Source organism: Elgaria multicarinata, chromosome 10 (genome assembly GCF_023053635.1).
Source record: "Elgaria multicarinata webbii isolate HBS135686 ecotype San Diego chromosome 10, rElgMul1.1.pri, whole genome shotgun sequence".
Classification (NCBI taxonomy): domain Eukaryota; kingdom Metazoa; phylum Chordata; class Lepidosauria; order Squamata; family Anguidae; genus Elgaria; species Elgaria multicarinata.
The window spans coordinates 61,693,842-61,765,930 of record NC_086180.1 but is presented as its reverse complement, the minus strand read 5'-3'; the positions used below and the strand labels follow the sequence as shown (position 1 = coordinate 61,765,930).

At 43.5% G+C, this 72,089-nt stretch overlaps 1 protein-coding gene across 1 annotated transcript; it reads right to left on the bottom strand.

Moving 5' to 3' along the window:
• Window positions 1-54,316: 54,316 nt before the first annotated feature.
• Window positions 54,317-56,108, bottom strand: LOC134404421 (splicing factor 3B subunit 3-like). Its single transcript, XM_063135108.1, has 2 exons — window positions 54,981-56,108; window positions 54,317-54,568 (listed from the first exon to the last, which is right to left on the bottom strand). Exons 1-2 carry the CDS (start codon window positions 55,974-55,976, stop codon window positions 54,317-54,319), a joined length of 1,248 nt encoding a protein of 415 aa, XP_062991178.1. The 5' UTR covers window positions 55,977-56,108.
• Between the last annotated feature and the right edge of the window lie 15,981 nt (window positions 56,109-72,089).

The following is a 72,089-nucleotide window of genomic DNA, read 5'->3' as shown; positions in this document are numbered from 1 at the left end:
TGTTTGTATTTTATGCTTTTTATGGTTTTAAATGTTGTATATTTGTTTTTAATGTTCACTGTTTTTAACTTTTGTAAACCGCCCAGAGAGCTTCGGCTTTGGGGTGGTATATAAATGTAAATAATAATAATAATAATAATAATAATAATAATAATAACAATAATAACAACAACAACAACAACAACAACAACAACAACAACAACTCAGGACATGAGGTACCAGGCAGTGTTCAGATCAGAAAGGAAAGTTTCATTGTATTTGTACAAGTGGGAAAAGAAAGTCTTTAGCACCATTTTCTTTCTATATCCAATATTGTTTGTTTTCTCTATACATCTTTTCTTTATCAACAGTAAGCGAGATACTTAAAAGCCATAAAAGAAGACAATATCCTGCTCAAGGGGTATTTCCATTTAGGAGTGGAGGCGAATGCAAATTCTACAAATTAAAAATACAATTTCTAATAATACAGAAGATGAGCATCTTTATTTTTCTTCTGAGCATATCAACACTTCATATCTAATATTAACCTCAGATACATCTAGGTTGACTATCTCTTGTTATCCCCCACACCATCCTTCCCAGTTGTGTTCCTGTACACTTCAATTACCTGTCCTGATCTAAAGTGTGTGTTGTAACCAAAGGCATTCATCTCTCAGTGGGTTGGCAAACTTCCCTTTCCCCCCTCCCCTCTACGATCCCAAATCTGTTCCACAGGGCTGGGGAATCCACTGCAGAAGAATCAGAGGAGGTGGGACTCCAGAGGGAAGGAGGGGGAGGGAAATTTCCATTGTATGACTAGAAGTCCATATGCACAACATTTGATGTCTCTTCCTGTTTTGTGCCTATGCTGTGGAGGACAAAGTCCTCAATGGAAAACCTGTACGACCCATATCATCAATGGCTAACATTTGATAAATGAGTTCAGGATCACCATTATCCTTTTTTCTCACAACAGAAAAAAAAAATACTTCCAGATTCAGAAATCATCAACAACTTTTCTTTAGTCATCTTATGATATCTTCACACAAGCATTGAATCCAGACTTAGCGATACTTTGAATCAATGGGACTTAAGTTAAGTATGGGATCCCCCCCTATGTTGCCTGTACTATATAATTTTCATCACAAATCTCTGAGTGACAAGCACCAAAATTTATTTCTCTCTTATTCTATGTAAACTCCCATGGAACAAAACAATGAGAAATTAGCAGAACTACATAAGAGCAAACACATAGAAGTATAAATTGGATTTTTTGAAGGGACAGGAGTATGAAGAACAGATCTTGAGTCCTAGAAAGGACATGGTTATAGCTTCAATAATACATGATAGATAGATAGATAGATAGATAGATAGATAGATAGATAGATAGATAGATAGATAGATAGATGCCTCTTTGTAGGTTGGAACACATGTTGCAGCTCTGTGTCAGCATGAAAGCTATTGAAACTAAGGCTAGGAATTGTTGATAGTATTAAAATTGAATATAACCCTTCACAAAGGGTTTATGTATATTATGTTATGCAATCTATCTGTCTATCTATCCATCTGTCTAACATACACACATACGTACACACATATTTAGGAATAGATTGCAAGCCATTGAAGTAACTAACCTGTGATTTAAAGTTCTATATAAGTGTAAAGATTTGGGAGTGCTTATCCAAGGTTTTGGGAGTGCTCATGCAGCTACTGTGTAGCAATCTTCTAACTCTAGTTCCTTCTCATTCTAAAAAAAAAAGCTACTGTGCTGAAACACAAATGTTTTCAAGATGAAAAGTGAACTTTCAAAGGCGCAAACAGCCCCCAACCTCCTACTTTTATGCCTTCCACTTTCCTTTTCCTTTCTTTTCTTTGGATAGCTGTTCATTACACCAATGTGCTGCTGGTTGGCTGCCATTTCTAAGATCCTTTCCCTCTTTTTAGGCTATGCGGATTTTGATAAATCCATTCCGTCTGTGTTTCACAAATTGTTAGGCGTCTGCCAATTGATGGAATCAATAGTTTGTACAAGAACATTGTCCATTTGCGAATGTGCATTTGCACAAATGCACACTGCACTAATGCACATGACGCAAATTCTCCCAAAGGTGAAATTACGGTCTGCAAGTCTGCAAAATTTGCACAACTCATAAAAAGGCGGTCTGCTGAAAAATCTGCAGGTTGGATTTAGAGACATCTGATCTCAATGAAATCTGTTACGGATTTCTCCAACATCCCTACTTTCAGCACTACATGATCCTAGCCAATCAATGTGATGACACAGCACCAAGACCACTTTCTCAATATGAATATGCCAACTCATTAATGTCATTGATAGATTCCCCTGTTATTCTATCTGTCCCTGCTACCTAATCATGCTTAGTTAGACGATGGGGTCCCCTTCTAAAAACGGCTCATTTGAATTATTTTAAAATTGTATGGAGGTGGTACCTAACTCCGGTTAGATTGAATAAGATAAACAATCAGCAATCAGAAAATTGTTGGAGAGGTTGTGGGGTTAAAGGAACATATTTGCATATGTGGTGGGAATGTAACTATGTTCAGAAATTGTGGAAGATGGTGTTTTTGGAGATTGAAGAAATTGTGGAAATGAAGATAGAACGAACACCAAAAGTTGCATTGCTGTCACTATTTGAAGAAGATTTTAAATGTAAAAAGGAAATTAAGGAACTGATAACGAATTTGTTGATTGCAGCAAGATTGATTGTAGCTAGGAACTGGAAGATTCAAGGGGAATATTCTATTGAAGAATGGTATAAAGAAGTATGGGATATAGCTATTAATGATAAATTGACAAGTAATATTAAATGGAGAAGAGGTATAGCTAAATCAAATGATTTTGAAGGAATTTGGAAACAGTTCCTAATATTTGTGTTTTCTAAAGGAAGTGGGAAACCACCAGCAGAAGGAAGTATGAGATTCTGGAATCAGGAATGAGATCCCGAGGTGGGGGGTGCACTTGTATGTTAATTTTGATTATGTTATTAAGATAAGATACTATGTATTCAACATTTCAACATTATGTAGTATGTTGTTGTTGTTGTTTTTATGTGAAAATGTAAATGTGTATGTTTAAGTATTGTAGAAAAATAAAAATATATATATATAAAAATAAAAAAATAAAAACGGCTCATTTTAGCCCCTCTTTGTAGTTTTTTTTTTCCTGCCAACTGCCTAACACCATTCCTTTAAGGTTGGCCTTTGATTTTCTGCTCATTTATTTTTCTCTGCAGCTAGTTTTATTAAATTATTTTACCCAGAGACTAGATTTATTGCTCGTATCTCCTGCTGGTGGCTTTAAAGGAGGATTGTTCATAGATCTTTCACTCCTGTTTCATTTATTGTCTTTAAAATTGTGTTTAAGGTATATTTTATCATTATTGTTTAGCTGCCTTGAACTGCCAGGAAAGGCGGGATATACATTTCTTCAATCAATAATAAATAAGTATGCCCAGTCTAATATGGCAACATGAAAACATCGCTGAGGGAAAACGAAGCCTTCCTCCGACCTCAGTTCAAATTGATGTGAGGACGGGGAAAGGCATCTCCCTGTTGCCAAGGCAACCATGCTTCCTTGACAATAATGATGTTCACTCTCCTTCCACAATGCACTATGGTGGTTTCGCTGCAGTGCTGCATGACAAGACAGGAAATGTCAGCCTTTGCAACAGGATACATTTCCTCCTTGCATCCTGTAGCCCCAAGTGCTCAAGAAGCTCAGATCCCTATTTGAGCTCAGTTCTAATAGCATACCATCCATATGCTGTGCAAAAACCAACTGGTGTAAGAGATTCCACCAAAACTTGAGATTAGGGCTGTGCACAGCTTCCCCCTCCCCCTTGATTTGGCCCCGATTTGACTTGAGGTGCTTCGGGGCTGGGTCACCTTGCTTCAGAACTGAATCTGAAGTGAGGGTTGCTTTCCCCCCCCCTCCAAAGCAGGTCAGTCCTTGTGGGTTCCTGGGTGCCAGCCATGTGGCAGAGGCCCAGGAAAGCCAGGCACAAGGGTGACTGGGAGTCCATTGGAATCCCCACTCGCTCGTTCCCTCCCTCCTTGGTTACCCCCTGAACCCAGAGCCTCTGCCTATAGGACTTTCCTTTGCCATCCATTACAGCCATGATTTAAAAAGCAGATCTTCGGTGACAAACTATGGAAATGGCCCTTTATGGCTGCTGTCGTTTGCGGCCATAGATCTGTGAAAATTACAGTCCTAATTTTACTTTTTAAGCTTGGCCCTAATGGAGGAGGACAGATGGCAAAGGAAAGTCCCACAGGCGGTGGGGCCAGCAGCTCTGGATTCTGGGGTGAGCAGAGAGGAGAGGAGGGGGAGAGAGGTGAGTCCAATGCACTCACAGTCAGTCTCGTGCCGGCTTTCCTGTGTGAGTGGGCAGTTGGGAGGAGTCGCCCACCACCATCCCGAATTGGCCCAAGGTACCCCGTGGTGCATTGGAACCTATCCACTTGGCCTCAGGGTGCCTCATGCCAACCCGGTACTGCCTTGTACTTGGGACTAGGTGGGCAAAATTGGCCCACCTCACCTCAGACTTGGGCTGAGGTGGTGCACAGCCTTGCTTGAGATTATTTGTAAGGCATATTCACAATTCTTGGATGTACAATGATCCCTGACTCAGATCCAATGAACTTTCTCTTCCCCCCCCCCCCCCCCGTAATTCAAGCCAAGTTAATTTATTTTTCTGTGTCCGTCCCATGTGGTCTGCCTGGTTTGGGGGAGGCTTTTGTGTGTGACTGATTTTTTTTAGGTAAATTTATAGCAATATAAGATGACCTAAAGGCTGTTAAAGCATTTTCGTTTGTTGTTGTTGTTTTAAAAATAAAGATAAATACTGCTCTGAAATGCTAGGAAGTGTGGCACCTGCCACACCCTTTCAAACTGGGCCAGATGGTCCCTGGAAATGGAGATCATGTAACATTGTTTCCAAGGCTGTATGGAAAGAAGAAAAGATATCTACCCCTATTGATCCAAGAAGGCAGCCATCTTTTATTCCAGGGACAATTTGGGCCTTTTTTTGAAAGGATGTGGCAGAAGCCATGCTTTCTCATCTCTCAGAGAGGCTTTTACCTTTACTTTCTTAAAAAAAAAGAAAAAGAAAAAAGGAACAGAGGAAAGGTTTTAAACAGGGGAAAGATGGGTGATTTAAGGATGTTTTAAGGATGTTTTAAAGATGTTTTAATCATGTGTGGTATGTTTTTAATCACTTTTTAACGTGTATTTTTTGTCATGTTTTTATACTGTTTGGATGGTTTTAGTTTTTGTGAACCGCCCAGGAAGCTTCAGCTGTTGGGCGGTATAAAAATGCAATAAATTAATAATAATAATAATAATAATAATAATAATAATAATAATAATAATTTCACCCATGTAGACATGGCTTCGGGTAAGGGGAGGGAAGGGGCCTGGAGATCCACCAGGAAGCTGCAGAAAGCAACTTCCATGGTCTCCTCCCCTCCCTGCCCCCTCCCCGTTGCCCTCTTCGTGCTCCATTTCTGCACCAGCTATGAGGGGGTGGTGAGGGGAAGGGCTGGGGAGCACAGCTTCTGTGACCCAAGTTCAGCGCCCTAGTTCCGACCTCGGGTCCCAGAAACTGAACAATCCAATGGCCCTCCAGACAGTGCCTAGTGGCCATAGGGTTCCACCCATAAATTCATTGACCCTGTTCAGTCTACAAACTAAGCGACAGTTAGGCTGCTCACCCTTTTGCAGAAAAACAGTGGTTATGTAGCCACCATGGTTAGAAATGGAGGATCACACTACATCTAAGTCAGGGTTCACACAACACGCTAAGCCATCATGTTTAGTTCAAAATGCTTAACCACCGTGGCTTAGAGTGTTGTCTGAACAGGGTCACAATTACTTTAAAAGGTCAAAATGACAGAGACTGTTCAACCAGATTTGAAATGCTGGATTTTAAACTGGGAGAGTGAATTATGGGTTATAATGGGATCAATTCATCCATCACTAGTTGGTATTAGCTTGAGGAAATTGGAGTGGGCGGGCTTGGTTTTATTCAACAATCCCATTATCAATTCACACCATGTTGTCTGTATTTAGCCTTTTTCTGCATAACTTGGGACCCCTGGATCAGCTTTACCCAAAACAAGGCATAGACTATATTTATCTGTGTCATTTCCTTTTCATTTGCAGACATCTTCGTTTTCAACAGAAACTTTTAACCTAGCTAGAGAATTTGCCATTTTCTGCCAAAATATTTTGGCAGACAGACCTGGCGTCTAGTACATAACAACAAATGCAATATGTTTTGAGAACTATTCGTATGTTGAGAGCCATTCATTATGCTGGTGGTTGCTTTGCTGTGAAAAGGAATGAAGACAGATATTTCTAGCCATTTATTAATGTTCTGAAATGAAGCATTACGACTATTGGAAACATTGCTCTCTACTATAAACTTTTCTTCTGCAGGCCTTGCCATACTGTTTTAGGCCTCCAGTCCTGGCATACCTACGTTTGTGTACAAAAACCCCAGTGCAAAAGTATACCTCTTGATCATGCACTGGAAGCCAATCTGAGATTCAGCACCAAGCAGATACTTGTATCTGGCCTTCCCATGAGATGGGGTGAATCCCTTGTCTCAGATGACAAATCCAAGATGGTGGGTGGACGACCTGCCCCCCAGGAGGGCCACATGCCCTGCTGCCCTATAACTCTCAGGACGAGACAGAAGGTGCCCAGCCGCTCCAGGCAGCTCTGCTGCCTGCTCTCCTGCTACCCAAGTGGGAAAACAGCTAGTAGGGCTCTCTAGAGTGGCCCTCTGTGCTTCTCTAAGGTCCTCTCTGAGTAAGGCATAGGGCAAGTGGGCAACTGCTCTGAAAAGCTGCACCACCTGCTTTTCTGAGGTGGCATTTGATGCTTCAGGGAAGCAGCCAACAAAGTTTCCCACAGAGTGCACCCTCCCAATGCCTTGCTCTGAGGGATTTTCAGAGAGAGGCACCAGCCTACCCAGTGCTCTACAGAGCTGCACTGGGCACTTTTGACAAATGTCACAACAGGAGAGCACCTGGCACCACTCTCTGGAGCACTACTCATATGACACCTCACTCTGGAGTGCCCTCCAAATGTTTTGGACTGAAACTCCCACCATCACTAGCCATTGGCTATGCTGGCTGGGGCTGATGGAAGTTGCAATCCAAAACATCTTGAGGGTACCTGGTTGGGGAAGGCTGGAGTAGACAAAATAAAGTACTTCTTCACAGAATATATGGCTTATTTATGGAATTCACTACCTCACGCAACCCCAAAATCTGCCCAAGGATTCCCTCAACTCTCCCGAATAGAGTTGGGGGGATGCAAGGGAGCTACAAGGAGACTGTGCTGCCATTTTTCACAAAACGGCAGCTCGAGTGTTCGCCGAGCTACAGGATGCTCTGCAAGAAGGGTCCGGGAGGTCAAGTGTGGGAGGAGTCCATTGAACTCCACCCTGCCTTGTGGACTATCGTGACATCCCTAATTGCACTGTGCCTTCCTCCAGTAGGAGAGGAACCAACGTCTGGGAGTTGTCCCTGGCTGAGGCAGCTCTGCTGCACGCACACTTTACCCAGCCAACAAAAGCCCATGCACAGTAACGCTGGACCCCAGGTGACGCCATTCCTCCTGGCACCACCCCGCCTGCTTAGAGCCATCCCCCCACCTGCACAGGTATGTTCCCCACCCCTGACATATAGGATACAGCTGTAGGGAGGTAAGATGGCAACAAGGGAGGATGCTCTGAGCTCTGCAGTTTGCAGCTTGCTTTTAGTTTGTTTTTAGTTTGATAAGTTTTTAGCCAGTTGATTTTATCCTAGTATTTTTCGGGAGGTTTCGAAAAGCCTGTATTGAGTACACAGCTTCCTGAAGGACTATTGGCAAAACCGAACACCTTTGTGAGCCAACGGAAAATATCCACCTTTGACTTGGAGAAGACGAGCAACGCCGAGTAGTAAGCAAACACGTAATTATCCAAGTTGATTTCACATTTATATCTTTTTTTATAGGATACAGCACCTGCCTGTTGCACCAGGATAGCAGGAGTGGATCATCCACCCCACCCCGTGAGGTGCTTCCATTCACTGCCAAATGAAACAGAGAGAGGGGGAGAGAATCAGAATACATTTTTTAATCAGGATGTATTTTTAGCCCATGGAACCAGGTCCAATGGTTTCATAGACCAGGAACTCCTTGAAACTTATTTATTGTTTTTTCCTGCATCTGGGATCGCATCAAGGCTCTTACTTGCCTTTGCTTAGCTCAGTGCTGATGAGTGGCCTCCAATGTACCAGACTCATAAATCTTTCGCATATACCCCACCGCACTGCACCCATTCTCTCTCCCTGCTTCCCTTAATGTAGTTGGATGCAATGTAGGGTGTAATGACTGTCTTCTTTCCAGATCCTGAATTCATATACTTAAGTCAAGTTAAAAGCTGGGAGCGGGAGCGGGGGTGGGGGTGGTGGTGGGGAGAATACCAAGGACACATGAGTAATAGCACTGAACTCCTGTGGGAATAACAATTGAGAGAAGAAAGGCATCTGAGGGGAACTTGTATAATAGCTGAATACATTTGGTTTTGAAATAAATGTGCGCTTTATGCATGCCAATAAAGATGAGGGATAAGGATCGCCCTGAGCAGCAGGCTATAAAACAAACAACATGAACTAACAAGAGAGACCTGGCAATGTTGGATTGCAAAAACCTGCCCGATCCAGCTAGGAGCCATTCAAAGCTATACGCAGAGGGCCTCTGGGTAGATGGGGAACTATGTGCACCAAGAGGTGCATCACATTGGGCAGTACGACAGTGGAACCAGTTACCCAGGGAGGTCGTGGGCTCTCCCACACTAGAGGCCATCAAGAGGCAGCTGGACAACCATCTGTCAGGGATGCTTTAGGGTGGATTCCTGCACTGAGCAGGGGGTTGGACTCGATGGCCTTATAGGCCCCTTCCAACTCTAATGTTCTATGATTGTATGAGGTTGGTCACCGGGCTCTGGTCATAGTGCGTGAGAGCATTGGGAGGGACCTAGTGTCCCCCTGTCCAGGAATATTCTAGCTTTCATCAAAAGTACTAAGGGGTTTTCTAAATGCGGCTTTTAACCTGGACCTTTACTGAGGCTTCTGCTACTGGATTCTTTGCGGGTTTAAGATCGGTTCCTGGGGGTTTTCTTTCTCTGCCTTTCTATATGTTCCATTAAATAACCACGAGGTGGTGCTGTGTTATAGTGGAATTGTGCAACTACATGAGGCTTCTATTACACCACTGAGAAAAATACCAGACTTTCCTCATTGAGGGGGGAGAGGGGAATCCACGATAATGGTTGCAAAGCATGGGAGAGGCTCTGGAGGATGATGACTATGTGTAAAGGACCCAACAAACTGCTGTGAGTGAGGAATCACCAGCACACAATAAAACCCACATGTAGAAAGCACTGCTCCAAACTTATAACAATTTTTAAGCTTCAGTTTCGGCTATTGGGCGGTATAAAAATGTAATAAATAAATAAATAAATAATTTTAACACCAGCAGCTAAACCAATCAGACAAGCGAGAGCCAATAGCAAATCAATGTCAGTTAACAACAGGCAAACCAAAGCCTAACCTAAATAATAGTTTTCAGCTGCTGTTGAAAAATTGGAAGCCATGAGAAGTTGATGTCTCAAGTTGGGGTGTTCCACATTCTAGATATTCAGTGGTGTGTATCAATGCAAGGTCTAAGGGCCACTGGCAGTTTCCAATCAGCTTAAGTGTACCCCTCCATCTCTCTCTCTCTCTCTCTCTCTCTCTCTCTGTCTCTGCAGTAGCTACTCATTCTCAGGCAGGATTCCTGAGATTAGTGGTGGTCTAGCTCCTATGATCTGGGCTATAAGAGGAGACTTCAGTGGTGGGGAGTCAGGACACCTGCCATTCCTCAGCTGTAAGGAGAGTGGGGGAGAGGAGACCACAGGAGAAATCAGCCAATTAACTGTGATGTGAAGGTGCCCAAGAGACAAAGAACATTATTATTATTATTATTATTATTATTATTATTATTATTATTATTTCATTTACATCCTGCCTTTTTTCCTCCAAGGAACCCAAGGTGGCATACATAATCCTCCTCTCCATTTTATCCTCACAACAACAACCCTGTGAGGTAGGCTGGGCTGAGACTCTGTGACTAGCCAAAAGTCACCCCGTGAGTTTCCATGGCTGAGTGGGAACTAGAACCTGGATCTCTTGACTCCCAGTCCAACACTTTAGCTGCTACACCACACTGGCTAGCAGCAGTGGCGCACTGCACAGGTGCTGGAGGGGGGAGGAGAAATATGTGGGCAAGAGAAAGAGTACTGTGGACCCATCCTGGGATATTTTGCAGTACTGAGTAGAGCAGAGCACTCTCCATGATGAGAAAACAATCTATCCCAATCCCCAAACCAAAACTGAGTCTGCCCAAATTTGCCTGCCTGCTGGTTTGGTGTCTGATGCTTTGCTTGGGTGAGGAGAAGTGGTAGGAGAAGCTCAAAGAGGCCTTCAGACAAATCTGGTGAACAGCATCACTGTTTGAGGGTGGGCAGAGAGGGGGCCCTTACTCAAGAAAGCCCCCCAAGTGGTCTCAGCAGCAGTGCCTAGAGGTAAAGTATCTCCTACTTGAAAAATAGTGAAGATATACAGAAAAGATATACAGAAAAGGCCTCCCTTGCCAACCCTTCTTCAGAAGGAGATGGGACACTCAGAAAGAAGAAATTCCTGGTCAAAGAAATGTGATATCCCCTCATTATCATAAAGGAATGTCATTAACCCTGATCTTCTACTTGAGCCGTGATCAACACCAACTTCTTTTTGAATTTCAAACAGTTGAATTGTCAGAGATCATGAGAGATGTAGTCCAACAACATCAGGAAGGACCAGAAGTTCTTCACCGCTGCTTTAGTAGGATGCTAGTGAGGGGGTGGCATTTACAAGCTGCTGGTACTACCAACATCATCAGAAGAATGAAACAGGTGATGGCAGTAGTACAAAATATGATCTAGGGCTGGGTTTCAGGGCTTCTATACTCAGAGGCTTCCAAGTTTGATCCAAACATTCTTCTTAGGCGAACGTTTAACTCAGCTTTATTTTCCACCAATGGACTTAGTTTTGGTCCCATTGCAGCAGTAATGTAGCTCAAAACTAGTATAATGAAATCTCAGCTAGTGGGTGGATGAATCAGTCTATTTCTGGCCTATCTCAGTTTCACATGTGTCCATTAGTAAGTCCATTCCATCCATTTCCTGCATTAACATGCATTTAAAAAAAAATCTGCACAAGAATTTGTGTCCAAATATGTGCTTTTCAAACAGATATTTTAAAGATATTTTCTCACAAAATGCACATCTCTAAATGCATTTTTTCTCTCGAAGTCCATATTTCCCAATGAGGTTTGCCATAAATGCACATTATTTTTGCATTTCATTACTTTTTTAAGCCGAAAAGTGCATTACAACATTGGAAATGTGCAAAATTCAAAAGATAACTGTCTTCAAATCCACACATTAGTCCAGGAGTGCAAATCTTGTCAGTTCATACCAGAATTCACAAAGAACTAATCCCTCAAACATCCCCAGTCAAAGCAGAATAGCTCTTAGATACTTCAGGTGCAAGGAAGGTCTGAACAAGTCCAATTATGCTGTTCCTCAAAACCCAATTAAACCTAATCTACACACTATTTTTTTTCTTATTGCCCTGACTTGCTCAGTTTCCATTTTCCCTTCTAGCACTTTGTCTGCATTGCTACTGCCGCCAGCAACAAAACCATGAAGGGTAGTGCTAGGTGAGCATCATGAATCCATCGCAGTAGTTTTGTTTTAATTGAAACTTCCATTTTTTCCAGATGCTTGAATTCATCAGAAAAATTAAATCAATTCCATTAGAAAAGAGTTCTAGTTATAATGCTGAAGAAAGGTCATGTTTCAAAATGAAGAATGCTGCCGATTACACTGCAAATACAATGGGCTCCATCACACCAGTGTTTTATCACACTCTCGCCATGTCTGGTTTGCCATTTTGCAGCACGGTACTCACACGATGTCATGCCTGTCCTGCAGTCACTCCACCTCTTCCCCTCCATTTTCTGTGTTTTCCTAGACTGGGGAAAGTCCGGTTTCTTTCCTCCATGCAGGATTAAAGTGCCCTTCCACCCCCATGTATTGCCGCCCTTGTGCCATGTCCTTTGTTGGGGGCATGTGCTTTGAAGGGAGGTCTTACTGATGAAAGAGGAAGGCAGGGTGGTTCTCCTTCTCCAGCATGCCATGTTGAACAAATGGGCTTGTGCTGACTCAGTTGAATGACAAGAACCAATGAACTGGAAGGGGAAGGAGAAGAGGCAGGGCGAGGCAGCATGGAGTTGGGGAGCAAACAAGCAAAAGGAGATTTCACTGGTACTGTGGTGATACCACAACCACATGTGAAAGGGACCATTAGCTTGCCCTGCTAATGAAATGGAGGTGAAAATCGTGGAGGAAAACCAGGGGGGGAAAGTAGGTGTGATGGAGCCCAATGTCGGCCTTGCTTTCTGATAGCTGGTGGGGGCATCATACAACACTGCATTGGAATCCCCTTTCATTTTAATAGATTTATATTAGCTTTCCCCAAACCAGGTACTGTCCAGGTGTTGAACTACAACTCCCATCATCCCCTGCCAACACATCTGGATGGGTCCAAATTGGGAAAAGTTAATTTATACCTCTGTCCCACAGAGGGCATGCATAGACCTTGTGAGCTGTTTTTTTTTTTTTTTTTTTTTTTCATGGCTGGCAGAATTATTCATGACTCTTCACAGTTTACATTATCACAGCTGGATTTCATTTGTTAGTGGGTTTAGAGGCCCTCGGAATATTAAGAGGCCTAAGGCAGCCACTCCCAAAGCCTTGACATGAGCCGAAGACCTATTGGCTTCAAAGAAACTCCCTCTACTTGAATCACTTTGCAGTTCAAGCAGCAAAATATTTAAAAGAACAACTTATCTCTGCTGGTGGATCACATAGCATTAAAATTCTTCATTCCTTCCCTTTGCAGTTCAAAAATAAAGCAGCCCGTTGCATTTTTTAAAAAAAATAATAATCAAAGGCTTCCCAAATATTCTGGAATATGATTTGTTCCACCCATCCTTCAGAGGAAAAGATAGTGCTACTTTTCCCTTGACAAAAACATAGTTACTATTTTGAGTATTGCCACATACTGCTCTCATTGCAGCCTTCAGTCCCTTGGCTAGCTTTGGACTTCTTGGTAATCCTTATAGCGACTTCCACTGACAAGGATTAGATAGTCAGGGCCATTAACCTACAGTCAAGGGCACCATCCTACTTATTAGATTTTTTATTATTTTTTTATCAGACACCTTTGATCTCAAACTATGCTTCTTGGCAGACAGCTCGCCAGGAACGTAGCACACATTTTCCATTAAAGAAAATCACAGAGAAGGTGTTTTGGTCCAGCAGTAAGTAATGCTTAGCAAATCAGAGAGGTGTTGGAGAAGGACCCTGTGTTTGAAAAGGAACGGGGAGTTTAAAAAACAAAACACCAACCAAATTAAATTAATTTGCTATGGAATGATCTGCTTCTAAGTTTAAGTCTTCATCCTTATCGTAGGATAGATCACTGCCTCCCCGTTATGTGCCCTGCAGTTCATTAGAGAATGCCCTGCCTCCTTACTGATCAGCTAACATGGCAATATTCTGCTTTCCCACCCCCAGCTGATCGTGCAAAGGTTCAGACCAGATTCAGGCCTATGGTAGCCGTGTCTCTCCCTTTACATTGGACAAAAAAAACCCAAAATCATGCCCAGTATGATTTGAAAGGGAGGAGGGCCTACTGACCACTATGCTCCTGGAGATCATGCGGATGGACTGCCAAAGCTCTTTCATGAATTGATGGGGATTATGCTTGTCTGAGGGAGAAGATCCTATGCCAAAGGTAGGCAGCATAGTGCCCACGGGCACCAATGTGCGTTCAGGTATTTCATGGCACTCACTGAGGTGCCCTACCACTCCCCACCCCCACTTAAAAAGAAATAACACATTTCCTTACTAGTATTTAGGATTGTTTCAAAGCCATATATTCAGCCTCTGGGGCAGGTTACTTGTCCTTTCTGACTAGCCATGCCTCCCATGGCAGCCATTTTATGGTGGTGCCCATGACAGCTTCTCAAATAGCCATGGGAGCAAAATGATTGCCTATCCCATCCTATGCCCTGCAGAGCTTTTTTTCCCTGCCCCCAAAGTCCTCATTCCATCAAGCCCTTCCCCCTCTTCCTCCTAATATCTCTCATGGGGGGGGGGGGCTGTCTTGATGTTGTCTTTCCCCTGGGGTGGCTCCAAATCTACACTGCATCTGTTAGATGACGCAGCTGCAGATTCAAAGCCACCCAAGGGCAAAGAGGTGAAGATGCGCACTCACAGCTGAAATATCAAGGACTTACCTCGACTTTTCCAACCAGAACAAGGTGAGCCCGGCTCTTCTGCTGGTCTGTCCTCACTCAGAGCCACTCCAGGGGGCGTTCCTGAGCAGAAGGTGACCTCCTATTGGTTGCCTGAAGCCACGGGAGGGGGAGGTGCAGGCCCAGTGAGCCTAATAGCCACCGGAAAGCCCACGCTGCCTCCCCTCGTTAGGACAAGTTGCCACCACTGCGCACCATAGAATCATAGAATAGCAGATTTGGAAGGGGCCTACAAGGCCATCGAGTCCAACCCCCTGCTCAATGCAGGAATCCACCCTAAAGCATCCATGACAGATGGTTGTCCAGCTGCCTCCTGAATGCCTCTAGTGTGGGAGAGCCCACAACCTCCCTAGGTAACTGATTCCACCATCGCACTGCTCTAACAGTCAGGAAGTTTTTCCTGATGTCCAGCCGGAATCTGGCTTCCTTTAACTTGAGCCCATTATTCCGTGTCCTGCACTCTGGGAGGATCGAGAAGAGATCCTGGTCCTCCTCTGTGTGACAACCTTTTAAGTATTTGAAGAGTGCTATCATGTCTCCCCTCAATCTTCTCTTCTCCAGGCTAAACATGCCCAGTTCTTTCAGTCTCTCTTCATAGGGCTTTGTTTCTAGACCCCTGATCATCCTGGTTGCCCTCTTCTGAACACGCTCCAGCTTGTCTGCATCCTTCTTGAATTGTGGAGCCCAGAACTGGACACAATACTCTAGATGAGGCCTAACCAGGGCCGAATAGAGAGGAATAGCTAGCATGCAGGGTTTGGGGGCAGAGTGGTGACACGTGAAGACAGCCCTACGTGAAGACAGCCCTACGATCTCAATGTTTCCCTCCGTTCTCGCTTTCTACTCGTGGATTCTGCCAAAATATTCTCAAATATTTGTTTTGGTTCTGTTTTTAAATAATAATTTAGCAACTTGACAAGATCTGCTTGGAAGTGCACCGATGTGGCTTTCAGTTCTGCTGCTGCTCCCCTATAACACAGGGCTAAGAGCCCAGAAGAAGAAAAATAATGTCTTCCTGGTGAGAGCAACACATATTCTTCCCATATGCACTTTGCTGATCCCTTGCCCTTAGTTGTCATGCATCCAGTATTATGGTCTGTCGAATGCCCTCAAGTGTGCTCCTCACCCACCTTCTTTATATACATGAAAAGGAGGAAATTGCCCTGTTCACTCAGACTTGTAGAAAAGCTTTTGTAAGAGAGAATTACCAGAGGCAGCCAACGTGTGAACTACGCGCTCCCCTCTCCTCACCCTTTCACCTTGGTGAGGTGTTAATGGCCACACTTGGTTGGGACCATTTAAATATTAATATTACCGAAGGAGGCAGCCTTGCAAATTTCCCGGGGAATAAAGGGAGGCTGTTCAGTCCACCCTCCACCCACTGCTGTTAAAGCCAGTGTGTGTGTGTGTGTGTGTGTGTGTGTGTGTGTGTGTGTTGAAGCAGCTTTCAATGGCAGAGCCATTAACACACCATGGAAGTCAGGCTGCAATACAGAGTGTTTCTCCACCCAACACTGTTTCGATTTCAGCATCAAGGTAGAAAGCTCAGCTGTGGATGTGGGGTGTGTGTGTGTGTGTGTGTGTGTGTGTGTGTGTGTGTGTGTGTGTTTTAAGGGACATGAATCCAAACGCTAATTCTGATAGGTCAAGATGGAACGCCATCAAAGTGGAGAGTTTAAAAGGGAACGTTGATTAAATATTAAGGGCCAATATTATGCAAATGATCTACAGCGGAGTAAAGCTAATAACTAAACCAACGGAGTGAGGATAATAGCTGATAAAATATTCAAAAGGTGTTAACTGTCACCTGGCATAGATCAGGGTGGCCTGTGACAAGAGGCAGGGTGGATAAATAAGGATGCTAAGCATGCAATTGAGGACTGTCCCTGGCAAATTGGGGTCCTGCGTACAGTTCAACTAGTGGAGAGGAACAACAGAATACAAATTGTAAAGAAAATCTAAAATTAAGAAGATTCCATCTAAATCCAAATGAATGATGAAGAAGCTTTACTGAGAGATGTCAAATCTTGGGAGAGAGGTCAGCAGTTGACGATAAAGGTGTGTGGTGCTGGTGGGGGGCTGATTTAGAATTACATTCTTCAAATGGAACATTTTTTTAAAAAAAATGGTGTGGTCTCTCAATTGTTATTCAGTGCCAGCTTCTCAAGTAAAGACATTTTGAAGAAGACTTTTTCTCCATGTTCCCAAATGTTGGCAATGGCCTATAGCTTGCTTGAGTTACTTAATCAATGCTATAGTTGTTGTGTAAACTGGAAACTTAGGCCATTTCTAGATGAGGCATTTATCACACACTCGTGGTTGCTCACTCATGGGAGTTTGCAGGTCCTGTACATGACGTTGTTATCCTCCAGGGCACCTCTCACTCTTTGCAAACTTTATCACATTTTTTCCCATGACAACAGAAGTTCGGCATTTTCCCTCCTCCAGCTATGAACTGCGGTAAATCTATGGTATACTGATGAAATGATGCCTTATCACAATAATACCACAGTGCCATCTAGTGGCTTTATAATGAAACATATAGAACTTGCCCAGAAAGGAAAAAAAGGGGAGGGAACACATGAAAAAGAGCCAATTGTAATCCCGCAAAGAATCTGGAAGCAGAAGCCCCGGTAAAGTTGGGAGAGGGAAGCCCTTAGTTCTGAAATGCTCAAAGAATTTCCAATTTGTCTAAAAACCTGTGGTGACGAAAGAGCTGAACTACACATTCCAGAACAATAATATAATCCACCTTTGTTGGAATTTACAATGCAACTGAGGGCTTGCATGTTTCAAAACCTCCCAATGTACAAAAAATCCCTGAACTTAGAAAACTAGCAGATCAGGGTGAATGTTTCTAGCTTAGCACTCTCTCTGATGTGCTAGTTTTCTAAGTGAAGACATCTGTCTTTGTTTCTGTTTTAAAAATGTGGGAATGTGTCATGAAGTGTCATGGAAATGACAGACTACTCAAGAAGCTAGACAAGAACTTTACCATTTCTCTTAAAGAAGAACAGAACAGCCACCTGAAAGGACTGACTGCACCCATATACAACTAAGTCCAGTGCCACCTGATGACTAAACTATTTAAGAGCAGTATCCACTCAGAGGGCATTTAAATACACAACCCCTCAAATGCAGTCTAAAGTGCTACAGTCCCATTGCCAATAGTGTTGTATCATGTGAATATTCTGAATTTTCTGATCACATGCAAAAATTGTGAATAGAAACATAAAATATTAGCCATGGACTTTTTCCTTTGAATCTTGGCTGAGTGCTGAATCATTTTCTGAGTCCCTAGAAAATGGGAAGGTCCTCCATCAGTAAGCCATGCAAAGCAGTGAATGGTTTTACTGAGATGCAGTGAATGGTTTTACTGAGATCTTCTGACCTGCAAAAAAAACCAGAAAACATATTATGTAAAACTATGCCCTCTCTGAGTCTTCCTCAGGGGAATAAATAGGATTATCTCTTCTGATAATGTCCAGACATCTCAACTATTATTGACATTTTGAGGTTTTGCCAATCCTACTGTGAGACACATGCAAGCAAAGATCAAAATGAAAGATGGAAAAATGTGCTGTGTTACTGTAACCATTAGCAATAATAGTAGCTTATGGCAGAATTTCCCTTACCTACTGGAAGAGAGGTTATACATAATTTGTTTTCATTTTTCATTGTAACTGTATCCTTACATTCAAATAGCAAAGATTTATAATGGTGATAAAAGGCGGCTTAATTTCTTTTTATTCCTGATGTTAAGAAAACTTTGCTGAAAGAAGGCAACAGGTGCTGCAACTCCTTAATGACTAATTGGCATGTATGGCAGGAGCTTACTACTGTTACAAGTATTTAATGAAGTAAAGGGAAGGTTAGCAACCTGTTCCTGGACTTTAATCACTTTTTCAATTGAAACTGTCATTCAAAACTTTTAAAGTTTATATCATTTGGTTACGATGAGACCCTTGATACTAACGTTGTTGTGTTACCTGGTATCCAGCTTTACATCTCATTTTAGGTTAAAGCCAACAGACAGATATTCTAAAGTGAAGTGAGTTGAGTTTGAAATCTAGAGCTGAGGCAAAATTTCTCAGGAGACCATTTTTCCTGAGAAAATTTCTGTGGAAAAAGAAAGCCACTTAGCAGAATTTTTCCCACCATTTTTGCCTATTGGCTGCCATTTTACACACACACACAATAGCCAGAACAACACTATGACCAGGGCACTGTGGAGAAAGCAATTTGTGCACAATTACCCACTGACAGCTCAGGAAAAGGGACCAGATTGCTCCCCACCCTCCCCACCCAACAAGTTGATCCTCAGGGTTTAAAGTGATGAACTTAAATTTGTGGTCACACTTCCCTGAGTCTCCAGCAAGTCATTTAAAGACTGATCTAGGTTAGGGTGACCATATTTTGGAAACCAAAAAGGAGGACAAAATGGCTGCCCTCAGGAGGCGTGGCCACCCCAACATGCCCACCCCAAGGCGGAGCCAACTCAACATGTCCAGCCCCCAAGGGGGCGTGGTCTCGGTCACATTTATTTATTTATTACATTTTTATACTGCCCAATAGCTGAAGCTCTCTGGGTGGTTCACAAAAAGTAAATGATAGCAACCAATGAGTGCCAAAGGCACACAACTACTATAATAATATACTAAATACTAAAAAAGAATTAACACTTATATAAAACCATTTCTTTATTTTTATAACATAATAAACAACCACAACCAGCAATCATCACCAGCAAGAGAAGGAGCATTATTAATATTAGAATCAGTATCCATTATCATCATCACCAGCAACTGAAGGAGGAGCATTATTAATATTAGAATCAGCATCCATTATCATCATCACCAGCAACTGAAGGAGCATTATTAATATTAGAATCAGCATCCATTATCACCGTCACCAGCAAGAGAAGGAGCATTATTAATATTAGAATCAGCATCCATTATCACCTTCACCAGCAAGAGAAGGAGCATTATTAATATTAGAATCAGCATCCATTATCACCATCACCAGCATTATTAACAAATGAAGCTGAAAATTCATATTAACAAATGAAGCAGAAAAATCTAGTACAATAAAAAGAAAGCCATACTGTAAAATAACCATAATCTCAAAGACATAGGGCTCATCTACACCAAGCAGGATATAACACTATGAAAGTGGTATGGAAGTGGTGTATAAAAGGCAGGAGCCACACTACTGCTTTATAGTGGTACTAAAGTGCACTGACAACTGTTGGGACCCATGACACATCTATACCAAGCAGGATATTACATTATAAAAGCGGTTATGAAAGCAGTATATGGTACATGTCAATGGGCCCCAACAGTTGTCAGTGCACTTCAATACCATTATAAAGCAATAGTGTACATCCTGCATGTTATATACCGCTTTCATAGTGGAATATCCTGCTTGGTGTAGATGAGCCAAGTCAAAAATAAAAATTCTTTAGTTTGTTACAAAAACTAAGCAGCTCCAGAATGTGTTTCAAACTGTCCATCCCTAAGGACAGTGCATAACTAAGGAGGAAGACAACAATACTATAAAAGATGGATCAATGTAATCTACAATATACACTGTCAATAGCCCATGATATGCAATGGACACAGCAAGCTTCTTTTGCTGAACTCCCAACATCCCTGACCATTTTCCATGCTGACTGAGGATAATGGAAGTGAATGTCAACATCATCTGGAGAGCACCAGGTTGGGGAAGGCTGGGATACAGTACTGGACTCAAGCCATAGGAATTGGGTTCCAATTTCAACTCAGCCATGCAATTTACTGGGTGGGCTACACACTCTTTCTCAGCCTAACCTATGTAATGTGCAAGACTCAGTGGCTGAGCACCTACTTTGCATGCAGAAGATTCCAGTTCAATTCCTGGTAAGGTTGGGAAAACATCTGCCTGAAACACTGGTGAGCTGTGCCAATCAGTGTCCACAATACTGGACTAGCTGGACCCATGGTCTAACTCAATATAAGGCAGCTTTCTATGTTCCCAAGCTACCTCCCTGGGTTGTCATGTGGATGAAATAGTGACCACCACCAGGTACACTCCTTGGATTTTTTAAAAGTGGTTTAAAAAACGCCAAAGCCAAAATATCTAAGGAAAAACGAGGTTTGGGGTGACAGATGCGGCTGCATTTTCTTTCACACTCTTTCAGGGCACATTTTAAAGGCAAAGCGAGTGAGGATTTCTAGTTCACCTCCTCGACTGAGTACATAAAAGGTGGTGAGGATTCCTGCAAGAGAGGGTAGTGGTGGTGTGTGTGGGTGTGGGTGTGTTTTACGTATGTGGCGCCAGACTGCTGGACGGGGAGATGTTTGCAGAGTCACGTCTGTTCCTCTGTGCCTTGCGAAGGAAAAGGAAATTGGGCCAAGGGCTTCAGCTGGCTGACACACACACACACACACACACAAGATGGAGACTCCAGCTTCAAAATTGTGACACTTGCCTCCAGCACCGACACCCAGCCAGTCACCCCAACGCAGTGCGCCCTACACGCCTCTGCCCGCTTGCCAGCCTCCCTCTCCCCATCCAACACAACACACGAGATACAACCTTCTTGCCCCGGCGCCGCTTGGCCGCCCCTACCGTGCTCGGCTCCTGCTTCCTCCTCCAGCTGCTGGCTGAGCTGACAATGGCGGCTGCTCCGTGCTGAGGCAATGGGGAGGGGCGGGAGACACCCCAGTGCCACCTGCCAATCACGGCGGAGCCAACGGACCCGACTCGCCACGAGCGGCTTCACCCTAACCAGCTTGCGCCAGCACACAGGAGAAGGGGAGGGCATCCCTGGGGGGCGGGGGCTGCGAGGCCCGTTCTCGGAGAACAGGTCTCCCAGCTCCTCCCACCCAGCAACGCAGCCCTTTTCCTGTGTGCTGGCGCGCTTGCGCCACCACAGAGGAGAAGGGGAGAGAGCGTCCCTGGGGGGCGGGGGCTGCGAGGCCCATTCTTGGAGAACGGGTCTCCCAGCTCCTCCCCCCCAGTGACGCACCCCTTTTCCTGTGTGCTGGCGCGCTTGCGCCAGCACATAGGGGAAGGGGAGGGCATCACTGGGGGATGCAGGCCTGGGCCAGGGTCCCGATTTTCCCAGACATTTGGGGGGATTTTGAAATCTCCTCCCGGATCCCGCTTGGGGGCGGGATTTCCAGACATGTCCGGACAAATCCGGGCGTTTGGTCACCCTAATCTAGGTTCCATCTTCTTTTCATGGTTCACATTTGCAGAAACAAGGGAGCCAAGAAAAGGGGATGGACCCTACATCGGCCTTAAAACTACTATGAAATAGAAGGAGGACCCCCAAGGGGCAGCTCCTCACATCAAAACTTGAGGATAACTTTGTTAAGGGGATTTGGCCACTCTTCCTGAGCATTTCTCTCACAACTTCCCATGGCAGGGACAACTGTTGTGGTCCATGACACATTCCATATACTGTTTTCAAACCATTTTCAAAGTCTTATATCCTGCTTGGTGTAGATCTGGCCCATATTCTTCAATGGGTTGGCTGGCCTAAATTGGATGACACATCAACCCATTGTGGGTTAAACAACTCCAAGAATAAGCCAGGGGTTATTAGGATGGCTTGTTACATGTAGGAAGCAGTCCAGGTTGCCCACTGTAGGTTGTTGTGTCATGTAGGTGAACGAAGAACAGCAGGATAAAAATAGTGGCACTATTTTGTTCTTCATTTAGTACTAGTTCCTAGTTTGTTTTCTATTGTTTGACACTGTGAGTCTTTAAAAACAGTATTGCTTTTCTATAAAATTATAAACACAGTAACTGCAAAGATGCAATGAAAAAGTGTATATATCCTTTAGGTAAATCGTGGGATTGCATAGTTGTCATTTATCAACATATTTAAACATTTAATTATCAGTTGATATTTACATTTCTTTGTGGCGGCCAACCAATTCCCCCAGCCTCCTGGTGCTGCCCAGTGCGACCTCATGGTCAAAAAGTTTGTGCTCTCCTGCTCTAGAAGGAAGAGTGATCCAGCAAATCTTTTATTTACATACAATAAAAATAGGAGCTGTGTTTCTAAAAATAAATCTTGTTTAATAAAATATCCTATTAATCGAATGTGACATGTCATTTTTTTCTGCACAAGCAATCTGTCCAGTCCTTGAACTGTATATCTTGTGGCTGTTTTTCAGTTTGGGAGAATTTTTATTCTGGCCACTGTAACCACTAATGAAAGTAAATAAGTGAAAAGTCTTCCCCTGGGAGTCTTTAAAGATAGAGACGAGTAGCAGTGAGGTGGGGTGAGGGAGTTTTTGAATGGGTTGTTGAACTTCTGAAATAATTTCGAAAAAGAGACTTTCAAAATCTTTTATTTCTTTATTGGACATAAGCCATCTTGGACTTTTTTTCTTTTCTTTTTTTGAGGTAAGGTGGCTTTAAAATGTTTGAAAAATCATAATCAATCCATTTTGAGGCATTTGTTTCTGGGGTAGAGAATATGCATTCATCTTGACCACCTTTAAAATCTTCATCCTTAGACAACCATTTTAAAATACACACACACCAGGGGGGCGGGGGCTATTAAAAATGTGAGGTGAAAGGCACAATGGTACTGCCATTAGTTAGAGAGCAAGTAGCAGAAGGTTTCTCAGATGACCAGAAAAAGCCTGTCCAGAGTTTTGTGTTGTTGTTATTTTCCTTTGAAACAAGTTGCCAGGGGAGAAAATGGGCCCCAATGTTCCCCTCAGATTTTTTTTAAAATAGATTTATACATTAGATTATTATATTAGATTATGATGATGATGATGATGATGATGATGATGATGATGATGATGATGATGATGCACTGGGCCTGACCTCTTCACCTTCCCAAATCTACTGGTCTCTTTCCTCAAATCCCCACCCAACCAACCAAACTACTATTGTGGACCTGCTTTGGGATCTTTTCCCAAATCCCACCCAGGTAACAGAATTTTAACTTCAGGAGTGGGCAATCCCATACAGCATTTTTCAAGTACTATTAAAACCCAAACAATATTCAATTTGGGATACGTCACCATGGGTGGACGCCTTGTATATTTTCTGCGCCAAGCACCAAAATACCTTGAGCCATCTCTACCAACAGCAACCAAGCTGCAGTACATTTTTTCAGCAGTTTCACAATTCCAATTACTCTACTAAAATCCCGGTCGTTTCTCATGTTTGACAATGGTTACTGCACAAGTATGTCTGTTAAAAGCTACTTATATATTCCCTTTTAAAACAATCCTCGTGGCAAGAGGACAATGCTTTTTCAAAGTGGGAAGTTAAAACTGTTTTTCTCACCTCAGAGTTATGAGCTATCTGAATTGGCAAATGATAAAATAAAATTTAGAAGGAATTTTTAGCAGCAGGAAATCCCTTGTCAAAAGAACTACCCTAAGCAGACAATCTGCATGTCCAACTTTTTTTACATTAAAAACAAATGTTTCATACTACTGAAAACATTTCAGCAACTGGTTCTGAGGCCTTATCAAGACGTAATTTTTAACAGATGCCAGTTTGCCTTCCAGACACAAGTTTCCAGTCACTCTTTCGAGCGTCCCAAGAGGCTATTTCATAAGTGAGCTAAAATCAGCTCCAACACAATTCATTTTTCCATCCCTTTACACCCAAGAAAACTGATACTGACTCACAAAGACGAGGTTTAATACATAACACAGTTTTATGATGTGTGACACATTGTTTCAAATGTACACATGGCATATTGAAATACATGTTTAGCTTCTTTTTTTAACAAAACAAAAAATAAGAAACAAAAGTAAATCCCAAGTGTACACAGTGGTTCTTATGGTAGCAGCAAAGGTAGAAAAACGGCTCCATCACACCTACATGTTTTCCCGGTTTGCATCTGTGGTTTCCCCCTCCATTTCCTTAGCAAGTGGAGCGCTGGCCACTTTTACATCTATACGGTGTTGCGCTCATGGATCTTTCCACCTGTATCACTACTATGCTGGTGAAATCTCTCATCCTGTCCCCTACGTTCTCCTTCCCCCTGCAGTTGCTTTTGCTGCCACTACTGGCAGAGAGTCAAGCAGCTCAGTTTCTCTACTGCTGCATTTGTAGATGGTCCCAAAGATGGTGGTGACTGATTGAGCTGCGGGCTCTATATCGGTGCCAGGGTTCCGGGGAGAGAAGAAAGGGAGGCCATTGGTAGGAAGCAGGAGGGAGCACATCGGCCGAGACTGTTGCTGCCACTACCTGTTTGCATGAAGAGAGGACAGATAGCTTGTCTTGGGAAAGGTTTACAAGGGAGGAGAAACTAACATGCACTGCGTCTTGGGTACTGGCACACCCATGCCTCGTGCCATTTTTAAAAAGTCTTATACTGCAAAGCTTCGCAGGTCTAGGGAGGTGTGGGGGTGAATCGCAAACCCCCCCCCATTTCTTTTAAGGCAAAAGCTCCACAAGTTCGTTGGGCCAAGGAGGCAGTCCAGTGGCCTTCAGTGGACTGCCCCTCCCGGTGCACCCACACCGCAATCCATTTTTTAAAAAATATTTATTTGTTTATTTATTTAATTATTTATTTAGTTATTTATACGAAGGTCCATTACAACCTGCCACCACTGCAGATCCACCCCAGGGCTTTCCCCTGTCAAGATGTACCCCTGGTCAGGAAACCTAGACATGCCTACACTGGAGTAAGAATCATAGAGTTGAATGGGACCAAGTCCCGGGCACGGTGGCAGCAGCCTCGCCCCTCTCTCCCTCCACCTTCATGGTAGTTGAGCCGAGAACCATCCTGCCCTCCTCTTTTGTCAGCTAGACTGCTCTTCAACACACACAACAAAAAATGGGATGGTTCGATATAATGCAAGGACAGCAATACACGGACAGAGGAGTGGCTTTATTGCACACAGAGAGGGGGAAATGGACTTTCCCCGCTCCAAAATAAGATGGAAAAGGGAGGGGAAGAGGCGAGATGAGCACAGCACAGGGACGACGTCATGTGAAAAACACAGACCAGGCATGGTGAGAGTGCAATAAATCACTGGTGTGATGGAGCTCAAAGAGAACTCAGAATGCTGCCAATCCATAAAAATTGTTTTATGTAAACCGACTTGAAATCATTTTGGGGGTGAAGATGTGGTTTATACATTTTCAAATCAATAAATAACATTCCTGCTCAATGCTAAAAGTGCATTTGTGCTTGTGTTGTCTTACGTGCTATGAGATTAAAAGCATTATAAGGGTTTTATATTGATAAAAAGGAACATCATGAATCAGGTAAATACTGTGACTTCTTCACTTGCAAGCATTTCCTGTCCCCAGGGAGGGGCAACATTGGTGTGAGAATTCACATGACCCACATGGCTCTTCTTTACAGATATTAACAAAACAGTGCAGGTTCACAGTGCATGGAGGTGACCCCCATGGCCCTTACGACAGCCAAAAAACTTATACTATCACATTGGAAGGGCAAATGCTCACCTCCCATAATGCAATGGACTAATAACACCATCAACTTTTGGATGGGTGTTATATAGGCGTAACTTGCAAGTAGATAAATATCTGGATATCTGGTCTGCTTTTCTTGAAACATATGTATAACTCTCCCCCGCCTTTTTTTTTTTTTTTTTTTTTTTTTGAATGAACAGTACACATGATGAAAAATGATGATATTCCTACATAGGTAATGTGTGTGTGTTTTCTTTAGACAATGTATTTTCTGTTCTGTTTTGTTGATATTCACAATAAAAAGGAAAATGAAAGGGGGGAAATTATTAATTGGTCCCAAGTGTTCATTGGGTGTAATCTAGACAAGACACCAAATATACCAGGGATGCTAAATTTGACTGCTTTCCCACCATGAATCCCCAATACTAGTATTTACAGAAGCTTAATAAAGATGGGCTATTTTGTCTGTGCAAGTCCTTACAGGGTGAGTTTTGCCCATTTTCATGTGGTATAGTGAACATGAAATGTTTGGTTTCTTTCTTGCGTGCTTGCATTTTGCCTTAGAGGCTAGCGTTGTTTATGCTAGCTGCTATTTCCCTAGCATTCTTTGTCAGCCTGTAAATTTGTAAAGAAGCAGATTTACACAAAGACGTCATAAAAGGCCATTGTTCTTTCTTTCGGCCTTGTGATGGCTGCGCTCAACTTTTAATCTCTCACAGAAGCAAGTGGCAAACAATGCTTTCCTGTTGCCTTACAGGACCTGCAGTTGTAATGTTTTTTCAACATCACTCAGCTTTTCATTTTGCTACATTCTTTTCAAAATTACTCATCCTTTATATAAAGCTATTACTAATATGTTGCCCATCCATAGGTTTATCTGAAGACTGCCTTTGCTATGCTAATAATGAAGACAGAGACAGAGAGAACAATAAAAGTCAGAATGCTTTCCTGCACCACTTGGAGCAGCTTGGAAAATGAATTGTAGCGCTGTGCATTATTAGATGTGCAGGTAATGATGTATTCACTCTGCCAAACTCTGCACAGATAATAAAAGTTATGGGCATGTTGCAGGCACACTAATTATCTGTAGTCATCAACTCTATAGATATGTATATACAAGAAATCCCATCTCAAAAGCAAAGATTAGTTTGCGCTAAACATTGTTTGTTTCACAGGCTTTTTTCCTGTAAAGATTTTGTGAATGTCATTTTCATGTTCTAAACAACTCCGTAATAGCTTGAAAAACTATTATAGACTTGAAATACAACCAATGTATCTGATTAATGAGACTGATATAGAGGAACGTTGCTGCTGCCAACTAGGTCTGTCAAGGTTGGAAATACACCGGAAAAGAAAAATGGATGTCCTTAAACTGAATAATGGGAGTTAATATCTATTGTAGTTTAATATTTATATAGCAGCAATTCCCAGAGGCTCTCTTTCGGATGTGACCTTACGGTGATAGATGTTATACAAACACATGCAAAAGCTCTGTTTCTGTCCAGATGAGCTTTAAAACATCTTTTATAACAGGCAGGCAAACAGCCTGCTGTCAAGAATAACTTAATGGCTTTTCCCAAGTGACCAAAGTTTTATGTCTGCATACACAGAGAGCAATCTCCCTCCATCCCTCCCTCTGTCCGTCCTCTCTCTCTCTCTCTCTCTCTCTCTCTCACACACACACACACACACAGAGAGAGAGAGGGGGGGAGTGAGGGAGTATGTACTGAAATATTGAGCAACATTGGTATGAAGTAATATGCAAATTATGTCTAGATCAGGAGTAGACAGACATTAGGCTTTCAGGTTTGTTTTCATTTTGTTTCATTACTGAGGTTTACCAACCAGAACCAGGTACAAAATGGTGGCTCAGAGCAGTCAGAAATCTACTGCACCCCACAAATCATATGCTAAGATATACACAATCAACGTGTGAGTTATCAGAAATCAATGGATTCCAACATAGCACTCTAAAACTAGCCACCAGAGATGAACAAAGAGCAGCCAAAAGTAACAAATTAATTTAGGGTGACCATATGAAAAGGAGGACAGGGCTCCTGCATCTTTAACAGTAATGTAGAACAGCGAATTGCAGCGGGTGTCAATTGAAGTGGGTGAAATTCCCTCTTCATCACAACAGTTAAAGCTACACTAGCTATATTAGAATGGCCAGATACAAAAGAGAGCAGGGCTTCTGCAGCTTTAACTGTGTTGATGAAGAGAGAATCCACCCTCTTCAATTGACACCTGCTGAAATTCCCTTTTCTACATTACAGTTAAAGATACAGGAGCCTTGTCCTCCTTTTCATATGGTCACCTTAAAATTAATTAGTATTCCTATTTTACAGATGAGGAACACTGAGGCTGAGAGTTAAGCAATTACCAGGAGTTCCCTTCCCCCAGCCCCTGCTTGCTCTCATTAAAGTCAGAAACCCTTGGAGATTTACAGCAAGTGACGCAGAGATCTACCGGTTGATTCTTCCCTCCCCTGATCCAGATGCCCTAATCCAATTTTCATTGCTGGATAAAATAAATAAATAAATAAATAAATAAATAAATAACAACTTAGAGCTACAAATTTCTATTTCCGTTTAGCATCAGCCCTCCAAATGCTGAAAAGTACGAAGTTTTCCATACGGCTGTGACTTTGGCTATGAAGTTGGTGATGTCCGGGAAATCCTGGTGGGAAGCTCAGGAGGGTGGCTGAAATAGGAACTAGAGGAAACCCAGCTTGCTGTGGGGTGGTGGGTAGTGTAAGGAAGAGCACAGAAATAAAAAAATAAAGGAAGGCCAAAACAAAAGACATATTTAAAAAGTGAAAAAGCAATACATGGATGGATGGACAAAGAGCCATAAGGGTAGGTATTTCCATTTATTTAAAATATTTATACTATTCTGTCTAACTGAAGTTGTTAAAGTGCCTAGATCAGGGGGCCCCAACCCTTTTGGACTCTTGAGCACATTTGGGTGGGCATTGCTGTTGCATCTATGGATCTTAGGCTGTTTCTTATTCAGCAAAACGTTGCTGGAAACTGCAGTGTCTCTTTAATAATAGATTGTCTAACTTGGCTAATTGCTGCTGGTTCAATACAGCTATTGCTTCTTTTTAACATTTTTTGGGGGCAATATCCAGTAGTTGTTTGGGGAAAGAGGTTATTATACAGATAAATTTTGTCCTAGAATAGTCTTTAATGTTCACTAATATACACACTCATTTAAATTATTTATCTGCTTCATGGAAATTAACAAATGGTTAGTGTAAATAGATTCTCTGCCCCTTTTTGTCAGCTAAAAGTCTGATATTACAACTTTGGAAGGATACTCATTTCCTCTAATGCAATGGATTGAGGACTTTACAACACTTTCACTATTTGAACATATAGCTGTCACCTTCAAATGAATATATTTATTTATTTACAATATTTATATACTGCTCCCCATTGAAAATTTTGAAGCGGTGTACAAGATAAAATAAAATAAAAACAGAATAAAACACTTTAAAATAGATTTTAAAAGATGGAAAATGTACAGTAAACCATGGCTGGTCATTAAGGAAAGGCTTCCTGGGAAAATTACATTTTCAGAAGGCGCTGAAAGGAATACAAAGTTGGCATCTGCCTGACCTCTAGAGGCAGGGAACTCCATATAAGGGGGGCTACCACGCTGAAGGCTCTTCCCCTGGTGGACTCCAGTCGGAGGATGGGGCTATGTGGAACCACCAAGAGCAGGCCTTCGGATGACCTCAGTGACCGGGCAGGTTGGTAGGGGAGAAGGTGCTCTCTCAGGTATCCTGGTCCCAAGTTGTTTAGGGCTTTGTACACAAGTACAAGAACCTTAAACTTGGCCCAGTAGCGAATAGGCAGCCAGTGTAGTTCCCTCAGCAGAGGAGTTACATGCTGGAAGGGGCAACTCCAGACAACAGCCGAGCTGCAGCGTTCTGCACTAGCTCCAGCTTCCAGAGCAGCTTTAAGGGCAGCCCCACATAGAGCGTGTTGCAGTTATTTGAATATTTGGTCCACTTTTATTGAAACCTATGAATGATTGCTAGAACACTGTATGAATTTCATACAAATCCAGGGCCGGTGCCAGACTATTTTGCACCCTAGGCAAGGCGAGCTACTTGCACCCCCCCCCTCCAAGTTGCCAAGGGGTGCAGAATCACCTCTTACTTAGCCCCTTCCATGCCTGCACGTGGACATATCGGAGGAGGCAAGAGGGGCAGAATTTGCCCCTCTCGTTTCCGGGGCAGCGGTAGCTGTTGCTGCTGCCGCTGCTGCTGCAGTTTTCCTGGTCCAAAGCAGGAGCTGCATGTGGCCCACGAAACCGCTCACACACAGCAGCAGCAGCTCAGAGCCGCCGCCGCCGCCTTTCCATTGTAAATCCAGCAGTGTGGGAGGCAATTCTGTGCCAAAGGCTCAGTCAAGGCACGCAGAGAAGAGGAGTATGGGGGATGGACAGACAAAAGCTCCGAGGGACGGACGCAGAAAGCCGTCAGCTGCTCTGTGCTCTCAACTCCCCTTCTCTCTGTTTTCTCTCTTGTCCCGCCAAGAGGCAAGAAAAAGGCGCTGCCAGCCAGCAGCCAAGCTAGGAAGGCCGTGGCCCCCTCCCCAAGCCCCCAAAGACTAATTTAATGGGGGGGTAGATGCCCCAAATCCCCACCCTCCCCACTGCGCCGCACAGGGGGTGTGCTGCTGGGCCCTGCCCGTGCGATCCCCCTCCCTGGCCCCCATTGCAGGCAGGAGTTGGGGCCAGGAGTTGCACCCCCGGAGGAGTGTGGGGCCCACACCCCCTGGAGGGAGGGGAGGGGGCGCGGGGGCGGCCTCCCATACCTGCGTGGAGCGGAGCGCAGGGACTGTGGGAGACTCGGGCAGCAGCGGCAGAGCCGGGGAAGGAGGCAGGCTGGTCAGATGGGGACGCCTCCACAAGTGGGCAGCCTCCGCCCTGCTTCCGCTTCATTTCAGCCGTGAGCAGGAGCCAGCCCGCACCCCCTCAGGGTCGGTGCTCTAGGCGAACGGCTGACCTGCCTAGTCCTCGCGACAGCCCTGTACAAATCCATGTATTTTTTTAAAAAAAATAGAGAGGAAAATTCAGGTGCCCACAGGGATCATGTTGGGTACCTATTTGTGAGTGTTATTGAAGGTGCCTTTATGATGGCACCCATGGGTGTCCCATTGAGGATCCCTGAGCTATACAAAGTCAGTTTATCAAGTATAGTGAATGGGACTGGCACCACAAATAGTTCACTGCATGCAAATCAATGCAACAGGGGTCTCAATGGAAAGAAATATTGCCTTGTTTTTTGAGCTTTACCCACACACAGTGTGTCTGCGTGTGCGTGCGTGTGCGTGTGGGTGTGGGTGTGTCAGGACCTCCCTGTTTAGCATGACTAGCAACCTCCAGTTCACCCTAAAAAGAAAACTCTGAAAACTATGGTAAGGAATACCTTGAATTCTCAGGAGGAGGGGGATTAATTTGTCCTATAGCCTAAGGGTGTAATTCAGATTAACCACACATACACAAAAATCTATCACAGGGATACATACAATTTTAATTATACTTTGCATTATACAAACAGAATGTCATTTGAGTCAAATCCTTTGAGCAACATTATACATTAGCAAAAAAAAAGCATGTAAACAAAAACACTTTAGGCTATATTACTATAAAACACTTATCTATTAAGAGAGGCTATTATAGTGACTTGGGCAAATTGAAGTGTATTCATTTCAAAATACAAATTAAATGTTTCTGCTTCCAAGTTCCTCTTCCAGAAAAAAAGATGTTTCCTTATTATTATTTTTTGAAATGTTTGCATAAAAGGGACACAAACAAGAGAGAACTAATTATTTCTCTACAGAACAAAAATGAAAGTGTGAAACTCCCTAAAACCAAAAGTCCAACCCACAACTGCAGCTCTCTGGTTCCAGGAAGGGGTTGAAAGCAAGTGATCCCCTTGTGTACTTGTAGAGCTGGACAAATACAATGGATCAGGCCCATAGCATTGTCAAAAGCACTTTTTTTAAAGACTAAAATGACAAAAACTAAAGGTGTAATCCTATGCATATTTACAGGGGGGGAAGGCTTACGAGCATTTCTACATGAGACATTTATTGTGTGCTCATGATTCCTCACTCACGCTAGTTTGCAGGTATTTTACATGATGCTGTCATCCTCCGGGCCTCTCCTGTGCTTTGCAGCCATTACTGTGATTTTTTTTCCTAATGAGGAAAGTCTAGTATTTTTTTCTGAACGCCATTGTAGAAACATAGTGTAATTGCACAATTCAGCTATACCACAGTGCCACCTAATACTTGTGTAACAGAACATAAAGAAAGGAAGAGGAGGGGATAAAAAAAAACATATATAAAGGAGTCGATTTTAATTCCACAAAAAAATTGGAAAACAGAAACCTTGGTAAAGTTAAGTGTTAAAAGCCTCATGTACAACTCCCAACCTACAACTCTCAGCATGCTGGAAGTTGTAGGCCTTTTTTCTACCTAAACATGCATAGGATTGCATCCTAACAAAGCAATCCTAAAGGTGGCGGGGAGGGGGGGAATGAAGTGACCGATCATCTACCATTTCCAAAGCTCTGCCAATTTGTGCTGGCGAGGGCAGGTTGGGTGAGCCACCTTTCCAGTGTGGTTCCACATCTCTTTCCAGCCTCATCCTATTCCCCTTCAGAGAGCCATCCAGGGAGGGCTACCATTGCACTGTGAGAAAACTTGGGTACTAAAACACAAATATGTATACATTCAAGTTGATGGAGTTAGTAAAAAAAAATTAAAAGGTAAGTTACAAATTTGGAGTAAAATATAACTGGAGCAGGGATGACTATTCCACCCCACCCACCCAGAATCACTATCCTTTCTTGTGGTCCTTCTTATCAGTACATGAATGGCAGTGATTTCATCTTACCTAGCTGAATTAATCTCTTTTTTTTTCTCTCATTATGACAGTTGGATACATAATTTAATTTACATGGAATGGCAAAAGACTAAATTGGGCTGCAAATTTATCAGATAAATATGTGTGCCCGTTTTGCATTTCAGCTGTCAGAACTGTTCAGCTTCAATATTTATCTGATGTTTGCAACAGATCTTATTACTTCTTGCTCTGGCAATCTTTCCCTCTGTTCATGTAAACAGATACCACTCTGTAAAAAGCTACCTAGTACATGCTCCATACATGGGAACATGCCTTACTGAGTTGGTTTGAATGAAAGCTGGCAAGGAAGAACATAGCACAATACCTGAGTAATCCCCTCCCTACTATTTACTCCCAGTTTCCAGAAAGGAAACCTCCCTCACCCAGACCTATATGATGACCTCGAGTTGTTTACTGATGGATCCAGCTACAATTGTACAACATGAAGTTGCCATGGCACTTGGCCATCTTTACTAATGGCTGTTGACATACCCAACCTCCTAACCTCCATAACTGGAACAAGGACTTGCAGGACTGAGTGACTCTTTTGAAATGACACACTAAGCCATTATTAGGCCGCTAACCCTTTTGCTTAGTGAGCATGTTTAAACCGTGGTTATGTAGCCACCATGGATAGGAATGGTTCACACAACATGCTAAGTCATGGTACATACGACATGCCAAGCCATAATGTTTAGCTCAAAATGCTTAACCACTGTGACATAGCGTGTCATCTGAACAGGGTCATTATGACTTTGCCAGGAAAGTATGTTATACCAATCTTCCCAGCCATTTTATTAGATTGCAAGACAACTGTGTCTATGCAGATAAAGGAACACAGGCAAATATCTTGCTTACAATAGCAAATCATTCTTTTAGGGGAACTGTAAGCTATATAGGACTTACGCCATTCCCTTTCATATCCCAAAATCCAAATGCCTTCAACAATGGTTCTGATGCAGAGGAGAACTCCATGGAGTTGATTCAGCAGGCCTCTGCCGCAGGGCTTCCACAGCTTGGAGATGCCCCAAGCCAGAGCTGAGGTCCAGTGTGAGGAAGAGCGCTCTGTACACAAGCTGGAGAAAGAAGGAATTCAACAGCCCAGCAAACGCCTTGAGTTGTTTTTCTTTCAAGTAAGTTAGCCCAAACAGTCATTTTTAATCCAGAGAAGCAGTTGCTCATCTTTAAATAATTTAAGGTTCTTGCTGTCTTTCCTTGAGCACACATTTTTAAAATGTATTTATTTATCATTATTATTTAACTATGTAAAATCACTTACATCCTGCTCTTCCTCCTTGACCCTCACATTGTGAGAAGGATTCTGAGTACGTTCAGCCAAACCAGACATTCTTTTAAATGAGGCCCAGCATTGGGCAAAAGGCGGGATAGAAATAAAATAATAATAATAATAATAATAATAATAATAATAATAATAATAATAATAATAGTGTCTCTAGCAGCTAGGGCTTCTTTTCATTTTCATTTTTACACTAGAGTAGGTGCAGGGGGCATGATCCAGTTCTTATAAGACCCCTCCTCCCAAGTCCGAATCAGAAACAAGGGGCCTGTCTACACACAGTCGTCGGGGCGCCCTGAAGGCACTTCAGGGAGCCCCGAAACTCCTAGTGTAGACACCTGTTCAGAAGAGATGGAGGAAGAGGCGGCGGCGGCGAAAAGTTCCCAGGGCTCGGCGGCTTCGCTGGTGAGTCCTTGCCACCGAGCCCAACTCCTCGCCGGCCTCCTGCTGCCAGCGAAAGAGCCATCCGGGTTGGAGAGCTCGGCGGAAGCAGAAGCCGAGCTCTCCGACCCGGGTCGCTCTTACCCCGGCAGCAGGAGGCCGGCAGGGAGGCGGCGGCAAGGACGCGGCTGGTTCCCCAGCTGCCGCCTCCTCCGTCTCTTCAGCTGCCGTCTACACCATCGTTTTGGGGTCGTGCTGGGGGCGCATGCATGCGCCTTCAGTACGACGTGTGGAAGGGGCCTAGGTCCCAGGGACTACTCAGGAGTAAAAATGAAAACAAAAATGTCACTAGACACACATTTAATGTACATTATGCTCATGCTCATTCGCATAGAGCTAAAAAGGAGGCTGGAATGTATTAAATATATACCTTAGTTCTTTGGCTGATAATCCCCTCTCTTCTTCCAGTCTCTAGAATGCATCCAGTATCACTTCTTTCCAGAACGTCAGATAGAAATTTTGTTTAGATTTCATGTAGAAATGGAATTATTATTTTAAAACGGAGAACTCTTCAGTGTATTGACTTTCAAGTATCATGGACACCTTCCAAGATGAGGACCTTGATACATGGACCTAGATACCGCAGCCCTTAAAATTCCTGAATATTGCTCCATAGAAAACATACAAGATAAATATCTAATTTACCACTATTGAATAAAAGAAGGAATTACAGGGATTTTCTGTAAATGCTAAACATTTTCTAGGAGATAAAGAACACACAAAAATGCTGTTAATGAATGCTTCTCAGTTACTGTCAAATGGTATTTACAAATCCTTCAACAAACCTTTTTTTCTGTTAAGTCATAGAATATTTCCTTTTCCAAACCATTCTGAGTCAAGATGATAAAAATTCAGGTAAAAGAGTTATGCCAAGCCCCTGTGAATTCCTACATATTTATAGGCTACCAAGAAAATGGGAGCTCTCAGAAATTAGTTGCTAATTTACATATTCTACTAATAATGTGGCAAGGTCTTATGGAACAAGCACAACAGCTGCAAATTATGTAATTATGTATCTGTATGCAAATTTGCAGACATCTCATAAACGTTGAAACACCATTTCCAATGCTAATTAAGTGCCTTTTATTGCCTCTGCATAATTCCAACATGTGATTCTGTGCCAGATGTCATTGTAGCTTGTGGAACCTTTATTGTCAGGTTAGCTGAGGTAGCACCCATTAACACTGTCATAAAAACTCAATTTCTAATTAAACTATCCTCAGCATCTCAGTGGTTTTTCTGTTGTCCTCCTACCCAAGTCAGGTGTGCCAGCAACTTGCAGGGGTGATTCATGACTTCTGAAATCCCACCTACTGTCATTATGCAAACAGTGTGTTGAATCATTGTTTGTGGCAGCCAAAGGTCAGTTCAGCCTATAGCTCGATCCTGTTTTCACCTGTGTCATGCTGAGGAAAGGAGCTCGTGGAAAAGAGCTCCGCTGTCTTCTCCCATTCCAGAAGCACTCCTTTGGAATTATTTCTGGAGTAGCCCTAGCAAGTCCTTACTCCCTGTTACGCTAGCGTTGGTTTCTAGTAGCATAATGTGCTTAGCACTGGTGGACTGCCAACATTGGATAATGACGTCTATTACCTTGTGACCCATCACTATTACCATATGTACTGAATATCAATCTGAAACTCTCTATAACACTTTATACATCTGATGAAGTGGGCTACAGTCTGTGAAAGCTTATGCCAGAATAAGAGGTTCATCAGATGGGTGTTTAATCGCACACTCACTACTATCCACTTACAGATGTGTGTGTGTCCTTTAGATGACGATGTCCACCTCCTGCATGCCTCCCGCTCCTTCCACTCATTTTTCTGTACAAAATAGACCCCTTTTAATGGAATGTGCTGGAATGCCCTGCTGTGTGCAGAAAAAGCAGCACAATTAAAACACCCCTGAATGGGCCACGTGGTCTTTGTTTACTTTCTCTTTCCCCTCCAGACAGAAGAGGAAGTAATGAGGGACAACACGGGGGTGGAGAAGCAACGGTAAGGAAACACGATTTTCTCCTGTATGATGATGCTCGATATTTGTCAAGATTCTGTGTAGTTTTTGCTGTGTGTTTGGGAATGTGTATCTTCTGTTCACACTTCCTGTATTTACTGCAGGAAGCAACAAAGCATTATGAAGTGTGGCTATTTCACACTTTACACAGAAACAAACAAGTAAGTTAGCGCTCAAAGGGAACTAAGAGCATACCTATGTGATACAACTGTTTTCCAACAGCTGTTTTCCACATTCACACTTTGCATGTTTATGTTAGTACTTAGAAGACGGAAAATGTGAAGAGACTAAATGCTTTATGCTATTGATGGACAGAGAAATCAGTTGAGTGAGGGAAGATAATGGCATGGAACACACTCAGATTTTCAAGAGGCAGATAATGCAGTGATGGTACTTGAATCCATTGAGTGTATGAACAAGTAGAAATTGAACTAACAGACAATAGTTTAACACTGGTGATCATAGTTCTTGGAATAATGCTAAACCAGCCCAATTTTTTGTACCATTCTGAGTAAGTACATAGATTTATTTATTTATTTATTTATCATACTTATACCCTGCTCCTCAGCCAAAAAAGGCTCTCGGAGCAGCTTACACTTAGCAAAAAAGACAGTCCCTGCCCTCAGGCTTACAATCTAATAAAGACATGACACACAAGGAAAAGGAGTCAAGGAGGGAGGGAGGGAGGAGAGAGAAAGAAAGAGAGAGAGAGAGAGAGAGTGTCCAGCAGGAGCAGGCCCTGATGTTACTTCTGCCTGCTCCTGTCCTCTCGGTCCTTCTTCTTCCCCACAGGGCCAAGATGGCAGTTTGCCCTGTGGGGGGGGGGGAAGAGTCCAACAGGAGCAGGCCCCGATGTTACTTCTGCCTGCTCCTGTCCCCTCGGTCCTTCTTCTTCCCCACAGGGCCAAGATGGCAGTTTGCCCTGTGGGGGGGGGAAGAGTCCAGCAGGAGCAGGCCCCGATGTTACTTCTGCCTGCTGCTGTCCCCTCGGTCCTTGTTCTTCCCCACAGGGCCAAGATGGCAGTTTGCCCTGTGGGGGGGGGAAGAGTCCAGCAGGAGCAGGCCCCGATGTTACTTCTGCCTGCTCCTGTCCGCTCGGTCCTTCTTCTTCCCCACAGGGCCAAGATGGCAGTTTGCCCTGTGGGGGGGGGGGGAAGAGTCCAACAGGAGCAGGCCCCGATGTTACTTCTGCCTGCTCCTGTCCCCTCGGTCCTTCTTCTTCCCCACAGGGCCAAGATGGCAGTTTGCCCTGTGGGGGGTGGGGGAAGAGTCCAGCAGGAGCAGGCCCCGATGTTACTTCTGCCTGCTCCTTTCCCCTCGGTCCTTCTTCTTCCCCACAGGGCCAAGATGGCAGTTTGCCCTGTGGGGGGGGGGGAAGAGTCCAACAGGAGCAGGCCCCAATGTTACTAGATAGATAGATTAACATAAAACTCAGGTTGCAGCCATTTCAAAGGTCAATAAATACAAGTGAGGAGATTTTGTATGACTCAAGAGAGAAATATGCCCCCAAGATGTTTTTAAAAGATTTTAAAACCTTAAGCTCTAGCCTCATCAAATAACAATGTGTTAAGGTATCTATGCTATATCTATGATGTTACTAGGACTTCAGCTTTAACTGAAGCAATTGATGAATTTGTTTTCTGTGGGCTGATTGAATATAGAATTCTAATTCTATTCAAGGACGGCCCCCAAGCCAACCTTTTGCACCTCAAAGTGATAGTCTCAACTCTCCAGCAGCTTCTTACCTTGGCCTGGTGCCCCTTCTCTCAGGAGATCATTGCAACGGCCCTTGTAATGATGCAATAGAGGATGAACGCTTACTATGTGATAGTTGACTCCCATTCAGTAAGGGGTCCTAAACATTACAGCTGTAAGTGGTGGAGAACATGTTATGATGATGGCACTTTCAGTCATATTCCCAGGGCAAAACTAATGCATGTACTGAATCTTCCACTTTATAAAGAAGACACACTGGATTGCACTAGAAAAGAATAGGAAGACAATCATATATTCTGAAAACATTAATCCCTACAAGGAAACTTGTCGTACTGCTCTAACGGTCAGAAAGTTTTTCCAGCTGGACATCAGGAAAAACTTTCTGATTGTTAGAGCAGTATGACAATGGAACCAGTTACCTAGGGAGGTTGTGGGCTCTCCCACACTAGAGGCATTCAAGATGCAGCTGGACAACCATCTGTCAGGGATGCTTTAGGGTGGATTCCTGCATTGAGCAGGGGGTTGGACTCGATGGCCTTGTAGGTCTCTTCCAACTCTACTATTCTATGATTCTGTGATTCTGTGAAACATGCTAAGATGCCATAATACTTTGAGAATCTTTGACGAAACATGGATGGAATCTTTGAGCTCCATCTTGAGAAAGTGGCCCTTTCTACACCTGAGGGTTATCCCAGGAAAATGGAGGGATTGTCCCTGCCTGCTCCAGGGATCCCCTGTGTGGCATTTGGATGTACAGGAATGATCCTGGGATGATCCCAGGATATAGGGCTGGTGTAAACATGCCCATTGGATTCCTGTTGTTTCTTTAAGCAATGTATCAGAAAGCTTAGCTTCTGTGAAATGAAAAGACTGACAAATGGGTAACAAATTCAGGGTCTGTATATTTCTAAAGCTATAATATAAGTTTTGACATTCTGGTGGTCTACCAATTGTTTCCAGATGTTTGTATAATTTAATGAAAGCTAGAACTATTTTCATTCATATTAAATGAATTAATCTTAGCAGAACTGAAGAAGTAAAAAAAATAAGCGTTATGGCTTTTTGTAAACCCAAACCTGCAGAGGTATTAAGAAACCCCATTTGCCCTGTGTTAAAGTTATTGCAACAATTATAAGAATATGTTCTGGTTTATGACTGATTTGCCTAGAAATTAATATTTGGTTTTATGAACAAATTAAGCAGATCGTTCCTTTTCTGTTTAAACTGTCCTTTATAAAACTCTATATCTTCATACTTAGCTACACTGCAATGCATTACACCTGCACTCAAAAGCTTGTAAAATGAATGAACCATTTGAAAATTATGTCATTCCATGACACAAAACTCCATTAATACAGATATAAAAAGAGAAACACTACTGAACCCAAGTGACACCAAGTCAGGAAATGACACTTCAGTGAGTCATAACATTAACAGCCAATTACATCATCTTAATCTGTGACTATGACATGGGACATAGTTTAATTTTGCCTTCTAAGCTTTGGAGAGTTTAAGGGGGTGTCTTGCCTTTAGTCTGCATACATTAGCAATGCTATAACTGGGTGGAAGATACCAATTTTCCTGTGCTTGTTCCGTTATCCATTAGCAATGGACCACAGTGGCTAGTTGGCTGCTGTGTGAACAGAATGATGGACTAGACAGGCCTTTTATCTGATTCAACATGGCTCCTCTCATGGAACCAAAATAGGGCCACACTCTCTACTGAGGACTAATAACATATGTTAAGGCTTGGTTTGCACATCTACTTTTCACACATTGCAGTCAATAAAGGTTGAGTTTTATAACAAATTTATTAATGGGGTCACAATTATCCAGAAAATGCCTCCACAATTCACAGATGAAGTTAGTTTTCTGAGCCTGTGTTCATGTATGTAAAAGCCCTCATGTAGCAGGTTCAAAGCTCAATGGTCATTCCCTAGATATGATGACTGGATGAACCAGTGCCTCCATGCTTGCTGTTAATGTTGGCTAGAATGCCTACTGGTCCAGGAATTGGATGTCAGTCTGTTTTGGACAGTGTTGCACCACCCTTAAAAGATAAGATTGGGAATAGCCAATCATTTTTGGTACACAGCCTTGTTATTAGATGCTCAGGTGTCAGCTGTAGTCAAGAGAGCTTTTTCCCAGCTTCAGTCTGTGTGCCAGCTACACCGTGTCCTAGTACAGTCAGACCTGCCCATGGTCATACAGTACATGTTACATTTCAAATGAACTACTGTAACATGTTCTATGTGGAGCTGCCCTTGAGAACCACTTGGAAACTTCTATTGGTGCAAAATGCTGCCACTAAAATCTTGACTAGGACAAAGGCTTGAGATTAGGGGTGTGATCCGCTCCGATTAGGAGCGTAGAAGCAGTAGCGGATTGGCCTGCTCCGCCTTACCCAGAGGCGGAGTAGGAGCGGACCGCGGACCCCCTAGAAGCAAGGCGAAGAGAAGCGGCCATTTTTCGGAGCTCCTAGTTCAGGCGGAGCGCTCCGGTCGCCATCTTGAAAACATTTCACCATAGGATTGCATTGCGGCAAATAATCGCGCATAACTACATTCTTTTTGAAGCTATCGTTCTAGAAATTCTTGTGCTCAGAGAGTCGTGGATGGGGGTCATTTTGAGACCACTCTCACCTCTCTGCGTTGTCTGGGTCGCGTGCTATATTTTTGTGAAAATCGGGTCAACCGCGCGGCTCAAACGGCGTTTTCGGCTTTTCGCCCATAGGATAGCATTGAGAGAAAGACTCGGGCATAACTGGGTTGGTTTTTAAGCTATCGTTCTGAAAATTCTTGTGCACAGAGAGTTGTGGATGCGGGTCATTTTGAGACTATTCTCAACTTTCTGCGTTGTCCGGGTCGCGCGCTAGAAGTTTTTTAAAAATCGGCAGGAAAAATACCTTTTTCAAAGGGCTGAGGGGCAGAGTCAGCTCCCGGTCATGATCACATGATCCCAAAGTTAGAGGAGGGGATAGGCAAAACAGGTAACTTGGGATTCTGGGAAACTTCTCTTTCTTCATCTGAACGGGCTTTTCCCAGTGTTTTTTAAAACAGTAGCCCTACCAAATGCACAAACACAACCTGAAATCATATACTAAGCCAAGAATAAGAGATAGAAACACAGCACTGCTCCCCACCCTAACCTTGGTGAACAACTGAATAGATGTGGTGCAAGGGGATGAGCTCCCCTAGGGCATCTCATCGTGGACGTGCCCCCACTCTCTCCTGCACTGGAAGGCCATTAGAGCCTTCCAAAGAGAGTAAAACGGTGGAGCAATGCCTATCATGAGTCGAAGTGAGCGTTTACTTCTCAGTGGTGGAGCGATGCCTATTATGAGTTGAAGTGAGCGTTTACTTCTCAGTGGTGGAGCAATGCCTGTTATGAGTTGAAGTGAGCGTTTTACTTCTTCTCAGAGCTGTTGGTGGCTGTCTTGAACTGGCAGCTACTTCCCCCTCCCCCGGGCACGTCCCCCTATTGCTGGTAAAAGACAGATATAGCCTTTTTTAAAAAATTCTTCTTGCTGTTTATTGAGCAACACTGCTGCTTTTAATTCCACCCCTCCTTTGTTTATTTATTGATTTATTCCATTTTATATGCATTACTGGCTTATCCTTGGCTCACTTCCTTATGCCCCCAGAAATGCCAGCTGCATGCCTGCCTGCCTTCCCTCCCTCCTCCCCTGCCCACCTCGCAGGGATGTTGTGTGTGGGGTGCCCGATTTTCAAAAATTCGCCAAAAATCAGGGGAAGATGGGATTGCTTTGAAACTTGGCATGCGTGTGTATATCCCCATGAGGTGTCATGGTGCCAAACATGAGGTTTCTAACTTGAACAGAAAAAAAGTTGTATAATTTTTTAGCATTCAATGCAAGCCTATGGGGGGGGAACGGAGCTCCGGATCCGGATCCGGAGCTCCGGGTGGAGCGGAGCGGAAGTGGGCGGAGCGGGGGCGGGGCGGAGCGGCCCGATCCGGAAAATGGCGGATCTGCAAGTGAAGCGGAGCGGGGGGTCCGTGCACACCCCTACTTGAGATCATGTGGCCTTTTTATTGCATCAGCTGCTGCTAATTTGTTTCTGAGTACAATCTGAGGTGCTGGGTATAGTTGTTATATTAAAGCGCTACATGGCTTGGGACCAAGATGCTTGAAGGACTCTCTCCCACCAGCGTGAATCTGCCCATTCTTTAAGATTAACTGGCGTGCCAATGGCTCTTCTACGTGCCCTTATCCTCTGAGGCAAGCTTGCTTGCAATGTTCAAGGTGACTTCCACTGTGGTGGTGCCCCACATGTAAAACTCCCTGCCGCAGGAGGTTAGGTCATCTTCCTGTCCATTTGTGTTCTGCCAGCAGTGGAAAACATTTGAGTCCTGTTGTTGCTTAATTTAATTTATGAACTGTTAATATTTGTGTTTTGTGTTGTAGCTTTTTGATGCTGCTTTTAGTCTGGCAATAGTGTTTTAATGATGGATTATTATTATTATTATTATTATTATTATTATTATTATTATTATTATTATTCCACTTTGAATCCTTTTTGGAGGTGAAAAGTGGGGTATAAAGTATTATATAAATAAAACTGGGAGTTTCTGCAGCCAAAGCACACACTCTATCACTGAGTAGGAATGAACATCACTGGGAAATCCAGTTCTTTTTTGGCTCAGTGGAGTTCTGCAGCATGTGCAACTCACTTTGCATCTGCAAGCTCAAGTCCTGGACTGTTCCCCAAACTCCAGGAACTTTTTTGCACTGTTTTTGTTAATGTTGCGCAATTTGTGCAAATTTTGGAGCAATTTATTCAACTTGCAGCTGAATTTTCACAAATCATGCAAATTCAGCTTTAATTCAGGCAATACAGCTGTAGTTTGTGTGAGTGGCTTGGAAGTTTGCACAAATTGTAGAATCTCCCCCACCAATGTGCAAAATTGCTGGAAAATCCACAAATTGCCCCAACTTGTTGCAGATCAATTCAGTTGCTGCAGGGGCAACCAAAATGAAGTCAGGGGGAGGGGCAAACCTAGGAAAACCCATTGAACTCCACCACCACCCTAAATGGATTCCTCTAACATCCCTACAGTTGAGCTATGATCCCTGCCCTTTATAGACCCTGTGCAAGACAACAAAGCCATCAAAATCTCAAACCGACATGGATGGCGCAACAATGTGGACAGCCATTTGTTAATCGCTTGAGAGGAATGCCCTAATCAAGAACCAGAATCCATGCTCTCCCTGCCCATGCCATAGACCCATTTAGCATTAAAATGAGATTGAGCTTAGTCAGAGGCACCATCTGTTCTATGTGATAAAACAGAGTCGATTATTTGATATGGTGCCTTCTCTCTTGGAATAAAGGCCAAATCAAGTTTGCATCAAGCATCAAAAATGGCAGTAATTAGAAATTATAATGAACACAAATACATGTTTTCTCACGTTTTAATAAAGTCAGGAGAGCTGACCCCACATCACAGTTTCAATCAAATTCAGGTCACGTACAGTGGATTCTGTTTTTGAGAGTTTCATAAAAGGAAGGATATAGAAGCCACAATAAAGCCCTCTAATGAGTTTTCCCTGCCACACAAAAATTGCTGTGCACCAGTATAAAGAACACACAAATTAAAACAAATACTCAATAAAGAAGACAACTGACTCCAATCTTATTTAATAGGATGGCTCAGAACTGCTGTGCCGAAATACCAGAATAGCTAAATATTTGTCTATCTTAAGCAAAGAAAAGAAAGCAGCTTCTATTATATGGTGCCAGAGACCTGCTCTACAGATTTATGGCAAGCTGAAGTGGTTTTAAAAAGTCATTCTCTTTTTTTTATGCTGAAAATGTTTGCTTTGTTTTGAAGTTTTATTTCAGGTTGAGCCCCATGTTTTAATTCTCAGATATACAGGTTATTTTCTGTGGGATTTGTTAGCAGTAGACTTTTTTTTATTTTCTGTGCTTAAAGCCATTAAAGACATTTCCTGAAGAGGGTCTTGCAATTTTTTTGTTTTGTTTTGTTTTGTTCTCAAGTTCATTTATGTCTTGTACTTATTGAAGGGATCATAGGCTGGTTTTGTTGTTGTTGTTGTTTTAATTTTAAAATGCAGACACATTTTATTTGTTTTTCTTTTGATTTCTACAGTATTTTTCCACATCTTCTATAACAATATGATGTTGTAGTAGTAGTAGTAGTTGTTGTTATTGAGATAGCCTGTTGAAAATTTAAAAATGAAATTCATGGGCAGTTTTTGGTTTTCTTGAATGCAAAAACTCCCTGCATGTAGTAATCTAGCTCAGAGGATAGGCAGAAAGTAGATGAGGATCTACTGAAAGATCTCTGGGTGGCTTGCTTTAGTTTGGCAAGAATTTCTCTGACTCCCACTTGTTTAACAACAACATGACTGCCCCTCCCAAAATTATACTGCTGAAATGAAGAGAGCTGGAGCAGGGGGAAGGAATAAACAGGAGTGGATTTTTGTGTAGAAGGACTGTGAGCTTCATTCGGAACTCAAATTTTGGGCTCAGAATTCTTCACTTCTAAGTGTATGTCTTTTGTAGAAGGCCTCCATTGGTGGATCTCAGAGTTCTAGTAAAACAACAACAAAGTAGTTCCCACAAGCCTGAAGTCTACCCATGAAGGGGGTATTCTAATTCCCACACACACACTCATTTGCTAGTTTACTACAAAAGGGAGTGTATTACATAGGGGAATACTGAAATAGCCATCTCCCCAATGCCACTTGCAATTTGGCATGATTTAATTGAAAACTTCTGTGAGTTCAGTGCAATGTTTCATAGTGGGTAATATGTAGATCAGCTTTCAGTGTGAGAAATGTAACTGGTGAGCCAGAAGCTGGGAGCTCTCAGCTCAGACACCGCATTAACCTCTTGAGAGAAGAGAAATGGCTTCTGTAGCAAGTTAACTTATGAACCAGTCCTTAAGTGGTCCACAATTTAACGGCACCGTCACACTGCCATTTCTCAGTGTTTTTCTTGCCATGAGAAATACGTGGAACTGATATAGTTAAATTCTCCAATGGAGTTGTGTTTATGGATATCACTTCCACATAAATAAAGAGCCTGGAAAGGAATGTAGGAGAGGTACACACTGTGGGTGGGTGAACTTTCAGTGAACCATCCAAAGGTTCAGAGGTTTGGAAAGCATCCTAAAGTTTGGATTCTTATCTGAACCTTTCGCCCTACTTTCCCCCTCACTTCATAAGGGCCCTTTGTTCTTCCCTTTCAAACACAATCGTCTCTCACTTCATCACCCTGCGTGCCTTGGTGCTTCAGTTGTCAATATTGTGGTCCCAACAAGGTCAGGAGTTTCATGCTGGAGGGAGACAGCTAAGTCCCCCTTTGCTTGCTGACCAAGCCAAAACAACACTCAATAGCCCTAACTCAGCATTGGAGATAGTTATTTAGAGGAAGAGGGAGAATTAGGAAGCCACCTTTGTTTCCCACTCAATCCTTCTCATATACAAATATTAACAAGATAGTGTACTTCCTAGGCTGACAACCCATGAACTTCAGATCTTTGCTTTGTACACCTATGCTCTAAAAACCCTTTGAATACAGTCTAAGGGCAGCCCTAGATAGTGTAGTTGGTGCGCTTGACTTGGTTACACCCACCCTCTGCAAGCTGTCTGGTGCTGTGAGATTATTTCAAGCATCTTCCCAGCTCTTCTGCCTGCGTCACTTGTCATTCCTTGCCCATTCACCAGTTAGACTGGGATCACTGCCTCCCACAACGTTATTTACCTGTAACATACAAGGCACTAACCTCTAATTTACCCTGTTGAACATGGGTGGAATGAAAAGCTGGCACGGTCTGACATTTCCAAAGGCTAGAATCTGTTAGTGGTTCTACGGGACATCCTTTCCTGAAGGCTCACAGAAACCTGGAACCAGTCCTGCTGTTTCAGATGAGGCCACTCTGGGGCCGTTCAGAAGACACCTTAAACCATGGCTTTAACCATGGTGGTTAAGCCAGAAAGCCAGGCCATGTTCAGAAGACACCTTAAACCATGGCTGGTGAATAAGGCTTTTTGCTTTATTCACCATGGATAAAGCCATAATTTAAGGTGTCTTCTGAACACAGCTTCGCTTTCTGGCTTAACCGCCATGGTTTAAGGTGTCTGCTGAATGGGGCCTATGTGTATCATGAGCAATGAAACACAGTGGAAAGGCTCAGGGTTTAGACAGGGAAGCTGTCAGGGATGATATAGGAAATTTGCAGGCAGGAAGTCTGAAGCCACTCCTTTACTGCAGCCTGCTAAGGGCAGGCTTGTGGGAGCACACTTAGAACTCAATGATAGATCTGACCTCCAACCTAAAGTGCTTTATGCTGATGTAACATAAGGGGAAAAGGGGAAAGGGTGGGGTGGGGACAGCCTAAATTAGCCAAAATATCTACTTCAAGGCCCTGTGTATGAATATTTTTCTCCTACTCTATTCTGACGTGGCTTCTTTGTTGTTTCTTTGTCTGAGCTTGTCCTCCTGCCCTGTTCAGCCTCTTCTGAATTTGAGACCACAAATGTCTTTATCTACTTTTAACACACATTATTCCTTCCTGAACTTCTCCTTATACTCTTGGCCTCCCATCTCAGAGAGAGTGAGCACAAAGACCCAAGAGGTTCAGGCCTCTGCTGATACTCTTCTGCACTAGGCCTTAGAAATCCTAAGGCCCTCATTGACACACTTCTCAGTTCTTTCAGTATATGTACATTTAAATATGCTTTCAAACTAATTGAAAGCCGGAAGGTATGAACATCTAAATACTTCCCATTTAATTATTTTAATTAATTTTCTTAATGGAGGTTTTTGTTTGTTATTAGTATGAGCAGAATTTGTTAAGCATGTGCATAAAAGTCAGAAATTACTTTCAGCACCTCCATTCACAATAACAATAATGGGTAAAGATTCCAATCTTACTTAAAGCATTCTGCACTAGCTCCAGCTTGCGGAGCAGCTTGAAGGGCAGGCCCACATAGAGCAGATTGTAGTAATCCAATCTTGAGGTTAACAATGCCTGTACCACTGTGGCCAAGCTATCCCTGTCCAGGAGAGGCCGTAGTTGGCGAACCAACCGAAGATGGTAAAAGGCACTCCGAGCTGCCATGGCCACTTCAGCCTCCTGCGACAGAGATCGATCTAAGAGTACCCCCAAACTATGAACCTGATCTTTCAGAGGGAGTGCAACCCCATCTAGAACAGGCAATGAGCCTATCTCCCAGACTTGAGAACCTCTCAACTAGGGATGTGCTCCGCTTCTAATCGGACTGGCGAATTAGAAGCGGAGCGGGGTGCTTTGCCTCCCCTTAAGGTGGAGGCGAAGAGGATTGGGGGGCCGGCAGAATGTGGTGAAGAGGATCGAGGTGAAGGCAGATCCTTCGCCTCGATCCGGAGCTCCGCCAGAAAGGTAAGTGGGGTTTACCGGGCCCTGCCGCTGTCGCTGTCACCCATGCAGCGACAGCGGCAGGGCCCGGTAACCCCCCTTCCTCTCCCTTACCTGCCTCCGTCCGTGGTCCGTCGGCTTCTTCAATTGAGCCCGCGGTTCAGCCAGGAAGTCTGGGCCGCACTTGCGGCCCAGACTTCCTGGCTGAACCGCGGGCTCAATTGAAGAAGCCGACGGACCACGGACGGAGCTTGGTCCCTTACCGGGCTCTGCCGCCATCGCCGCACGTGCGGTGACGGCAGCAGGGCCCGGTAAATCCCCCCGCCCTCCTCTCCCGGCCTTACCTGGCACCACTCCCCTCCACTGCGGAGCTCCGATTTGGAGCCGGAGCTCCGCGGCAAAGAGGAGCGGAGTATGGGCGGAGTGGCGTGGAGCGGGCTGATCCGAAATTTTCAGATCAGCCCACGGGGCAGAGCGGGGGGTCCGTGCACACCTCTACTCTCAACCAAAGGGCTTCCATCTTGTCAGAATTCAGTTTCAGTTTATTGGCCCTCATCCAGCCCATTACTAAGGCCATAGCTAGACCTAAGGTTTATCCCTGGATCATCCAGGGCTCAAACCTGTTCATCTAGGTGTCACACAGGGGATCCAGTGCTCAGGCAGGGGCGAACCATGTATGATCCCAGGATAAACCTTAGGTCTAGCTGTGGCCTAAGTCTAGGCACTGGTCCAGGACCTGCACAGCATCACCTGATTCAGTTGTCACAGGGAGATAGAGCTGTGTGTCATCAGCATATTGATGGCATTTAGCTCCAAATCTCCTAATGACTGCTCCCAATGGCTTCATATAGATGTTAAATAACACTGGGGACAAGATGGTGCCTTGCAGCACTCCATAGGTCAATTGCCAAGAGGCCAAGGAGTGGTCACCCAATGCTACTGTCTGAAAACAAGCCCGTAGTTAGGACCGGAACCACTGTAGCACAGTGCCTCTGATGTCCATCCCACGGAGTTGATCCAGAAGGATACCATGGTCAATGGTATCAAAAGCTGATGAGAGATCGAGCAGGATTAACAAAGTGACTACATAACCATGGCTTAAACACACTCACTAACCATTTGCTGGAAAAGGGTTAGCAGACTAACCATGGCTTAGTGGGTTGTCTGAACAGGCCCAAAGCATGGTTAAGGCATGGAAAAACACTGTGTTCGGACAACACAATAACCCGCTGGGTGGGTTAGCATGTTGTGTGAACTCATGAGCTCAGGTGGTTTGTTGAAGAAAAATAAGCCACACTGGATGGTTAACAAGCTACCCTGTGGAAAATGCCAAGGGTTTAGACAACATGCTAACCCGTTGTTCAACAAATAACCCATAGTTCAACAACACCCCAACACAGCCTGAAGGTGTCAGAAAGCTGACCTTTGCTGAATTGCATTCACACAACTGATTCAGCCTATGACAGCAAAACTGAAAATCAACACAGGCTCCCTCAAATCATGGCTTCCATAAACTAAAAGTAAATTATTACAGTGTCCTTCATTCCTGAGGACTGTTTGAGAAGGATAGTAAGGCTTTTGTGTGCCAACACACAAAGCAGTTTGGGATTTGGGGTGAGGAACTGTAACATAAAACCAAAGTCATTCAACCGGATTGCTACAGTTTGAGTTAAGTATAAATTATGTAGTGCCTACAGAGACTATGAAGTTATTTCAGTGTCCTGTAAAAATCCCTGCCAACTCTGTGGCCACCCATGAACACTGCCAAAATGTAGTTTATAAATGCAAAACATGAAATAGTCACTGTTTTTATTTACACAGCATCAGTCACTATGCCAAAGGTTTCTGGGTGGCTATCAGACAGCTTTATGTAGATACATAATTGGCTCTTGCTAATGAGCAACGTATGTTGTTGTTGATGATTGTTTGATCCACACCCCGCCTTTCTGCTAAAGTCACACTAGGTGGTTCACAATCATAGATAAATTGAAATTTTAATAAAACAATAACAAAACAAATACATTAACAATACAATTAAAAACACAGCACGAATATAGATAGCACCCAGCCCAACAGACATGCTTAGATGCTAAAGGCCTGCTTGAATAAAAGTATCTTTTCCTTCTGGTGGAAAGACAGCTGAAAAGGAACCAACTGAGCCTCTCCATAGGGAGTCCTACAGCTTGGCAACAGCCATCTCTGAAAGCAGCAGTACCAAAAGAAAGGCCTCCCCCAAAGCTCTTAAAACTTGCGTAGGCCCATGTGAGAGAAGAAAGTCTTTCAGGTAGCCTGCTCCCAATCTGTACAGGGCTTTATATTATGTGCCCCCAAACCAGACTGGTAGCCAGAGGAGCTGTTGTAACAAAGGAGCCACATGCTTCCTGTAACCATTGTTACATACATCCCACTTTCTTAAGTGATTACAAAAGTTTCAGGGGGTGTGGCACTTACTTGGCTTTTCTTTTCTTTGGAGGAGAGGTCACTGGCAAGTTGGGTTTATTTGCAAATATACAAGTTGAACATATAGGTAGAAACAGAAAGTATAGCATTCCAACCAAGGGGCAAATCTACTGTCTCACATCATTTCCCCTGAAATGCAGTTCCCCCTGCCACACAGAAAAGGGCATTGCAGAATTCAAAACAATTCTCTCTTTTCCTTCTACCTCTGTCTATTTTCTATCTCTGCCACACTACTGCTTTGTAGTGGTATTAAAGTACACTGACAACTGTTGGGGCCCATTGACACATACCATGTAATGCTTTCATACCACTTTCATTGTGTTATATCCTGCTTGGTGTAGATGTGTCATGGGCCCCAACAGTTGTCAGAGCACTTCAGTACCCCTATAAAGCGGTAGTGTAGATCTTGCAGTGCACTTCAATATCACTATAAAGCAGTTGTGTGGCTCCTGCCTTTTATATAGCACTTTCATACCACTTTCATAGTGGAATATCCTGCTTGGTGTAGATGAGCCCCAAGGATACATTTAGTAAATTATTCTGTTCACACAGTGGCTATGGTAGCAAGGGCAGTTTTAAAGTCAAAGTGGCCAACCAGCTACCTGTGGGAAACCCATAAGTTGGATATGAGTGCAATAACACCCTTCCCACCCATGTTCCCCAACAACTGCTATACAGATGCAAACTAATGTTGGAGGTAGCATATAACTATCATGACTAGTAACCGTTGATAGCCTTCTCCTCCAGGAATTTACACAACCCACTTTTAAAGCCATACAAATTGGCGGCCATCACTACATCTTTAACTATGCACTGTGTGAAGAAGTGTTTCCTTTTATCTATCCTGAACCTCCAACCAATAAGCTTCATGGGATGACCCCAGGTTCTAGTATTATGAGAGAGAGAGAGAGAGAGAGAGAGAGAGATGGAAATATCTCTACATCTCTTCCATTGAGAAAGCATCAATCACCCATCCCAAGCAATTAGCTAGTAGTATCTCTAACAAAGGGAAGGAATGGCCAGGAATAGCTGTCCATAATAATATTGAGGATGATTTTGATCCACTCTGATGGGATTGTCTGCTAAGGAAATTTTGGTCTGATTTGCTTTGTCTGCTCTTTCAGCCGTGGGTTGTTTAGGGTAACAAAACGGCTTGAGATTCCATGACAAATTCAAATTGTAGGGAATATGTGGCACAACATTTTATGCCCAGTGATACAAGTAAGAGAAAATTAAAGGTCACCGCTTTTGGAAATGCATTAAAAGCACATTATATACTACCATAAAAGGAAATGAAAGAGAAAGGAGGAAAATGAAATTGGAACTCCAGCTGTGATAACAGCAGCACAGTGACCCATGACTGTGTCTTATGTGAAGTTCAGGTTCTGAATCTGATCATTATGTTAGAAACAGATGCTGAGCTTTAGGGAAAGGACTAGGAAGGGAGAGAATATGTTAAAGTACATCTAACCTCAAAATAAATACAATATCTATTGCTTTACCTGCTATTTGTTTCTGTCAGAACTGTCAGTCATGGGTCTTGGAGGAGGAATTGGAAGTTACACCGCATGATGCAAAATTGTGTGTTACTGGCAGAAGCCTGCTGAGCTCATTTTCACTGCTTTCAGATGAGATTTCTGGGCTTTATTTAAAAAGAAAGAAAGAAAGGGGGAAATAGGAGAGGTGAAACCTTTATGTCCTCCTGTATCGGTGTTGAATGGCTTCACTGTGCAATTTAGCACTATTCTACAGTAGATTCTGCCAAAGGCAATGATTTTAATTTGCAGCTTTCATGTTACACAATTTTGATTTGTTTCACAAGTGACTTGTAAGTTTGGCATGATCTTTTCTGAGGTTTATTTTGTCCTGAGTACACAGAAATCAGTAGCTCATAGATCTAAAGACATGAAAGCGATTTAGGGAGTGGAGGAGAGTGTTGAGTTAATATAAACAACTACACTTGCTGTAATAATAAAAAATACAAACTCAGTAAGCTATGCACATTTCCTCTAATACAAGCAGTTGAGTTGATTATATCATGAGTAGGTTAGTCCAGTGAAAACTTAGGGCGTTGCTAGACCTACCGGGTGTTCCGTCGTTGAGGAGCGGTGAAAGCGGCTTTTCCCGTTCAGCCGTGACGCCTCATGATCCACACCTGCCTTCGATTTGTGGCGGAAGTTTGTGCCGGTTGTGCTGCTGCCGCCGCGAGCACAGTTGCGCAGCCACACCGGCCTGATTGCCGCGGCTTTTTTTTCCACTCGCTGCACGGTTTGCGCACATCCGAAAGACCGCAAACTTGCGCAGCCGTCAGCGATGCCGCCGCCGGCTGAAGTGCTGCTGGTGCTGTTGAGGGTCAACATTGATGCGCTCACTTCCTGATGGGGGTCGTGGCGGGTGTCATATGACCCGAGGTCAATCGTCTGCATGGCCACTCTGTGCCTACATCTCCCATCATGCCTCTGAGGTGTCGGCGGCGATGACCGCCTCTGTGCCCTGTGCCCCATCCCAAGGAGCCAACCCACATCTGGCCGTAGCCATGGCAGCAGCCCACAAACAGCTCTGCCCTCTGCCAGCCTGGTACCCACACTAACAGGCAGCGTACAGCACCGCCATTATGCGGCCACGGTAGCTGCCCACCGCAAGGAGTCACCAGCCACTTTTCCGGTCCTCCGGTCCTGCGCAAACTGTCACTGGGGGAATAAAAAAAAAACCACTAGAACAGGCGCACATCCCCCACCCATCCCCCACACACCCCAGCAGCACACTAGCCACTTTTCCGTTCCTCCGTTCCTGCGCAAACTGTCACTGGGGGAATAAAAAAAAAAGCCGCTCCGCCGCGCTGCCCCAGCTGGCGGACTGCGCGCAAATGGCGGAGGCGGCTTGACCGAAGCCGCTGACCACTCCCCCTTAGCACGCCTTTTCCTGCCCAGTGCGGACCGCAGTGACCTCACATCCTCCCACACGTACTCCGAATTACCGCGGGACGGCAGGAAAAGGCACCCTAAAACTCACTTTTTTAAAGTCGGGAGAAAGAGGCTTCGCCGCAGGATAACGGCGGATCCTCGTGAACGTCATCTGGAAGCCTCGACGTGACTGCGGAAGGTAACGCGCGCTAGAGCCTCATCTAGTAACGCCCTTAGTGTAAAGGTCCATATATTGTACTAGACTATGAGTGTTGTTTCCTTTTATTTAATTTTAAGTTGGATGAACTTGTTACAATGTAATATGACTTTATATGTATTTTACTTGAATGTCTTATAGCTCCTGATGATCTCCAGAACCAAAATGTTGAGTATTTGTACAAGTTTGGTTGAAAGTTTTTTGAACAGGTTTTTTTTTGGGGGGGGGGGGCATTTCGGATAAGAAAAATAAAGAAACCTCTTTTGACATTTCATAGCAACAGAGCTAGTCTCCTCTTTTTCTCATAGCCTTTTCGTGGTGCTTTTTCCTTCTTTTTCCACAACTGGTTCTGACTGAAAACCAGAATGGATTTATATCCCCACCAAAATCAGAGCCACCAGCCTCCACTGGGGCTACTACATCTGTTGGTTAATTAATCCATGAGACTGACAGGTTGAAAACATTTCAAAAGATGAAAAAGATATTCTCAATTCATTGGACAATACTTTTTAATGTTAATTTGAATGTAAGTACTTTTAAAGGCTGCAGACAGCAAGCACCATGATAGAAGAGGTATTCACACAGAAAAGAATGGTTCTTTTTAAGGGGTGTGGCACATGCATTCATAATCTAAAAGCAAGCTATGCTTGTACTTCAAAACTTGTCTTTTATTAACACTCAGATTTAATCTGTTATAACATATGATCAGTCAACTAAGATTTGATTGGATGACAGCCCTGGCTAAAACACCATAGAATACTGTACATTAGTTAAAATTAGGGCTGTGCACCCACCCACCCAATCTGCCTCGGCGGCTGGCTTGGAACCCCCGAAGCAGCCCTGGTTTGGCTTGGGGGTGCTTCGGGGGTTGCCCGACCCACCTCGGTGCCGAAGCCAAGGCGAGATTCAGGACCTCCAAGGCGACTCAGACTTTTCTGGGTACCGGCTGCGCAGACAAGGCTTTCCCAGTCTCCTTACCTGCTGCGTCCGCTGTTGGCCTTCACTACCACCTTCTTGCTTCTGGTGGCTTCCGTTGCTGCCGACGGAAATGACAGGAAGTAGGTCACGTGGCCTACTTCCTGTCATTTGTGGCAGCGGCACTGGAAGCCACCAGAAGCAAGAAGGCGGCGACGGTGGATGGTAGCAGGTATGGGACCCGCCGAGGGCTGGCTCCGAAGCACCAAGGCGGCCTGAGGCTTCGGGGCTAATTGGCTTTGGCTTCGGGCCGCCTGGGGCTTTGCCAGAACCATCTGAGAACCGAGCCGAAGCAGGCCGAAGCAGCCCTCCTCAGCTCGGGTTCGGAGCCTCAGTCTGAGGCAGAGCACAACGCTACTCTGAATATCAGTTTTATGTGACAAACAGCAAGGAATGGCCAACACCCTTGTGCCCTTCTTACAAGTTTCCAGAGGTATCTGGCCAGCACTGCCATTAGACAGAGTAAGGCAGTTGCCTCAGGCAACTGAGGCTGATGGCAGGGAGTGTTGGTGGACAGAAGTCTGTGCTATGCAGCTGCCATGTGCCAACTAACTTAACCTGTTCCCTTCAGGTGTGGTGAAGGATGCTGTCCCATTGCCAGTGTTGAAGTAAGACTCAACGGTCAGTCGAGTCAACTTCTGTATGTAGAATGAGAGTGGGACATCATCTTTTCCTTTGCCTCAGACAGCAAAATATCTTGGGCAGCCCCACAGAAAAGGGCAACAAAAATGACCAAGGAGCTGAAGCAACTCCCCTAAGGGGAAAGTTTACAACCTGACGCTGTTTAGCTGAGGAAAAAAAGGTAAGGGCCTTGACAGTCTCCAAGGTGATTTTGAAGATATCTCCCTGCTCCGTCTGAGCCAGGAAAAAGAACATAGACTTGGTCTTGTGTGTAGCAGAGCAGACGAAGATCATGCCTCTTTCGGGGTCATCCAAGTCATTCCTTCTCCTGGGAATGGGACATCGAATATCTGGTTGGTCACCAAAGTTTTTGTAGGTGATGTAGTTTTCAGAACAAATCAGCACTCCACTGGGACCATCAGAGCCTCCAGGCACTGTTATAAGGAAGTTGCCATGTTCTTCCAAGGGTTCACTGTATTTTCTGACGACATGGTTCAAACCCAGATCTAACTCATAAAACGTCAACGTCTGCTGGGTGTTGGCTGCTGCTTCTCCTGTGGGGTCATTGTCAGCTTCCTCATAATCCATTTCCAGACAAGCAAACATGGGATTTTCAAACCCAACGTCTACTCCGACTACGTGGTAGACTAAAGTGTTGGTCTTGTGGGCTTCTAATGGGGAAGAAATTGTGAGCCGAGCGGCAGCAGCTCTGTTCAGGAAGTACACCAGCTTCTGCTTCTCAATGGCACTGATCATAACAGCTCGTCCCTTAGGATCCACAGCCAAGTACTGTCCAGGAACTATTCTGCGACAGCCACTCTTGCCAAAGGTTTCCTGGTGAATCTTCTCAAACACATTTTTAGATGGTTGATATTCCAGGATAACAATGCGGCCTGAATCACTGCCCACTACAATGTAGTCTTTGGTTCCACCAGTTAACCTGAAGGCCATGAGGGAGCGAATGATTCCAAAAATTTCTACAGTTAGCAAGGTATGAACCTTTCCAGTGTTTGGGTCAGGACGAAGCAACTCCAAGATTTTTCCTCGGGAAACAACAATTTCTTGCTGTTTGGTACCTGAAAAATTGCCATGGATGGCATAGCTGATACCAGTGGCCCGCTGCAGAGTTAGGTTATAAAGGAACATGGTGCAGATCAAGTGGCACGTCACCTCAGTTCACCGGGTGCGCGGCGCGGATGGCGGCGGATCTCTGCGCGGCTTCACTGCCTGCTCCGCGCGCGCTCCGGCTCAGCCATTGCCCAGCGGCCTCCCGCGCTCCAGGGGTCCTTGCACGCACGCGGCGCCGAGTCCCGGGCCGCCCTCACCGCGCCTGAACCAGCCCGGAGGCCGGCTGCGCTTCAACCTGAGCGCTACTCCGGGCGGACAGGTGGGCCGGGGGACCCTGCTCCTCCGCCTCGGCGGCTCCTCAGCTCACCTCACGGGCCTTGACAGAGATGTACAAAACTGTGCACCATGTGGAGAAAGTGGACAGGGAGACATTTTCCCCATAACACTAGAACCCAATAGGATGATCCCATGAAGCTGATTGGTGCGAGATTCAGGATAGATAAAAGGAAGGACTTCTTCACACAGCACATAGTTAAACTATGGGGTTCACTTCAACAAGATATAGTAATGGCCACCAATTTGGATGGCACAAATTCATGGAGGATAAAGCTATCAATGGCTGCTAGTCCTGAGGGCTGTATGCTACCTCCAGTATCAGAGGCAGGATGTATATGTACACCACTTGCTGGGGAACATGGGTGGGGGAGTACTGTTGCACTGATGTCCTGCTTGTGGGTTTTCTGCAGGCAGCTGGTTGGTCACTGTGTGAACGGAATACTGAACTAGATGGAACTTGGTCTGATACAGCACGGTTCTTCTTATTTTATTTTTATTGATTGATTTTGCATCAAGCTGACTGCTGTTGGAAAGAGAATGCTGGACTAGATTGGACCATGATGTAATCCAGCAAAGCAATTTTCATGTTCTACCTGTGCTCAGCGTACACCATATAGCAACAAATGGAAAGTCTTCTGTCTTAGCATTCCATAGAAATCCAACAGAGTTCAAAGCATTATGCCCATTGAAGTGAGAGCACACTTAACTCTTTGTTGGATTATGGCCAATATGTCTTTTGTAAAGTATAACTATGTATAGTTCCATGCAATTGTGACTCGTGAACCCATGAGGGAGCCCATACAGATACAGATTGTATGAATGGATGCTGTGTTTAGACCTGTGTCTAAACACATCAGGGCAAAGCCTTCTGTTTCAATCTCACCTACACACACACACTACCCTGTTTACCCTTTGATAAAGACTTACAACTTGGATGTCATCTGAATTGCCTTCAGCAAGCAAAGACACAACTTTTGGACTTTCATTAAGAATCATGAGACATCTATGTATCTGAGAGATCTATAGATTACTGAGCATAATCCTCAATTGCGCACTTCAACGAAGAAGTTTTGAGAATTCAAAAGAAAGGAAAAGACTATAACGTATGCTCTGAGCCATCTACAGCCACAGCTAGACCTAAGGTTTATCCTGGGATCATCCAGGGTTCGCCCCTGCCTGAGTACTGGATCCCCTGTGCGTCACCTAGGTGAACAGGTTTGACCCTGGACGATCCAGGGATAAACCTTAGGTCTAGCTATGGCCTACAGGTTGAGAAATTATAAATCACAATGGTTCAAGAGGGAAGCAGGGAAACTAAATTGTTCAGCAGATGGCAATTCCTCCCCCCCCTCCCCTCAATAAGAGCCAATCACTGCAGACCTTAAGAGTTGGTCTCTATCCATGAATGAAGATAAATCCTCTTCATCAGCTCCTCCATTGTGAGGGGATATTTTTAACGTACACCCGCTTAGAATCATAGTTGCATGTGTATTATTTTCCTCAGCTGCATCAACATCTGCAAAGATGCACTGCTCACATTTATTTTAAGAATAGGCTCTCTCGCTTCCTGCATAACCACATGCTAATCTCAACCAGAAGCCATGACTATGATCGTTTCTGCACTAAAATTTATGAGTGAATGTGTGTGCACATTACTTCAGAGAGAGTGAGAGAGAGAGGGAAAAGATCAATGCCAACAAAGAGAGTAGGGATTTCCTGAGTGAAATCACTACGGGGAGCTATTTTGATAATTGAAGATCCTGATTCAGCAGTGGATGGTACAGCCATTTTAACTTTAGGGGTTCTATAAGGACTGCTTCATGGGATGGATTGTTTATTTGTACGTATTTAACCTACAAGCAGCAACTGCTGCTGTTAAGAAGAAGAAAAACAGAGGCACAGACTTAACCTGAGGCAATTACCCTGAAGGCTGTTTACTGAAGCCAGTGTTAATGTAGGTTAATGCATTCAGATCTAAATCAGTGGCTCCTGTCCTGGCTCAGTTGTTTTCAAAAAAAAAATCTTCCCCAATCTTAACAGTTATTCCCCAACCTTAACATTCATTGTTCCTTTTAGCTCATTCAGATCATGTCTCAGAGTCTACAGAAATGTCCATTGGGAAATCACCAATGGGAATTGTAGATTACATTCAAGGGATATGGCAGCTTGTTCTTTGACTGTAATGTGATTTTATTGTTTGCGCTAACTGCAGGGAGGCAATATTACAACACCTTAAGCTTAAACGTAGCAAACCTGCAAATTCAAATCTTGTTGTTCCACAAGAAAGAGATTGATGAATTCATTGTGAGCCTTGCTAAAACAAAAACAAAAAAACAGAACCTTACCTCCCACTCAACAACGAAGTAAAAAAAAGAAGAAGAATGAATCACCTGAAAGTATGTAGAAAATGTAAATAATTACAAGATAGAGAAGACTGAAAGATGACTTTCTTCCATATGAAACTGCTTGCCTGGTTGAGATTTTCAGAGGTGGCTGTGTTACGGATGCCACTATTTTATGTTAGGCTGCTGAGCACGTGGGACAAAGGTTTGGAACTCATTCTCAGGCATGATAGGCCTCCTCACTCTTATCATCCCAATGAATGTTAGGCTTTCCATTGGGGCTTCTATAATGATTGAGTTGATATTCTAATTCCTGATTCTGCTTTGTTCATTATCATTATTTATCACTGTCTTTTCACATTAATTTGTAGTAGGATGAATTTTATAGCATGATTTAATACGATGTATCCATGATTTTAACAGTCTGTGCATTCGTTTGGGGGGCCTTTATTGGCTGCATAAAAATAAGCATTTACTTTACCTTAATTCCCCCTTCTCCAAAACCACTGATTTTCAACACGACGTGGTAAATAAACTTTTGCAAATTCATGGTCTGGGAGAAGCAATGTTCTGCTTTCTAGGTCTATCAAGAGGCACAACAATATCAAGGATACTATCTCCCCTGTTTACCTATCTGTACCTTTTTTCAGCAGACCCACTCTGAGAACTATTGCATTAGTGGTCATACTAAAGACCTTTCCCTAGTTGGATGGGGGTCAGATGTGGATTTTGAGGCACCATCAAGTCATCTGAGAAAAGGGGTTCCCGCTTCTAGTGTCCAAGACCAAAAATCTCTCCTCCTGGAAGTGAGAGAGGGCTTCCGCAATATTATTATTTATGCCTGGAACATGTGCTGAAAAAACCTATTTTGGCTGACAACATACCAATATAAATTTCATGATTAGCTGCATGACTCTGTCTGACCAGTAAGGTTACATGTAATGCCAATGGCCTGCCATTGAGCTGGCCATAACCCAGGCTTCTTGATGCATCAGACTGGATTAGTAAATCTGATCCTTCTAGTAGCTGAACCTACCAAAAGGATCTACAATTGTATTTAGTTAAGAAGGTTAGCCCTGCCCTCAAGTCTTCCTTCATGCCCTTTGTGATCCTGAAATAATGGTGTGGAGATGGGATGCTGGCTGTAAACATTGCTAGGTGAGCATGGAAATTAGGATGGCTGCAAGAACCCCTGCATTTCTTCAAGGTGCATTTTGGATGCTGCAACAGTAGCTTAATTGTATGCCAAAGCGCAGATAGCTTGTCTGGTGCCAATGCCAGTCCTACAATCTAGCTATGTGCCTAAGTAGAGCAGGCCCGTGGCTGGTCCTTCCATTTTGTCTTGAGCCAGCCACCTTGCCAGCCATGGGTCCTTCTCTGCCTTGGCTGCTCCCGTCTCAGCTACTTGAGATTTGGTGCATCATGGCTATGTTTCCCTCAGGGAATGGGATTCGGAATCCTGGTGTGAAGCCCCCTAATAGTTAGTGTTCCTTTTGCTACTGTTGTTTGTGATCCCCACCTACACTGGAATGGCTCCTGGGCTGTGGTTCCTTTAACATGGCAGCCACCATGTGCTCTGGCTTTTTGAAATGGTGGTTGCCACACCTTCCTTCATCCTGACTGACCTAGAGAAAAAATTAAAGGGAGCACATTGCTTCCTGGGCAGGAGGGGCCAGAGAGTCATGCCCCAGTTGGACTTCCATGCAGCCTCCTCCCATCCTTCCCCCCCCACACACACACACACCTTATTTTCCTTTTTTTCCCTCAGGGCCACCTCCCCACGCTCCTAGATCACCAAACCTCCTTGCAAATCAGTGAAGCTCTATTAACGTGAGAAGGCCTTACTACACTGCCTGCTCCTCTTGCTGTTTGGCGGTGCTCCTCTTCCTCTGCCCTTCAAACAGGAAGGCTTTTGGCTTCTTTTGGCAGCTGTGGCAGCGCTGCTCTTCCTTTCCTGGCTTTTTGAGCTCTTTTGCCTACTCCTCCTTTGTGAGGAGGCAGGGAGGCACGCTCCACGTCACTTGTCTTCTGGAGCTCTTTTTGGGAGCTCAGCACACTCTTTCTCCTGTGGATTTACTCTTGAGAAGTCCGCAGCTGCAGTGCTGCAGCTGTGTGGGAAGCCTGTTTTTAGGGGCCTCAGGTTGAACTGGAGTGAGAACAAAGTAGAAAGACCTGACACCAGTGGTTCTGCCCCTTTAGGTGGAAGAAAGAGAGATGAGCTCTGGTGCCGTGTATAGATACAAAAATAAAAAGTTCATTGTTCATCTATACACGGCACCAGAGCTCGTCTCTCTTTCTTCCACCTTCGTCCTTTGGTGCCTATTCCCTTTATCTACCAGTTCTGTCCCTTTAGCCAACCCCTGTCAAGCCCATCCAAGTGCTGATTGGCTCAGCAGCCCCCTCCCATTGAAGGTGTGGCATTGCAGCTCAGCAGCTGCTTCCTGCCAGCCTTTCCTCCCTTTGCTGCTGGTCTAAGTGCCTGCACAAATCGTGGCTCCCAGGTAGGTCATTCTAATGCCTATCTCCATTTTCTGACACTTGATGTCATACTACAGTCTTTTGCTACTTGCAGGGATCATCCAAATGTTAATGCCTAAGTAATCCTGTGAAGCACCCTGCAATCCTGTGTAGCGCTCTGCAACATCTGAGTTCATTTCACGCTGCAAAATGTATTTATATTGGACAGCCTCTCTCAACTATTTCCCACAGGTCTATTAAACTGCACTGGGAAAGGTACAGAACACTAGCCAATCAAAATACTATTTAAAAAAGTTAAAAGCTGACTATGTTTTTGCTAGAGTTCCCAGAATACCAGAACTATTCGGATTCTCATCAGTCATTCCTATGACAAATGAGAAGAGAAAATGGGGCAAACCCACTAGCAGGAAAAGACTTGTCATTCACCCACAATAGCAGCAGATATCCAGGAATGGAGACTGAGAGGGCCCCTTGCTAATAGTAGACTCAGAATTATGTAAAACAAGCAACCACATACAAATTTGCTTTATAATGTATTGAAGCTTTTCTTTCCTTGTTTTTACCAGCACCCCAAGGAGGGGAAATGGGTGAGAGGGGAGGTTTAACACTCCCCTCCCATAATAATAATAATAATAATAATAATAATAATAATAATAATAATAATAATAATAATAATAAATGTCTTACCCGCCTCTCCACTTGGATCGAAGCGGGGAACAACAGTGAATATAAAACACATTAAAAACTGATTAAAAACATAGCATACATGATTAAAACATCCTTAAAACATCCTAAAAACACTCTAAAACACCATGGTCCCACTCTAGAGCCATGCACAATTTGTGTAATGTGGAGTTTGGTCCTGGATTTGAATTACATTGGAGGAGGAATTTTGATTTGATTTTGTTATTTTGCATCAAGTTTGACAATATCCATTCTCACTACTTATTTTTTATTTCTAGAACACCTACAGTAGTTAGGCATATGCAAAACCTCTGAGAGATGCTATTATATTCAGCAGTATATAAATGTTACAAATAAATAAATAAACAAAATACAGGTTGGCCATGCATCCCCTTTTACAGAGGACAGTCCTCTATTTGAAGGCCTAGACACAATGAACGAGAAAGGGAGTAATAGGTGGGAAACCTTTTTGAGAATTCCAGAAAGAAAAGCAGTTTTAAACTAGCACTGTGCTGATTATTTATTTATTTATTTATTTATTTATTTTTGGCCATTCATAATGGAGGGAGTGAAAAGAAATTGCTCCCCAAAATTGTGGGAAGGGTTGTGAAATTCAGAGAAATGTCTGTCTTTACAGTCTCTCCAGCTCCTTGCGCTTTCTGAAAATCCCCTTCGAGGACTTTACTAGGACATCCTCTCTTGTGGTTTTCCAGTTCTTCCTGTTGTTGTTCAAAGGACTTTTAACACCAACAAAATGACACCAAAAATGCCTTGCTCAGTTTTCAGGTACTCAGCAGGCAGCAGCACTGGAAAGTTCCAAGGGAGGAAGTCATGGTTAAGTCCTCTAGGGGGTGTTCCAGTAAACACAAGCAGCCAGTGAGACTTCAAGGGGCTCCATCACACCAGCAATTTATCACACACTCACCACGCCTGGTATGCAATTTTCCAGCCCAGTACTAACATTCTGCCTCTTCCCCTCCATGACGGGGAAAGGCTGGATTATTTCCCTCCATGACAAATAAATGCACTTCTCCCTCCCATGTATTGCTGTTGTTGCATTCTATCTGACCTTCCCATTCTTTGTTGGGGGCATGTGTGTCTAAGAGCTGTCCCACTAACAAAAGAGGAGGGTGGGGTGGTTCTCCACTCAACTCTGAAAGGGGAGGGAGAGAGGTCCCATTTAACTCTATGTTCTTACTCCTGAGTAGGCATGACCAGGGTTATATTTTCACCTTAAAAGAAATGTGGAAAATGCACCCTCCTTGCCCACAGCTCCCTCATTTTTAAAAACAAAGAGATCAAAATTGGCACAGTGATAGCTCTTAAGTAGAGTTTTCAGCATGCCAAGTTTGAATCAGATCAGTTCATCCCTTGAGTTTTAGGATTTTTTTTCTCCCTTAAACACTTCTCCTGATAGTCCGCCAGTGCGAAGGATCAATTTTCCTTTCCTTGGATCATGCGAAGCCATGCATCTTCAAGTTCATAAAATAGAGATCTGCTGGTTCCCTTACCCAAGAGTAAATCCCATTACATCCAAGTCATACTAAAATCAGATGCATGCTTACCTTTGATTAAACCCCATTGCACAGAGTGAGACTTAAGCCATAGCTAGACCTAAGGTTTATCCCTGGATCGTCCAGGGGTCAAACCTGTTCATCTAGGTGACACACAGGGGATCCAGTGCTCAGGCAGGGGTGAACCCTGGATGATCCCAGGATAAACCTTAGGTTTAGCTGTGGCCTTACTAAAATGGGGTTTACTCAAAGGTAAGCATGCATGGGATTTTAGTATGGAAATTCCATGCATGCTAACCCACAGTTCAACAACAACCCACACTGAGTGTGGGTTAGCATGTTGTATGAACAGCCCCAAGTGAGTTTTAAAGAACTTGCTCCCTTCCAGTTTTGTGTAAATATGCCGAAGCAGGAAGCTAATTTTTGCTTTTCCCAGATGTGTAATAACGCAATGCTTGCATTAAAGGTTTTAGCAGGTTCTCCTTTATTTTCTGTCTCACATTAACTTCCACACGTGTGTCCAAACAAGTACTCAGAGGTACTTTTAGTGCCATAGCTAAATAATATTACCTTCAAAAGAGGGGAATAAAACCATTACTTTCTGAGGCAGTTTCTTGCTTCTCATAGCAGAGAAAAACAACTACGAAACGTGTAGCATTTTCTAGATTTTCCTGGGCAGGTTTTTTCCTCATACCATCTGCTACTGGTAAAAGATGCACAAGCAGGAGGAGATAATGCAAATACTCAAACACTGTCAGTTCAAATGTTAGCAAAGCGCCTGCTTTGGGATGATGAAAAAGACTCTCTTGTATTGAAACTTAAATGGTAACATTCTAACTGGGAAGAGAATGATATTTTAATCCTCACTTCAAAAATCAAATTAAATCTGCTGCAACCAGCTATGGTAGTGCCGCATCTATCACAGGATTATTATTTTTATGAGAAAACCAAGAGTTCTGGAGTCTGTTTGCCTTGTCATCCCTCTCTGTCTGCTTTAAAAGATTCAAGGAGCCAGGGCAAGCAGTCCTTTTTTCAAAGAATGGCCCCAGGATATAAAGGAGGAAGGAGGGGGGGGGAAGAAAGAAAGAAAACCACAGAGGAGAGAGTACGTATGAGGGAGAGTTCTTGAGCTACTTTTCAAGAGCACCCTGTATACAATACTATGTTGACAAGAGAATGCTAAGTATGAGTAGAGTATGGGAATGATTTACTTTTGTCTCTAGCATGATAATATTTAGTACTACATTTTCTTATATCCAGATATATCAGTGCTGGCACCAGTACCAAGCAGGTCAGGAGCAGTTCCCATTAAATATTCTATTTTACAGGAGTTAAAACTTGGAGTGTCTCATATCTCATAAGTCTGAACTTTATGCTAGACATTGTCAGACTTGCCTCCTGTGTATTTTTCTACTGCAATGTTACATTTATATAGAATAAATCAGTCAATTTTTTTTTTAAAAAAAATACAAAAACCAGAGAATACCACCACAAACATGTAGAGATTCCTTTTCCAGATAAATAAACATCTCATTCTGTTCCAATGAGGCTTGATGTCATTAAAACTTTCTTTAGATATACTGAAGCAAATGTGTGTTTTTTCTGAAGATTCCGAAGTTATTTTCTACAGGCATTATTAATCATTTATCTTACATACATTTTCTTTGGGAGTTTATCTAACAGCTCTTGTTACAGAAGTACATATCTTTTCAGCACATAAAATATTAATAGTCTAGTACAGTCAGTACAGCTGGTTGTACATGATGCTAACAGAATCCTTTTCAGGTTGAGAAAATATGACTGAGATTATCAAAAATGATTGACAGCTAATACATAGATCTGTTTTGTAGCTTTTGTCTTACCAGCTAAAGTGGAAAGGAGAGCAATGTGATTGGTCACATACGTATGCCTCCCCATCCATTGCAATACGAAGAGAAATATCACTCATACATCTCTTTGTGTGCCCAGAACCACTTTTTCCACTGAAAAAGTGGGGTAGCTCATATTACAGACATACTTGAGGATCGGCAGTTTGTTCTAACAACTGTCGTTTGTTCCTACCAAAATTAGTTAAAACAAACCAGAATCAAATCATCATTTCAGGAGGCACAGCTAACAGCACCACAGCCAGCAGAACAAGTCAAATCTGGTCCTATGTGCAAAATGTCTTTCAAATTCATCAGTTCCAGGTGGTCTGATAGTATTGCTGAGGAAATAGTGGTTTCCCATTGCTCTCCTTTCCACTTTAGCTGGTAAGAGTAAATTGATCCTTTACAACAGGGGTGGGCAACCTGTGGGCCACGTGCAACCTCTGCTGCCCCTCACTGCCCCCTGCAATGCAGGGGGAAAATTAAAAATATTTTTTAAGGGGAAAATGGCACTCATAGCACTAGAAAGGTCAAATTAAGATTGTTTGCAAGCTAAATTTGACCTTTTGGTATTCCATAGTGCAACAAATAGGACCTTTCAAAGCCTGCTTCCATTCTTAACTTTTTCTGAGAATATTATACATTGTGCTAAGCAGCATGACAAATTCTTTCTTTGACGTCTTTGTCTCTCTGGTGTTCCACAGGCCATGTATCCCAAGACTTGGATGGCCATCTGACACATCATGGTCATTGACCTGCTCTTTTAAGAAGGAAAGTGTGTGTTAATCACATGCATCTCCCTTAATTTTGTCTCTTTTTGTGCCTCCAGTGCACTGAACTCTAGTTGGAAAGGAACTCCAGTAATCTGAAGATAGTGGTGTGATGACTCTAGCTATTCCACTAGGTGCCAGAGGAAAGACTCAGTTATGCAAATAATAATAATAAATGCAATTATTATTATTAATAATAATAATCACTCCAGATACCTTCAGCAAACACACTTAGGCCATAGCTAGACCTAAGGTTTATCTCTGGATTGTCCAGGGGTCAAACCTGTTCATCTAGGTGACACACAGGGGATCCAGTGCTCAGGCAGGGGTGAACCCTGGATGATCCCAGGATAAATCTTAGGTCTTAATCTGACACACTCCTTTATGAAGGATGTGGAGGTTCTTTAGCACTGAACAATACTCAACATTTTCAGGGCCAGCAATCTTACCAACAACCATTTGGACCATACTTGCAGAAAGTCAGCAAGTGCTAACTTTAGTTTTGTCATGCTTTTCCTTTCCCAAGTCCAGCTTATTTGCTCTAGTCTAGCAGAGCACAAAACAACCAGAGAAGGACTTGCCTTATTACCTCTCCAAATGCCTGAATGGAAATATGCATGGCATGAGTTACTGTAAATTGTTTAGCAGCTGCTGACATCAATCTGCTGGTTGGAGGTGGTGCTCCATCCATGATACAGCGGAGTTAGGTTTGCTGCCCGGAAACTCAGCAGTTGGGGAGCAATGGGAGGATTTTGCCCCAGGTGTTACCAGTTTTCTATGCTATGGCTTTTCCCAGTGGTATGGCTTTCCATTGTCACTTGGCAGAGCCTTATTTAATAAGCTGCTCTGGGTAAGTACCAACTAGAATGACACATTCCAGTTGGTCATACAGTTCAAGAGGTTCACAATAAGTGGTACCTCTTCTTGCAGGGCATTCCTGTGTTCCCAGAGGAGGGCAGAGCCAGTCCCCTGCAACTATCATCCTTAATGGACTCTTGGATGCTAGAACATCAAAGCAACCTCTACAAAGCTGACTGCCTTGCTCAAAGGAAGGTAGTCCCCAGTGGAGTCTGGTGGTTCTGATTTTGGTGGGGCTGTGAATGTATTCTGGGTTTCAGTCAGGACCAGCCAGAACTCTAAAGCAGTTATCCAAGGTGCTTAACCCTATCTGCAAAATAGGTTCAGCGCTGGTAGTCACATACTAGTAAAGACTAGTCTTTTCCGGCAGGCCTACCAAGATGAATATTAAACCTAAGAATTTTAAGATGCGGTGATTGCTATTTTAATATTGTATTGGTTTTATATGCTCTTTTAATTAATGTTATGTATTGTACTGTGTTTGGTGTTGTTCCCCACCTTGATCGAGAGGGAGAGGCAGGTAATAAATAATAATAATAATAATAATAATAATAATAATAATAATAATAATAATAGCAGCAGCAGCAGCAGCTTGGCCATCCTGGAGGTTGTCCCTCAAATCTCTGAAGAGGTTTTGGCTTGTTCTCAATCTGAAGTAATAATTCCTTCAGGACAGACATTATGCTGGATTTCACTTGGCTGTGAATCAGACAATCAATGCAAAGCTCTCACAGCCCATTGCCTGGATTTCTTTAAAAGGTTGATGATGCAGGGCGCAAAAAGCAAGAAAGAACTTTCAAGGTGCTGAAAATTGGTGGATTATAACAGTCGCTCCAAAACCTATTTGCGGTGCTGGTGCATTTGGGGGCAATTGTTCTAATTTATACCATGAGAGATTCCTCCATCCACAGAGCACCCACTAGCTAAGTATACTGAGGCTGGATTGAGATCAGAGGGAGTAAAGCATACAGTTTGACAAACCCTAATTCTAACTTCCCTTTGTAAAAACAATCCTAGTCCTTCCAAATCCTATCATGTTTATCAACATGCCTATCATGTTATCCTTTATTCAAATTTATACCAGTATTTGCAAGGGGATTGTGTTAGATTTACTGGCCTCTAGTTTGAAAGATTGCTGTTGGACACACACACACACACACACACACACACACTTCAGCTCTCAAGTATAAAGATAATTTATAAGCTTGCATTCCAGTCTGTAGTTGTGCTATTTCATATTTGAGTTCCTTCACAAATACCATCTGGTCTTGCCAACTTATTTTTCTTTAGCTTATCAATTTCATTGGTTACACTGAAACTGTATCTGATTCTTGTTTACTTGGACCTCTTTCGAATCTCAACACAATTAGCCCCACCAGCTGGGCAAGGAAAGCCCAATTTCCAGTAATGCAGAGCTCCTGCAGTTCCAAAATCAGTCCTGCACATTTGGACATTTGTGGTTTTTTGTCACCTACTTTTTAAAAATCGATTTAAGATGAACTTGCAAGCCCTTCACTGAAATAGCAACTTCAGATATGTTAAAAAAAACTTCAAAGGACATCCAAACTGTACAAGTAGAAGGAAAGTGATGAAATTAAAAGTTAATGAAAATGCAATTGATTATTTATTCTTAATTAGAAACAGCATTGAGATCTAATATCTTAATTTCACTTTAAAAAAAATTCGAGGATTTGTGCTGTTCTCAGATACTGCTCCTCTTGAGAAATATTTGATAGATTTTAAAATCTAATGTCCTACATATTTATAGGAAAAGTTAAATGAACAGGGCTTATTCCCTATTCATAATTAATAACCACATTTTCAGTGGAATCCTCTGCAAATTTCTTCATGATTGATTCAGGGTAACTTGCTTTGCTCCCACGGAGAATCAATGTGATATTATTAGAACTTAACCCCAAGAGAGCAATTTCTAACCAGAATCTGTATTTTACTATGCCTTCTATAGCTTGGGCACAATCCAGTACCTTCCATATGTAAGGACCAGCATCCAGAAGTGCTGCCTATTGTACTGTATATATTATATCTCTCTGGCCTGGCCCCTTCCCCTTCCCTCCTGCTTTTTGCCTTCAGCCCTGGAATGTGGCCCTCAAGAGGCTCTTTGAAATGGAATTTGGCCCCCGGGCCGGAAGAAGTTCAGCACCCCTGTTGTATACGATGTGGTGCAAGATATCTGGCCGTTCTTGGTAAACAGTGGTTCTCTTGCATCTTTTTTAACATGAGTCCAGCAGCTTGTTTCTGCTCTGATCCCAGTGTGCAGGACACAGCAAAAGCTAGAATAGCAGCATCCTTGGGGAAATTGGGGGGCTGCCTACTCTCTGAAAGCCCTGTAGTGGCTATGCGGTGGTGATGTGTCAGTTATACAATGCAGCAGCCACCTCACAGCCATTGTGGGGCTTTCCCACAAAGCTGCAATTTTTAAACAGTTGGGGTCACCCCGACTTTTGCACTGGAGTGAGGTGAATACAGTACATCCTCCATCAATCCTTGCTCCAGCGTCACAGTGGAGGTTTACCCCGGTTGGCTGACAGCACCTGATTGGTTGCCATCCACTCAGGCATGGGCGGCCCCAGTAAGCTGAATCGCCACCACAAATCCCGCACCCTCCCTCGGCATCAGGATTAGCTGCTGTCACCCCGCAGCAGAGGAAGTGCAGGGTTTTGTTTAATGTGGCAGCAACCAGTGCCATGTAGGCAGCCTTTGGGAACAGCACAGGGGGGCAGCGGCATAACCAGCATGAAGCCAGCAAAGCAAAAGATGAGTCCGTCCACCACTGCCTGTATCTGAAAGGAGCTGGATTGTGTTCTCCTTTTGTTTGTATCAGACATTATGCTTTTCAGACTCCACTCCCTGGTAAACAAGGCCCCTGTGTCTCCTCTCACCATGAAGTTGGTTAGAAGAGGAAGCTACAGGTTCTTCGGGCCAGGCTAAGCTGTGTCTGGAGAACTAGGAGATAAATCTACTTGGTCAGGAAGTCAGGTGAGCCACGGACTCCAACAGCATGCTGCCTTTTTCTGTATAACTATTAAAGGTTGCCATGTAACCCAGGGCAGGTTACATGGTAGGGAGTCTGAGTAAGTGTGTGTGTGTGTGTGTGTGTGTGTGTGCGCACACACACACACACACACACACACGTACACTTAAGGGCCAGTTGCCAGAAAATCAAGGAGCAAAGCTATCCCTGCACCACCATGCTCAGCAATGTTTTAATATTATTAGTGTACACCCTAGATCAGTGTTTCTCAAACTGTGGGCCAGGACCCACCAGTGGGGCTCAGCCAACCTTCAGGGGGGTCTCAGTTCTGCAGAGTGCTCAGTGCCTCTTTGCTTGACTGCCTTGTGTCATGGCTGCACTATGCACACTGTATATGCGGGTGTGGCAGTGTGAGTTGGTTAGAGACTGATGATGATGATTTTATATTAAAAACTGGGAATAAAGAGAAACAAGATAGGGGGAATTGTTATGAAAGGAAATGAATATAAAAGCAGAAGGAGAGAGAGAGAGAGAGAAATGAAAGAAACTGGCAATTGGAGATAAGGTACAAGTTTAGTGTGAAAGAAGAAGGTGAGAAGAAATGATACAAGATGGGTAACAAGACTTTTTTGGCTCATTTGGTACATTTGGAATATTGAGAGTATGTCAGGGGCATTCTCACAAAATGGCTGCCAAAGAGGTGGTTGCTCAATCATAAAATGGCTGCCATGGTAGACATGGCCATTCACAAAGCACTCTTTTCCCAGAGGGCAAACAAGTGAGACTAATAGAAAAATAAATATCCCAAGAACCTCAAACCACTCTTTTGAACCCAAACACAGATTTAAAACCCAAATAAAAGGCAGCACTATACTCTGCAGCATGACAAGATCCTAATTAAAAAAATAATTTAAAATAATCTTAAGAAATAAAATCAGGAGAGTCAGGGAGCCTGGCTGGTGCCAAGAGAGCTATCTGTGGGTACATTGGTAACCATTTTGGAAACCCATACTTAAAGTTTCTAGATCAGCAAATTCTTCCAAAATGGTGAGGCTGATTAATGATATCTCCGAAGCCAATGTCTGTACTTAACTTGAGGAAAGCAGAATTGTAGAACTTCTTGCTACAAGGAAATAGCTGCGGCAAATAATTTAGCAATTTTCAAAGAAGGATTAGATATCAATATAAAATATATGTAATTGCCAGCTGATTATGCCAAACTCCACCTCCACCTATCACCATTTTGTGACTGATGGGCCTCAGTCATTTCATACCCGGCTATTGGGTGGTATAGAAATGTAATTAATAAATAATAATAAATAAATAAAACTCTCTCAAATGAGCTCTGGGAGTAGAATGCTTGAGACCCCCTGCCTTGGGTGAACAGATAGCTTTTACGCTGCGCTTCACCCCAAACTTACAAAATTAGTGATTTTCTACCCCAGAACCCACCAAAATGGAATTCTGCCTTTGCCATGCCAAAAAATACCTCACCCTTGAACTTCCCCCAACCTCCAGGCTTTGCCCAGGTACCAAAAAGTTTAATTTCAAGATTTATTAAGTCTATTACTACTGCATCTCCTTGGCTAGAAAACTTGTTAGGATTTTACTTGAGCTACACTGCTGAATTCTGGATGCTCCTGCCAACTTCTCCTTGATTCCCAGATACCAGCCCTCAATCTGCCTTACAGTCCTTACCCTCATTTCCAAGTTGTTGTGTATATTATAGCTAGCTGTGGAATTTCTAGATAATCTTCTGTGTGACCATTCCTTGCAAATCATCTGCCATTATTCATCTCTGTGTGTGTTCTTCACCCATGACTGGGTGCAATGCACATTTCTGCAATCCCATAACATGCCTTCCCATAACTCCTGCATCCCTGTGGAAACCTGACAGTTAATTTGTTTGTTTTTAATAAATATCCAAGAGAACATCACTGGCAAAATCAAAGCATTATTTATGATTATGGATTTGGACCATTCATCAAATTGTCTCAGTCCCGATTGATTAGTACTTCGCTTTATTTGGTCCTGACCTGTGTAGGAAACCAACAGAACACGTTACAAGCAATGGCAAGTGATACGCTGTTCTCATGTACTCCTTGGATGACAAGGCGACAAAAGTTCTGAAAGGCCAGACTATTAGAGCAAGGTACAAAACAGCACAAAACGCTAGGGACAGGATATGTCAATCATTCAAATACACATTATCTCTGTACATTCCATGTGAAACATTGCATGCCCCAGACTAGCTATATATCATCTTCGTCACAGCCATCTATCCACTGACAATTTTAGGACCAAATTAAATCTTTCCATTCTTTTCTAACCCCAGTGTGTCTTGTAGCC

Excerpts from the sequence above, each read along its gene's own strand:
- LOC134404421 (XM_063135108.1), bottom strand. The coding sequence starts at position 55,976 with ATGTTCCTTTATAACCTAACTCTGCAGCGGGCCACTGGTATCAGCTAT. Across the intron at positions 54,569-54,980 it reads CAGCTAAACAGCGTCAGGTT|AGTAGCGTTGTGCTCTGCCT; the intron begins GTAAACTTTCCC and ends ACTGATATTCAG.